The 54,867-nt window shown below is 42.1% G+C and overlaps 3 protein-coding genes across 5 annotated transcripts; 1 reads left to right on the top strand and 2 right to left on the bottom strand.

Annotated features, from left to right (window-relative positions):
• Nucleotides 1-426: 426 nt before the first annotated feature.
• Nucleotides 427-14,387, bottom strand: LOC119719430. Its single transcript, XM_038188882.1, has 7 exons — nt 13,346-14,387; nt 7,930-8,051; nt 5,564-5,704; nt 4,754-4,940; nt 3,768-3,949; nt 2,973-3,227; nt 427-2,569 (listed from the first exon to the last, which is right to left on the bottom strand). Exons 1-7 carry the CDS (start codon nt 13,872-13,874, stop codon nt 2,366-2,368), a joined length of 1,620 nt encoding a protein of 539 aa, XP_038044810.1. The 5' UTR covers nt 13,875-14,387; the 3' UTR covers nt 427-2,365.
• Nucleotides 14,388-29,892: 15,505 nt separating this feature from the next.
• Nucleotides 29,893-54,108, bottom strand: LOC119719340 (ATP-binding cassette sub-family B member 6, mitochondrial-like). 3 transcript variants are annotated; one of them, XM_038188756.1, is made up of 21 exons: nt 54,005-54,108; nt 53,761-53,812; nt 47,265-47,606; nt 46,480-46,865; nt 45,941-46,139; nt 44,854-44,955; nt 44,216-44,318; nt 43,014-43,103; nt 42,499-42,620; nt 41,452-41,561; nt 41,031-41,222; nt 40,321-40,397; nt 39,521-39,584; nt 38,498-38,583; nt 37,860-37,917; nt 36,971-37,075; nt 36,476-36,549; nt 35,443-35,543; nt 34,237-34,349; nt 33,372-33,535; nt 29,893-32,144 (listed from the first exon to the last, which is right to left on the bottom strand). In XM_038188756.1, the coding sequence occupies exons 1-21, from the start codon at nt 54,041-54,043 to the stop codon at nt 32,009-32,011; spliced, it is 2,715 nt and encodes a 904-aa protein (XP_038044684.1). In that variant the 5' UTR covers nt 54,044-54,108; the 3' UTR covers nt 29,893-32,008. The 3 variants fall into 3 exon arrangements, with proteins under 3 accessions (XP_038044684.1, XP_038044686.1, XP_038044685.1); XM_038188758.1 differs by lacking the exons at nt 53,761-53,812; nt 54,005-54,108 and adding an exon at nt 48,546-48,603 and having other exon boundaries at nt 32,009-32,144; XM_038188757.1 differs by lacking the exons at nt 53,761-53,812; nt 54,005-54,108 and adding an exon at nt 48,546-48,593 and having other exon boundaries at nt 32,009-32,144; nt 47,265-47,621.
• Nucleotides 50,682-53,043, top strand: LOC119719341 (UDP-galactose:fucoside alpha-3-galactosyltransferase-like). The gene is made up of 3 exons (XM_038188759.1): nt 50,682-50,786; nt 51,070-51,156; nt 51,790-53,043. Exons 2-3 carry the CDS (start codon nt 51,087-51,089, stop codon nt 52,743-52,745), a joined length of 1,026 nt encoding a protein of 341 aa, XP_038044687.1. The 5' UTR covers nt 50,682-50,786; nt 51,070-51,086; the 3' UTR covers nt 52,746-53,043.
• Nucleotides 54,109-54,867: the final 759 nt, after the last annotated feature.

Below are 54,867 nucleotides of genomic sequence, written 5' to 3'. Positions count from 1 at the left end.
TGTACATCTGACAAGACAGCTGCCTAAATAATTACATCGGATCTGCAGTCACATATATTGATTTGCATCTGGTTGACTGCTGAGGAAATCAGTCAGTCATGCCGTGTATGAGTCTGGTTGGCGCTGCATTAAAGGTTCAGGTTGTGAGGAGGTAAAAAAAAAACAGCCGGGACTTACCAAATATAAATCTCCTTGTTCGACTTGCTTTTAAAACTAAAGCGAAACCATCAGACTTTGTCTTAAAGTCTACCACTTGGTGGCGCTGTCACGTACCACCGGGCCTCACAAACGTACGGAAGCCTTCTAACGCCCAAAAGACAAGAGAACCTACAGCAAAATCTTAATGCATTAACCGAGAGAAAGGGAACTACATTGTACTTTGTTCCATCAAAGCCACTATTACACATGTACAGGCTTTCACGGTGATTGTGTACATTCATGAAACGTTATTTTATTCAGCCTTACAATTTAAGTAGGTTGTACCGAAAGCACGGACATTATATATACAATCATTAAAGGCACGTTAACATAGACATGACAAAGCATAATAGATATCCTTTTATTGTTTGGTATGTACAATGAATATTACGCAATCTATGTACAACGAGCAGTCAAAAGTGCCGAAGTTCACGCATGGATGTATTTTGTAAACATTAGGTTCCAAGTATCAAGAATGATCTAGCTGCTGTAAAAAACGGGGATATATATTTGATTATTTAACCTTGTTCTATTTTCGGAATAATGAGCCATTCGGATTATCGAACCTTCAGATAATCGGGCTGTCACCGAATTATTTACAGCTAGTACCAAACGGGGAAATATATTTGATATTTGCTGCCTCTGCAATACGCATTCGGTTTCACATTTCATGCAAAACATGAACGGTCAGAACGACGCGAGGTACTATGGGCACAATTGTGCCTGGCGACATTATTCCTAAAGAACGAGGGACAAATTCAGGCTTGAAAATTCGAAAACTAAAAGTTTCTCAAATACATCACGTTCCCCCTCCATGCCTATGTACATGTACATGTACATGTATTTACTGGTGAAACAACGTATCATTTGTTTCCCGCCTGCATACTTGTAATTTAACTAAATACCTAGTATTTACACCACATCGGCAGCATGCAATTACATTATATCTGATTGAAAGATTATATATCGGACACAACCCCCCCAAAAAAAAAATAATAATAATAATAATAATAATAATTATAATAATAATAAAATATGAGTAGGCCAGCTGAGAAAAGCCTCTTAACGTTGCCTTTCTCATACAAATAAAGAAACACCGACGATCACTGCACGGTTTAAAATAAAAAACGAACACTGCATTACACAAGTTTTTTTGTTTTGGAACCGCCATGATTATGCAATCTTAAACCTGTACGCATGCTCACAAAAGAGACGCATGGCTATACCCAATGGCTAACACATTATGCTTATAAAACCTATCCTGCATTATTTGTACTATTACTCAGGAAACATCTCAAAGTTTGGCCTTGATATTACAAATGAGGAAAATATGGACTATTTTTAAATGTTAGACCAGTGTATTTGGGAAGAAATATATTTTCTTGGGCGATCTTCCGCTTAAAAAATGAGATTCGTGGTACAGATTTCAATTACCCTGATATATGTTTCCTTTCTTTATACATTTTCAAACCAGGGTCAATATAATCAGTGACAAACAAGATTTACAATAATTAGCGTTAAAGCATCGTCGCATAGGTTAAAACGGTTAATAAAAGTATTATTTCTTTATTTACAATAAATTACAGTTGAATAAATTGAGTTCTGTATAAAGAATATTTCGGTGAAAATAACAAAGCGCTTTCCAGTGGAGGCTGTCTGTACACGTACTCGATGGCAGCTTTGAAGCAGCCCTTTTTAATTAATTAACTAATTAATTAATGAGGAGATGAAAAGAAAGCAATTGGTTTTCCAGTTGATTGTTATTGGTGTGATTATAGTTGCACTTATAGTTACAAAATACCAGGATAGGTCGAATCGGTCCCGATTTTGCAAAATAAAAAGATGAAAAACAACAGTGGGCATCCGATTCGACGTGATCGCACGCAATGACATGTAAGATCGCGAACGTGTGTACGCGTGTTTGTAATCCAAGATGGCCGAAAAAATTGGTGACGTCATCAAAGACCAACCTATATGCCTCCTTCATGTAAATCTAACATGATCATCCGGGGTGGACTGTATGACATTGTACAGTAAACGCGTTCTATCTTTTTCCTGCCTACAGCTGAAATATTCCTCATACCGAAGACCTTTTTTTTTTAATTTATTTATTTAAAGTCCACCTTGTCAACAAACTGACTACACAATTGACAAGCTCCAGGTCGTCTTACGACTTGGCGTTTCTGGACTCCTGAAACTTGAACAGCCACCAGGCCATGGGCAGATTCTGGCAACCCATGAAGTTCGTCTTGATCTCGCGAGGAGTGAAGAACGGTAGCGTCTCGCACGGAGCGCCGAAGACGGTGCTGTTGGCCGCGTTGAAACCGCCCTCTGCCATAGACGGAAGGGACGACATGGTGTCCATGTAGTCCTGTGTGGGAGAGACAAGTAACCATAAGTAAGCATCTTTACTGTTTCCACCATTTTAGTCATGTTGCCTGTATCAAATAACAGCACCGAATGATAATGTTTTTGTGCAATAAAAGAACCAGACTATTTTTCCTTCCAGCCTCGCTTCGGTTACATTGATTTGAATGGGTAAAAATGGTCTAGATAATGGTCTATACAGACATTCCATTGTCATTTTCCATTACCTGTTACGTGCGGTTTCCACTATCTTGTGACTTAACATGATTACGACTTAGAAACCTTGTTGATGCCTTTAATTAATGGTCTTCTCTATATGATGTCACGTCCACCCAGAAGAGTTCACACTCTTTTCCCTCTAAAGCTACAATGTATAGACAGTCCTCCCTTTATCCTTTTGAACTTGCCTCAAATATGGCATCCACACACTGCGTGGTGTGGTTGGCCTGTATCCACTGCCACGTCAACTCATCGTTCCACGAGTACTCTGTGGATCCACTGCTGGCAAACACCACCACGTTGCCGTGGTTCTCTGACGTAATGATGGACTCGGCCAATAGGCCCGAGTAGCTCTGGTCGGCGATGACGTATATCCGCTTGGCTCGACAATCCTCCAGGTCTTGCAGGAGTTCCGTAGTCGAGTAGCTCTCTGCTTCCGATGCCTGAGAGAACAGTTTTAAATTGTTTATCCCTCGGAAACAAGTCCAAAATACAAAGTAATAATAATACACTGATTTTCTTTTCTTCAGCAAATGTACAAACAATGCCAAAGGGAGTCATGGATGATAACTCAGGATTTTTTTGCCGGATATTGCTTGAAAAGGTTCTGTCAAGAAAAAAAATGAGCTAATGAGTCCACAAAGATTGTGATATACGAGACATATGGGAATGCTTGGGTAGTCCTATGTAGACAAACCATTAAGCGGCGGAGGAACTTTTGGCGGGAATTTCGTGTCATTCGGCACAGACTAAAATGTTTCAAACGGCTCTATTTTGCCTCATATACCAGGCTACACCTGTTTACAAAACTTTAGATTTTGTGCTTAAGTGATGCCGACGTTATCAGCAAAAAGCTTAGAGCTCTCCTATTCTGTACTGCATGTTTATTTCTTGGAATATGGTTGGTTTGAAAGTGTTGATACTGTTTCTGCTCTTTGCCTGTCGGCATGGAGCTACAGGTAATATGGTCTATACGCACTCACCACTCCATTGCTGTCTGTGTCCCACAATAGACTGGTGCCGTCGTTGGTGGTCGGGCTGTTAAGGTAGATGACTAAGGTCTCCACACAGTTGGGTACCCTGCACAACGTACTGATGTGGTTTCTAATGGCGTCCTTTTGAGTTGCTGGGTAGGAGTTACGGTTGCTATGTTCATCCTCTTCCACTGAAAAAGAAACCCAGATATTTTTCATTTGAAGTCAGTGTTTTTCATATCATTATTGGAGTTTGGACAACATAGTTTGTAAGTTAATTAACCTCGATCCACATTGCCTTTGATGGTATACATCACATTTGTAAAGTCGTTTCATTGGAGTACTGGACGCTTACTGGTGATTTTGGTGATGCAGCCGGGCCGGCATAAGGGGGTTTTTCCACGAAGTATCTTGTAACCAATGCCCTTTTTTCCCGAGTGCCTTTTTTAACGAGAGCCCTTTATTTCACGCGCTCTTTTTTCCGCGTGGTCCTTTTGTTCATGAGTGCGCTTTTTTTAAAGAGTGCGCTTTTTTTTCACGAGTGCCCTTATTTCACGAGTGCCCGTTTTTCCCGAGTGCCCTTTTTTCACGGGCGCCCTTTGTTTACAAGTGGCCTATTTTTTTTTTACGTTGCGCGAACATCGGCAATTGTGCCGCCGTGAAAAGCGCCCCATATTGTCCGATGGTGCCCGTGATTGTTCGCTTTGAACAGCGCCCCCGAAGGAATGTATATTTTGTTTTATTCAAAGCGTTGATTAAGATTGCTTTCCTACGGAAACCGGCCTGCTTTCTTCAATGCACTGGGAATTTTCTCCAGAGAGAAAGAACTTTCACTCATCTCGCATAGGTTTAGATCAGAAGAACAATGTTTACATTGCAACGAATGTTGTGATACACCTCGTACCCAGACATTCACGAGATGCCATTGCTATCTGATAAAGGTTTAACCCTGAGATAGATCCGGGTAAATTCTGCATCCCAAGATGATAACTTACGGAGAATATCGCCACTATCAGCGAAGAATGTCTTGATATTGGGCCTCTTGAAGCCGTGCTCCCGCAGCATGGAGTACATCCCCCGGATGTTCTGTGCGTGTCGCTGTTGACTTGTCTGGCGGTTCCAGCCTCCGGATACCAACACAGCCTGGTCGCATATCTCGTAGTACTTGCACCTCGAGTTGACCTGACGAAGGAATTTGGGTAAAGAGCTGAAACATTCAATCAAAGTGTTGACGCAAGCCTATTCAATCATTGTCGAGAAAGGGCATTCGAATAAGCTGTTTCAGCGGGGTATTTCTTAAACTACTCGTTAAGAATACTTCGCAAAAGAGTCAAGAGAAGATCAACTTGACAAAAAGAAACAACAGCTATTTTACTTCGAAACTAGAAATAGAACAGCAATTTTGTTCAAAGAGCTTCTTTAAAAAAGTCTTTGTCCGGCAAGACTGAATTTGGATTATTATGCATAAAGAGCTAGTCCTGGACAAGCACAGTAAAACCGCCGCGGCGGCAGTAACGGTCGTTATGAACAAGATAATTCGAATCCAGTTTTGGGAATTTCGGCAGCGCTATCCAGGAAAATCCAGGCATACCTCACGCACGCTGCATTAGCTTCAATACAGCGCGAGTGACCTATGCTCTGAATTTTCGGTGTAGCGCTGCCAACGTTCCCAAGACAAGATGTGATTGATCTTGTTGACAGCGACCTCTACTGCGCGGTGGTCTTACACAGCTTTTTATGAAATTGCTGCATTGTTTCGGGGAATAAAATGCCAATTCAGGCTCGGACAAATACTATACACTTACATGTTGGACAGGTATTTCACATCTGTACGTGTTGTGAGACAGCTCGCATCGATTCGTGTAGTTTCCGACGTCTGTGCGGTACTGCGGACACGGCCCGAAAGATCCAATGTTGGGAAAACACCGCAGTTGCTGCTCCTTATTCTGTAGTTAATACACAGTAAATAAAAAACACGCGACTGTGAGCACAATTTGGCCTAAGGACAAGGTCCCTTGAAAGCTGACTGTCATGCAGTGTTTTGTTTCGAGTCCATCACAAGTACATCACAAGTCCGGTTAGAATTTTGAGGTCGAGGTATTAGGGTTGAATCACCATAGTTTACGTCATCTTGTCAAGATATAAGATTCAGAATAAAGATTTTAGGCTATCAGCTTCGGTCCAAAAATTGGGCCACAGGTATCAAATGATCGAAAGGAGCAGTGCTCATAGCGATTTTTGGCAAGGTATGCACATTTAGAGTGTGAAAATGTGTGATAGCTTTGCAGTGTGAGCGGTGGCATTTTGTTGGGTGTTATCACTTATAATTTTTCTTCACTAAATGGCCGCCAATATGCTTGTTACCGGATTAATTGTGTGGTAACAAGCATGTGTTGGCCGCATTTTTTTAAGTGATAGCGCCCAAAAAGCTGCCACCGCTGCAATGCTATCACATATTTTCCAACTCGGGGTGCATACCTTGCCAGAAATCACAATGAGCATTATTCCCTCATTTGATACCCACCAAACCCCCCAGGCTGATGGCCTACTCTTCGTTTTAGACATTTGCTCTTTTCAAGAAAATATCTTATCAATTGAAATCATCTGAGACCCCCTGTAAGATTCCTCAAATGAAGTCTTTGAATCGGCTACAGTTACCATTCCATTACAATTAAACGACATGGAAAGATTTCTTGTTTGAAGATCGCGTAATAGTCCAACCGAATCGCTAGTCTGTTATCGACAAGAGTATTTCTTGATAGGGCTTTTAAATTGAGGGTCACTGTTGAATTGATAATGTTGTTCTGGGCTGGTTTTAGGCCTACAGATAACCAGGTGTGCTTTATAGTCTTGTTTTCCGGGAATCAAAATCGAGTCGTAAACTGAACCACCGAAATAAACCGGACAAGAGTTTAAGGGCCTACCCTTAGCAAAGCCTACCCTTAAAAAACATCTTACCATGGTAAGAATATTTTAACCAACGCCACTTTTGTATGTATAGACCCTTAGGATAAAATTAGCAGTACAGTCGACGGTAATAAAAGCCAAAGGTGTTTCTCAACTATCGATGGGTTTCCGCGAATGTATATATACGTCTCAGAGTTTCAAAACAGACAGATAAAAACAAAATAATAAAGTGAGTCAGTAGTAGTGCAATTTCTGTCTTGCCTGGGGTTCTGATATGTACAGGGATAGAAAAAAGCTCTGGGAATTGTATATTATACAGGACGGCATTCGCCTTTGAAATCGCACCGACTCAGCAATTTTACGAGGTCTTCAAAGAGACCGGTTGCATTTATTATTAACACGAAAGAGTTCATCAACCGAACGAGCAAAATTACCACACGGGGGACCGTATCAAATGGGTAATTTTAACCCCACGGGTGCTGGCGGTGCGTTATCGTTTCCCGCACGCGTCGGTTGCTGCAGTGTAATTATGCAAGCCGTCGTATTTTATCTTGAAAATCCGGTATTTCGTTTGTTCCCAAGGGGCGTGTGCTTACTTAGATCATTATGCTTATTGCAGTGCGTATCTCCGTAGCTTTTCTCTTAGATTCACGGTCTTGGCGTTTGAATCAAGCAATTTGTTTTTAACAGTTGCACACGGGATAGCAAATGCACATTGAAATAAAAAATAAGTAGAGGCTGGGGCAACCCGCGCAGTTCGGATGGCAAGGGGCCCTGTGTACTGTGTTGCAAGACAAACGTGGTTCGGGTGCTTATTGTACAGTCCTTGTTCTTCAACTAGTTATTTTTTGCTCCTGACATGAATTTGAAGCTATTATGTTATGATCGAACGTAAATCAATGAATCAATCAATCTGCAAGTAGACTGGTTCCCGTCCCTACATCATCCATACAGAGTATGGGCGGGAACCAATGTACCATATACGAGAACCGAATTATTGTCCGGCAGTGAATAATTTTAAAGTTAATAAGTATTATTATTCCAAAATTAAACATGGCCGGTCTTTTCGTTCGACGTTTCATTCGAAAGTGAATAATAACGAATGTGTATAGCGAGAAAATAGCAATAAAAAAGGTATAATTCTCGGGGTGAAACTCCAAAAGAGCATAGGCAGTACATCTTTAAGTGGTAGAGGCTCTTCGGTTACTAACGTTATGATGTGAGAGTCTTACGAAGTAACAGATGGTATACATTTTGTACTTACGCTATCCTCTTCCAGATGCACCAGGGGGAGGAAGTTGATTTCACAGCGCCTCCTACCGCTCTTGCGATGGAGCTTGTTACGGCACCTGCGCTTCTCTAAGATGTGGATGCATTCTCCGTCACCTGTGATAATTATTTTTCAAGAAAATTTAAAACAAAATCTATTATGATCCGTGTCAAAAGATAAATATGAACGTGTTTCGTCGAAATACAGTCTTCACACGGGACAATTTAAAGCAGCAACTGTGGGTGAATCCTTAGGTTTGGGGATGAAGCCACTACTTTTTGGTCTGCAGTTGAGGTGGCCTTTTTTAAAAATGACCTTGCTATGCCGCTAAGCTTATCGTGATGCCCACCAGTTTTTAATGAGATATAGGCCTATTAAAAAAGTCTGTGTTTAACCTTCTATTATGCGATGTAGGCGCTAGGCTATGTATATTTGTAACCTATAAGTTGTTTGTATGCTATGATCAAACATGTATTTTTCTTGTCCCTTTTAACATCGCTGGCATAACAGCTTTTGTCCACTCCCCTCTCGGCTACCACGAAACCATGCAACTATCTCACTTCACTTTGGGGTGTTTACTAGTTTTCCCCAGAAAAACCGTTTGACACTCTCAGCCAGTATCGCTTACAGCCGCCACGTGGGGGTGCGTATTGACACCCGCCGGAGCCGGACGAAAAATGATAGGGGGAATCTCATTCACCTATACTGAAAACCTGGCAAACAGAACAATGCAAACTGTATTGTAGGGGGAATATATGGGGGGTGGGGGCTTGTTGACTAACAACGCGTTACACCACCCCCACTTTTGTTTGATGTCAAAATACAACCACGAGCGCCGGGTTTTGCGGCGGGCGCCTTTGATCTATAGCGCGGTCGGGAGAACCCGTAAAACCCGGTGGATAACTGGCCCTATCGCCTGGTGTTACTGGTGTATTTTTCAGCCGAGGTGTGAATTAAGGTTTTCCTTGGAATTGGCCTCGACCACAGCAGATTTGGCAGGCTGTTGAGAGGCTGGGGCGATATCGGAGAACTCCTGTCGTAATGTGGAATTCACTGAATAAAGATCAAAATAGCGCTATACCAAGAGTGAAGAAACCAGCACAGTAGTCGAAATGCCTCGCTGCCCAAACAAGGCGTTCCACTCCAGTGCTACATTTGTAGATATAAATATTTTGGAACTTCTGAACCAGTTGTTTAAAAAAGAAATTAACACTTACAACTTTCATAGCATTCCTCCTCTTTAAATATCAAGAATTTAGTGATGATCTTTTCCCGCGTTTGTTGAATTTGTAATTTGAAATATACTCATTTTAAAAAAAAATGTGTAAAGCCTATTGGCATGAAGAAAGTTTTTGGGAGTCCGATCATGAGCCTGCCAATATTGACCAATCAGAATCGAGATGTTAATCTCATACCTCCAACACTGACCAATCACATTGTCCCACTGGGCCTAATGAATGGTACCCGGACATAAAGATTATGTCTGATTTTTATTTCTAAAGTGTAAAAAGCTTAATTTTATTTACAACTTTTAATTTTTATATTCTATGCATTTATAGGTGAATCGAGGATTACTTCATCTTGGAAAAAATAATGAAGAAAAAATACTTTAAAGCTTGACTGGTTCCTATCCCAATTTCCCTATTATGTTTGTGCATAAACTGCATTGCCTGTTTTTCATCCATTTCCGTGATGCAATGCGAATGTCAAACTGGTTTAATCATTCTTGATTTTTTTAAAACTCAACAGCATCACCGAAACCTCTGACTGCGATGACTTCCATGCATGTGGCTCACAAATATGGATATTCGCAAACACCACATCCGCACATAAACAAAAAGCTCCCTGACATTCTTCAAATAGCAACTATGGTAATTGGACGCAAAGGTAGCCTAGGTGAAATTCTATAGCGTATGCGCTGTTAAAGATCTATGGCTCTTATTAAAATGAGTGGTATGCAGACGCATGGAAAGGATATTCCACACGGGGACATTGATAACTCACACCAGCAAAATGATACTTTCGGTTATGATCACAAACACCTTTTATTATTTTTTCTTTCAAGAGGTATCGCAATTACTGCAACGAGTCTCGGTCCAGAACGGAAGCTTCGGATGCTTTGATCGCTACACCTGCCTGCAAAATGCCCCGCGTGTCCCCAGGTGACCCTACAACGTAACCCGGCCTGTATGGCTCCAGTTCAGCAGAAGTTGGTCTGCTTAATTAAAGGTATACTGTACATTCGTCCAAACATTCGTCTCAATAAGCCTCTGTACTAATGACGTCACACTTTGTTTACATGTGCACTTTCCCATGGACCCACTGGGCCGGGGCCCACGGGGAACTGAGCACCTTAGGAAAGCACACACGTAAACACTTCATTTCACACATTTCAATTGTACGAGTTACACGAAAACCTACATGTCTTACGGAGAAATTGACATTGGCTCTATTAGCTGGCGAGTCCAGCAGTTATTTTTGCCTTGCCTATAGCACACACGCGTCTAAAGAAACTTTCTGGAAAAAAAATCAGTTTTCGGGAGAAACAAGATTTAGATCTCAAAAAGGGTGCATTTCGGCAGCGAGTGCCCTTTAAGCTGCAGCCAACCGGCGGGGTTTCACCCATGCGCAACGGGACGTCACGTAACCGCACGCTTTTGTGCATGGTTCCCTTCCCCCGGGCTTCCGTTCCGTGAACCCCCACGGCAGGGTCAGACCGGGGCCCGCTCCGGCTTGATGTCGCCCGGCGATGATTGACAGACAACGTCACGGCTGAGCTCTGTTTGTTTGTCTTTTTACCACAGGAAGGGAAAAAATACCTGCTTCCAAATGTGCGTGGGTTTACACCTGGGTTCATGTACTTCTGGATTGACCGATCTGGACACCTGATTTAATTTTTCTTTCTTCATAAAAGTACACCATAGTGGTCCTTTTGAATTTAATTAAACCTCTTCTTGTAAGTAATCACCCACCTCAACACATCCATGCAAGTATTTTATTCCATGGAGTAAAAAAATAACCTTCTATTCTCACTGAGTAACAGAAGTTATGCAGGAAACATGCAAGATTGTTTGAAGTGAATGCCCCGCTCACGATCACAACAGCAGCGCCCTCTGTGTCAAGAAATTGAATTACTTTTCATACGGTCTTCAACATAAACAATTTGTTTCTCGTAATGATTTTTCGATTTATTTTTTATTCAAAAAGGAAAAAAGCAACTCCTTTATATTTTGGATGTTTCAATTCAACCCTCTGAAAATACGCTGTGATTTTGGATACTCCTGGGCCCATAACGCACACAACGATACACGTGAATTATTGTCGGGCCGGAAATAATTTGACATTTTGTAAAAGTAAATTATTACACATCTTTTATCCAAATCTATTAAAACGGGTGGATTTTTTTAGTTCGATGTCTAATTCAAGGGGGGTAACTTTTGTATCCCTAGAAAATTGGCAATAAGCAATTTTAAACACGGGCTCTGTTTCGTAATTTCAGGGGAAACTCGACTTGGTAGATGAGAAGAGGTTTAGGCCTATAGCAAAAAACAGAACATCGCAGTTCTCCTGTCGAACGAAGACAATAGCGCTGATGAGCTTGAGCTGGCGAGCTTGGGAACGCGCCTGGGTACGGGTCCACTCACCCGCTCAGTCGCCGTCTGGGGTCTCTGCTTGACGGGCGCTGATGACTGGCTCAAGCCTAGCATGCACGACCTAGGAGCTGTTCCCCAACAACAACGGGACTTTCTAACTCCATCAATAGAACCACTTAACCGAGATTGTCGTGAACAATTGCCTCCGCGTGTCGGGGCCCACTCAACCGGCAAGCGATCAAAGGCTGTCGCCGCCATTCATTCACCACCGAACCCCCAAAACGATACACTCACGAATCCCTCCCCCAAGTCAAGGTGTGCACTAAGGCGGAAATCTGGAGGGCGCCTTTGAAAAAGCTTGAAAACATGCCGCCCTGAATGGCTATGTACGCAACCGGGACAATGGGATGAATGACTTCAAAGGCGCCGGCAGGAACTGGCTGCATTCAACATGCTAAGTGTAGCATTTTAGTGGAAGTAAAAGCAAGTTTTCCGAGGCAGCCTTTGCAAGGCCAACCGAAAATTTGAAAAGGATGTTCCACAACTGCACGTGGGAATGCACATCAAAAATAGCCAAGTAAACAGCGATTGACAATCCAAACAGCTTCAGTAAAATATCATTCCTTGTACTTCATGTCCACAGTGAAAACAAACAAACAAAGGATTCCGATAAGTCGTTTCCACAGTCTGTCCACAGGGAATGGAGTAGCCGGCTATAGCGCACCATAATATTGGTATATACACTACCGTGACAATCATGGGGTTAGAAATACAAGTGAAATAATAAGTCTCCATGGTCAAATCAAAATGGCGCAATTTCATGTCAACACCGTCCCAGAACCGTCTTTAATCACTTACGCTAAAACAACACTTATTCTCGCACATTTGTTTTATCCTGATCGATTATATACAGTATAATACCTGTTTCTAGGAAAATGATGTAGCGCGACCATCGCTTGCTTCAAAGGTGAGCCCATTGACACGGTAGGTAAATATACAAGACATTGCAAGCAAAGGGGTTCCACGCAATGCAACACACGCAACGAACTTACTTGAACTACGCATCTATGCTTGAACCCCGCGCTTTCTGACACAACTTGACAAACTGACATCCTTCGAACTCCAATCCCCAGATTGACCTTTGCAAACGGGAAACTGATCACATTCCACACTAGAAACCAGGTTCAAGTACACACTTCTTATTCCTCCACGATTACACCAAGTCATGTTAATTCATTCCCATACTTGTGGGTTTTCTTCCTAAAACCTATTGCCTTCCCCCTAAGGGCAACACTAAATTAATCACCCTTTTTTCCAGTTTCAATTCTAGGCCAAGTAGAACCAAATAATATCCATGACATCCCATCACCTTTTTCCCAGCCTCGATAACACACCATTTTTATATCGAAGAACCAAAGAATGCAGACCATCTAAATCTGCATTGCGTGCTGTGCCCGAGTAAATAATCCCAAGGTAAACCACGTTCATTCCATCACGGCTGAAGGCGTTGCTAAATTTAGACCCACGGATCATCTCTCCCTGTGGAGGCTTCCAGTGTCAGAGCACACACTGACACGTCACTAAAACAAAACTAGGAACTTCTGGTTCTGTACTACGCCTGTGGGAAAATGGCTATGTAAACAGCGCGAGAATGACAGGTATAATAAAATGTATAATAACCATGAATAAATGTCTGTGAGACGGGCACTCCAAAAACAATTTGAAGGTCTCAATACATACAAAGCATGTGTACATGTCCACGTACAGATGTTTGCTGAGAAATTTTACTTGCATTAGCCTTGGGAATTCAAACTCACCTATGTACCATCCGAGGCGACTCCGGCAGTCCTCCCAGTCCGAGTCCAAGTCCAAGGAGAACACCACGACCAGATGTCCGAAGGAGGCCGTAGGGTGAGGGTCAATCACCAGTACCGCATCGTGACTCCGTCCTCGGCTCAGTCCACCGTCAGGTAGCACCGAGACCATCCTCTGCCGGCTACGAGGTCCGGCCAGGTAGACGCTCATCCGCTTGGTGTCCAGCGTCTGAAGCCTCTGGCACTCCGTCTGCGAGGTGAATGTGACGGCCGTGCAGTCCAGACTCCGAAGGTAGTCACTCGCGGCACGAGCCCAGTGGGAGAGCCGCGGGTCCGGCAGGACAGGCGAGGCAGACGATAATGAAGTTGTCATCCGTATCGTGGTGGCTGCTGCAGACTCCGAAGAGGAGAGTCTGAAGGAGTTATCAATTAATGCCTGGCTTCCTTTCATTTGTACAAATCCCACTAAAATCAACGTCAGCAAAGCACATCTGAGGCACTCCATAGCTGCTTCCTTTGTATTCATCCACATTGGGATACAATTAGTGGTTCCCAGCGCTAGTTTGTTTTGACTAGGAATCGAAGAACATTCTGCCGCTCCACACACAAAATTGAACTTTGACTTATTGTTCCGTAGAGATAAGACGAAATCCTTGAGTGTTAAGCCGGGAGAAAGTAATCTATGTATGATAGCCTGTGCTGCAGTCGAGTACGATTTTTCTAGGAGTATTTTAGATAAATCCAACACGACCGCGATAACTTGCCCTCTCCGGTGAAAACTTCAGCATGTTATGTCAAACATTGCTCATTGCTTTCTGACAGAGCTCTTTTAAAAACACGTCCAGCGGGTCTATGAGGAATTAGTATATGAGAGCATGTAATGCACGGCACAGCAAGGTAAAATAATAAATGACAAAATTAATGAGTTCAACTGTCGGTGGGTTGTATAAAGGAACCAAAGGCCCGTCGGCACATCAAAGGAATTGCCCAAAGTCCGGGAAAACAAACAAAGAGAGCGCCCATTTGAAATTCGCCGTTCGGGCCGTTTTCAAAGAGCCCACCGACAATCCGGGGTTTCTCGGGCTCATGCGCAGTGAGGCGATAATAGCCCTGGCGTCTTGGCCAATCAGTGGGGTCCTATGAAAATCACCGTCGCGCAAACGACCAATCCGCTGCCCGATCCGCCGGCCCGTCGTCAGGCATGCGCCTTTATTTATTCAGTTTCAATGGACATGATGAAGTGGATTGGCCTTTCGTGCCCCAACTCCTTTTTTTCTCCTTCCCTCATGAAGAGCTGCGAACTCTGTTTAACTCGGTTTCTGCGCGGAGTTTATATTTCCAACCCGTGCATGCTGGCCGAGACATCTTCGTGGGAATGTGGGGGTGGAAGTTGGGCGGTGGAATGCCTTTTTGGCCGCCGGTTTTTTATTTGAGAGAGAGCCCAAAACAATATTAGATCATGATTACGCATTTACGGGTATTTTCCGAAGCAAGAATGAGCTAGGTAAACATGTTCGCTTCTATATAGCCGGGGTAATCTTTATAATCACTATAAATCATTTCTACCTTTGTAGCTGCCGAACCTTCACATTATATACTTCCCAGAAAAAAAATACCAACCGACGATAATAGGCAGCAGCAAGCATGAATGTCACATCTCTGAAATTTCAATTAGTTGCGCATTTGGCATTCCAATGATCTCTTTGATCTATGGATCATATGCTCCCAAGGGGAACGGCAAAGCCACCAAACGACCGTGACTTAGACGAAATTGCTAACTTAGCCAGTTTAATCCAACGATTTCCCGTTAATAGTAAAAACAAAACAAAAACAGTCAATTAAAGATTCTTATTAACGATACGAGCACGATAACTGGTCTGTATGATTTATCTACAAAAGGCAAAAAGGCTAGCATTTTTTTCGTTAACACAATTCGTCCCTAATGTTTAATGTATGTCATTTGTACCACAAAGTAGAAACCAATTAATCCCCGAATCACACTACTTATGAGACACGTTATTCTGTGCCCCCTCCTTCTTCAACTTCATTACCGGTAGTCGCTAACCATTTGGTTTTTTCCTTATATCTTGTTCTCTGGGGTGGATTACACCTGATCAGGGAAAAAAACCTTTACATTTAGCAGTGCTCGAGTACTTTCCCACAACCGAAATGGTTTTATCTTCGCCCGGGTGATTTATGGATTGGCTGCAAATAAAAAAGAAAAAAAAGAGAGAACACAATACAGGACAGGAAACTACAGGAATCCTTGCCGACAGGTACCGGTCGCGTACACCTGTGTCCTCCCAGGTGTGACGGGGCAAACGGCCCGCCAAAGCCCCACTCAATACCCCGGTGACAGGCCCTATTTGCTCAACATATATAACCCAGCCATTGACTTATTGATGGAATTATTCTGACAAATATGCTTTTAAGAGGGGGTTCGGAAACATCAACATTTATCGAAAGCAAACACTTTGCTTTCCAGATGAGTGTGTACATATATAATTATTTACGAGTGCTGGCACGAACCCGAATAATTACAAATATACCCAAGAGGCGAGACAAGTCACGTGACCGGACGGAGTTTTTTTGTCGGTTTTGTTTTGTTTTCAATCATTGTGTCTTCAAACTATTCCACGTTAACTCGAGGTTAATGACACTTGCACACAGTGACTTTTATATTGACTGCACCATCTGAATATGTAAGTAGTATACTCCTGAATCCATTTTGCTTTCACATTGATTCGTTCCAATGAAAAATCGTTTAATCTCACACTTTATCCGCAGCTAAAAGTAATTATCAATTGCTGGATTTAAGGGGGGACTGTTTAAATTTACCAACGCCATTTAATTTGCACAAGTATAATTCTTTTGCCTGCCGATAGAGAGAATTTGATCATGTCGTATGTGCACATGAGTGCCTTTAGGGAAATAAATGGCACATTTCCCAATGGGCTGCAGTGCAAAAACAACGAACCCGGTCCCCACAATCCATAAAGATCCTGCTCATACACAGGGAGTGAATTATTACGGTTAGCAAGTTTCCTTTACCAATTGTACAGGGTGAGTAAAAAAAAACACCAAATGTTGGGACCATTGTTTTAGGGAAGTTCTGCATGTAGCACTTTCAAAATCTAGGATATGAAAGCCCAATTCAAAAAGGTGTGCGTTCTTTCAGCAAAACGAAAACAATTCACACACATCCCTATGTGATTCCTTTTCATTTTGCTGAAAGAACACTGAACTTTTTTGTGATCCGTGGACAGAACCTTAAAACGGTGGTTGTGGTTAAAATTCCGTAACTTGAAAAGTACATAAGTGATTTGAATGATTCCTGTACTTAAATGAAGCTTATGAATTGGGCTTTCATATCCTAGATTTTGAAAATGCTACTTGCAGAACCTCCCTAAAACAATGGTACCAACATTTGGGTTTCGTTTTTTTTTTTACCTCACCCTGTATACCGTAGTTTGTATGTCGGGAATAGAGATTGTAACCGACTGAGGATGCAAGTCTGGAGGTGGGGCCTCGCTGGGAATTCGGGCGGGGGGGGGGGGATGGCGAGGTTAGTGTGGGGTAACATAAGCCAGGGTTAAGGGGGCTTCATTTGCCCATTAAATACCCAAGTTACTTAAATGCTGCTTGAAGCAGAGTAGTGTGGACGCTTGGATGGCACTCTCAGGCAATTTGTTCCAGCTATCCACTACCCTCTGGCTGTAGAAGTGCTTTCTGACATCAAGTCTTGGTCTGAATTTGGCTAGTTTCTTTGATCCGCTGGTACCATGCTATAGTCAACTTTCTGAAACATATGAGCCTGGATTGATCCTGTCGATTTGAGTCATGATTCTGTAGGTTTGGGTGAGATCCCCCCTTCAATATGATTTCATATTTTTTACACGGGTGGCTCTTCAAAGTTTAATGGAAGGCCTTACATTATGCCGAACCATAAAAGTTTCAGGGGTAAAGCAGTTCCGTTTTTTTATACGAGATCATAAAAATGAAATCGGAAGACACAAAAACAATTGGCTTCGATTCCAAGGATTTCAAAGACATTAAAATTGTGAATCGTGGCGTGGACATTGCCAGGTGATCTTAGATAAGCCGGATTGCAACGGTGCTGTTTTGAAACTTACACACAGGCCTAGTATTCTTGTTATGTGTACCGTTATTAGCAAATTGCGGTATCGAATCAGGATACAGGAAGAAAGTTTCCTATCCGGGGCTTACTATTGGAAACGAGGCTGGAAATAAAGTAAACACTGGGGAAGAGGTTGCCCAGACACCGCATACAAAAACAAACGCAAATGTAACGCACAGACAGACACCAGACTATTCCTCATTTGCATACGTGTTCAAAAATTTTGCACGTGCAAATGATGCAATACCAGGGTGAGAAAGCAGGTAGTGGTGGGCGCGTATTGCTCAACACCCTAGAGACGAGGTTGTGTGGATAATACAAGACATACATGAATAGCCAAGCCTCGTAAAGCTGCTCCTGAACCAGTGTTAGTCACAAGTGACAGTCAGTCAGTGAGACTGACTAGACTTAGAGCATCCGCACAATGGCCACAGTCATAAGGATTCCAAAAGTAACGCCACAGGCAAGCGGATTGTACGGCACTTTAGCCGAATACAGCACAAGGGACGTTTCATCCGGATTTTCTCATCGTATTTGCAAGCAATTTAATGAAGCCGTTCAAAATCGCGTCTCTATCAGATCACAGAGAAAGGACTCCTTGTCGCCGACCACTTGCTCAGAAGACTAGCCTCTGTTCCTCTGCTCTTTGCCTGAATGGAGGCGAAGTCTGCTGTTAAATCAAGAACTTTTTTTTCTTACTTTGCCTTGGGTCAAAAGAGCATCAGTTACAACCTCAACGAGCTGCTAATTGTCCAGGCGTGGCCCCTGGTGCACCGCGCGTCGCCACCGCTAACACTCCCAACAATAGCCGCGTGCCTAGCCCCTTTTTGATAGCATTGTCCGTAAATAGGATGGTGGCTGTTTTGTCACTTCATTGTGTTGGAGGGACTTAACAATTTGTCATGTGTGTGGCCCTCGGGCCCAATTTGTGCCCCCCCCCCCCCCTCAATACAACCAAACAGAGCAGCGGTATAAAACCCAAGTTCTACCGGTGTAGTGTGAAATTATACTCGCAGAAATACGAACTTATTGGTTGAAGTGCGCATGCCCCAAAATGAACATTGTCAAGTCACGTGTGAGGAAGTGAGGACTATTTCTGGTGATGAAACCAAGGATTCCTCAAACGCGCATCAGGCAATGTAGCTCGCAAGCCTGAAGAAACCCGTAAGAGGGAAGAGAATGAAAAGAAATTGCAGTTTTAGAGGTGGTAAGAAAAACCCTCAGAGAATTATTCTGGGGAAAACCCACGGAATCAAGCTCTTGGTGGTGGGTTCTTGGTTGGTTCTTCTCCTAAATACTCCTCGTGGCGTGGGAGTTTATACAGGAGGCCAGAAACCCCTTCTCTTAGCGATAAGTGTCACTGGGTTCTTTTACGTGCATTGCATTGCACAACACACGGGAACTACACGGCTTTACGTACCATCCGAAGGACGAAGCAATAATGGTTAAGTGCCTTGCTTACAAGTGTCCACCTGGCGGGCTCGAACCCACGCCACTGTTGCCTCTGAAACACCAGAGCATGAATCCGGTGCTCTGAACCGCTATGCCATGACACTCCACTGAAAACCTAATTCACATATTGGCCCAGGCGGGATTCGAACCCGGGTCGGTCACAACAGTGGAAGGCGATTTCATAGGAGACCAAAATTTCACGTGACACCGGTCAAAAAGTTTGATTGGGAATTTCGCCTTTCAAGCGAACAAACCAGCGGCAGATCAATAACCAAGTATCGCATCTCATGTTGATTCGTGGGCCGAATACTTCTCTTTTAGCCAAATCAGCGCTGGCACATCAGACGAAAATCATACCACAATTACTACGATTCTCGGTACTACAATCACTCAGTGAAGACGCCAAAGGGAGGGGGCAGTGGAATATCTTTAATGAGGAAGTTTAAAGCTTTTCCCCAAAAAAGCATCTAACCGTACATTTTGCGCCTGAAAGTGAAGCCAAGTGATTTCAATTCGAAACCTAGGACTAAACCTGGTTCATGTCCATCTTTTTGAGAAGATTGACCCTTCAGTAGTCTGGTGGCATGACTATGGAAATGTGTAGAAATAGAGAATGGGTACCAGATGCTTCTTTTGACACTGTCGATTGATGCAGTATACTAAAAGGGTGTTAGACTGGTCGTTTCATGTGCCAGTCTATTTTCTTGTATTGCATGTCGTTACTATCTTAAATGTTGGGACTCTCATACACAGGATTGAGAGTCCCAATTCTGTGTGTGCATGTTAAGGAGAAAACTGTAAGTACCATGCGATCAAATTCGGTTGCCGACGGACCGTATCCATAAAGCCGGACTTTTAGTACCGTGATTCCAATTCAGAATGCTTTCTAAAGCCTAATAGAGACGGCAAAACAGAACTATAAAACGCATTGTTATTTCTCTGTCAGGCAGTACTTCCGAAGCCATAATAATGTTACAAAAAAGAAGCTACGCCTGATGGCCTACTAGTGCTCACTTCAGAGGATCGTTTGTCGCCGAACGCATTGAAACTCTCGCACCGTAAGAGCCGAAAAGACAAAAACACAACGTCGTCACTTGTTCAATTCGCCATCTTCAAAGGCCGCATTTCCCTTGAAATAAAAGGGGGGAAGGTTTGCAAAAAGCGACACATTTAGGCTTTCCTATTTACCCCACAGCGACTTTTATGTCTCTTTGATTGCGCCGCCAAAGCCCTACAAGCAAGGTTCCTTCCATTTAACGTGTCGTTACAGCGGCTATTTTGTCGCTGAGTGATCCCATCAATGCTTCACGTCACGCACACAAGAACCCACGTCGATGCACTATGAAATTTGGCTCTGAAAACTTGACTTCTTATACCAAAGGTGCAGACGCACACGGTACCGACATAAACGTAGGCGGCGTTTCCCCATAAATTCCCAAAGTTCCGTTAACCTTTAATCCGTCTCAATCACGAGACCCTTAATGTATTGTGCATCCTTTCACTAATACCCCCGTCCTGTCATTCCGTTTTGTTACTGAGAGATTAAGCCCTGTTCGCGCTGGACTTTTTTTGAATAATGAAGTTTGTACGTCCGTACATCGTCCTAGCAGATCAGCCAGACTGAGCTGTCATAATGAACGTGGTTTGGAAATACAATAAGAATTGCCGCTGTTATTATTTCCCGTGCAAAGATTGTTCCTACGGCATTTTAAGCAACCTTCGTTCCATGTACCATATACTTAAGTTCTAGCAAAATATCCGTCGAATGCAAAGTTTGATGCATAATTTCTAAATCTCGCAAATGTGAGCCGCCATTTACCCGAATTAAAACGTTTCAAGCGTGAGAAAAAAAACACGATACTTTTGTTGGTAAATACAACCATTTTATACCCGGTAACGCGCGGGCTTTCGCGAACATCTATCGAGTGTCAGCGAAAACCTTCGGATAGTTTCGGAAAATTTCGGACATTTTCGGAGACGGGGAGAAAGCTGCCCGTTTGGTCCACGGAGTATTGGTGCCAGAATCTCCACCTCTTGGTACCAGACCAAAAGATTCTGACTATTCCCTTACTCATTTCCCCCTAAATGGCGATATAAATAACTTAAGACCACATTCACAAATTTGAACTACAAGGCAGCTACCACGCCATGCAACTCAATCTGTCATGCAAAAACACGAAGTTTGTTTTGAAATGAACAAGTAAAACTGCAAGGAACGGGGTTCTCTGCAAAACTCTCTCTGTTTGTAGCACTTTTCAAGTAGCTGTATACCTTTTGTTAGGTCAAACTTATATACCCAGCACGATATGTGAAAGAGGGGTACCCCATCTCCCTCAAGTACACACCCTAGATAGACTATTGTTACCTAACACATCCCCAAGATATCTCAAAAGAATTCCTGGGATTCTGGTAACACAATGACCAACACAAAAGAGGGGGTTTCCTCTGTCACATATCGTGGTACATATGCAAACTTATAGCTTTTATTCTTTAAAAAAATAAAAAGATTCCGTGAGAAGCCTTAAAATCAGAGGAAATAACCTTGCCCTCGACTCCGTCAAAAAAGTCTAGCACGACTCTAGACTTTCATTCCCCTGCAGATTAGGGACTTTTCCCCGGTTCTTTTCTTCTCACTTTGGCGAGGATTAACCCGATCTGACGGGCGGCGCAACTTTATGGCGATACAGTTACAAATTCGGCCGCGAGTCAACCGCCCTCCGCTCCCCGCGTTCGCTCGACCGGACCACAGCAGACATCGGCACGGGTATAAAGACCCCGCCGCCCTCCACGGGGGCGCGTTGCGGTCCGCTGCGTTGGTGCACGCACGCGGGTTTGCAAAAAGAGCCGCGGATTTCCAACAAATGGGGATATCCCAGGGGTTTGTGCTCGTCAGCGCGGCTGTCGCCCGAGATCGCCGTCAACATTACAGCCGATGGGAGCTTTGCCAAGAGGCTCAAACAATGCATTCATTCCCCGAAGGGCAAAAAAAAAAAATTTAAACAAACTTTTTAAAAATGAGGAAACATTTTCTACAAAGCTTGTTTATCAGGGGGCCGTATCATAAGTCCGACGCCTCATAGGTCCGACGCCTCATAAGTCCGAAATTTCGGACTTATGAGGCGTCGGACTTATGAGGCATAAACTTTATTTATTCCGCCTCATAGGTCCGACGTCGGAAAAACGAGGCGTTTAATTTGTCGGACCTACGAGGCGTCGGAATTTTCGGATTTAAACTCCCTTTAAAAAGAGCCAAGAATCGTAAAAAACATAAGGTGAATTTTTATTCATTGAAAGTAGTACTCGAATTAACACAATTTTATTGAAGACAGAACATTTCATTTTGTGGGAAATAAAATAAGTATAGGGTCGCTTGGATTTGAACATACAACGTCAAATCACGTGATGTATTATTTCAATCACGTGATGTGTTTTAAGCATGCGCATGGAGACTGCACACGGCTGTGGAAGAAAAATGCTTGCAGCCCGCCAGCGCCGCCGCACTTTGTTGCTGTGCGTAACTATGTGCGGCGTTATTGGTGTAAAACACCACGGGAGGCTGGTAACTGGAGGCGCCGTCTCAAGTTCAAGAAAATCACCTCCGACTTTAATTAAAGGGTTGTTTGTGGGTCAATCAAGAGGAATTTTAATAAAGTCAATTTTAAATGATCAAACTTATTTAAAATCAGTCCACAAGAAATGGCAGTTCTCAGAAGAAAACAAATAATGTGCATAACAGTGGCGGATTTATAGGGGTGGGGTTGGGGTGGGGGGGGGTTCGAGGTTAACCCTCCGAAACTCGATCCACCCCTGCATAAACCGATAATTACTTCAAAGGTGTTCCATTGGACTATAGGTTTGCTTAGAATTGAATAATTTACAGGGTGGATCGATCCCTTTACTGCATCTGTTCCAAAGGCCAGTACTGTGAGATATTATTCTTGCTTTTTGTTTCCTCGTACTGCTGCACTGTGAAACTCCGTACCTGAATCCTGTTTTCCACGAACTTATAATTTATCGTTGTTCAAAAGAAATGTGAACAGATATCTTCGCTCACTGTTACTGAAGCTCTGACAGAAGCTTCTACACGTCACTTCGTGGTTGCTCGGTCGGTCAGTCGGGTCGATCCCCCCAAAAATGACCAAAAAACAAGCCCCTTAAGTTTCCCATAAAATATTAAATTTAAATTTTAACCAAAAAAAGAAACAAAACAATTAAATACTTCACAATTTGCAGCAATTCGTGAAGTTGTTTATGAAAATTTTGTAAATATAGGCAAGATAATGTGCAGTAATGTTATAGTCATGTGGTATACAGCACACTATTCTTATGGGAAACTTGGGGCTTATTTTGGTAAATTTTCAGCGCGTGATTTTCGCGTGGGACGGAGAGCTGGGCTTGTACATGCAAGGCGGCCAGAGCTTATTGTGCACTTGCACTTGTTTTCTCTATCCGTGAAGCTCGTGCCTCGAGTAGCCTCCTGGCCTCGTGATGGGCGATTCCCATTTTTTTTAAGCCTAACACCCCGCCCCGATTGTAAGGGCCCCCCCCCCCACTTCTGCGCATTTTAGGAATAGCACCTTGTTTTCAATGTATTCAAATATCCTGGGTTTGAAACACCTGGACTGTGTAGCGAGTGCCATTCTAAAGCATAATGCGTAGGAGGATTGCGTACTGCACTTGCGCTTGCTGCCCTGCCAACATGCAATGTATGAGTGGTGTGTAGTTTGGAAAAGCACGCAATCGGGACCCAAAACGACCACAAATGACTCGGGACATTTCAAACAAAGCTTGATTTATCTTTATTTACACGGCAATATTTCCGATCCTTAAGCGGGTGGCGGACGGACAAAGGGGAGAAAAATTAAGTGGCTGGCGGGTCAAACACGGGCAAAAAATCGCATGGTGCACGGTGGTTTTTTTTTCCTGTCTTCCCCGGAGTTTATTTGGAGGAGGGGACCCCGGGCGACCCCGGCGGGTGACGGCACCCTTGTCTGTTGCCGGTCTCCATCAACTCGCGGCTCGCTGATGATCTGGACCACAGATGTTTCCGCACGAGCCACAGTCTGTACTGTTAGTACGCAGACATTGGATGTGTTACGTTAAAGGCAGATTTTGTACAATTTCAGTTCTGTGTTCCAAGAAAGTTAGAACCAATTTTTGTTTACGCCCCGAAACGCCTTCGCGCGATAACCTCACGAAAACCGCAACATTTTCAAGGTAGTTTTACTATTCGACGATTAAGTGATCTTCCCGTAGGCCTATGAGAAACGAGTTTTGGAGAACACATTCCGGTCGAAAGAACATCTTCCACATAATAGGGATGCATCAGTACATCTTACTATAAAATGAAATTTTCCTCTGGTACATTGTTTGAAGTAGAGACATTTTGAAACACGACAATACCATGGGGAAACCAACTTTCAAAAACCCGCAATGCTGGTCTTAAGAGGATCAATAGTCTCAAATTTACAGCTCCGCGCTGTTCGAAGTTCTACCCAAATATATTGGTGGGGTAGTCGTGACCACAGGATACTTTACGGGTTTTCAGTAGTGGGATCCTCGGTCTCATTTTCCCGTGTGGTCACTCAAGTTTTATAACTAAAGCCATGTATGTTGTTTCTGTCATGCTGCCGGCGGTCGAATCTGTATACAGGTTAGAAGATCAAAACAACAAGGTGGGGTTTGGAGAATCTATACACACCCTCTTCTCAGAAGAGAGTTTGGTTCATAGCTCATGTACGAACTGTCTCGCTTGAGTTTAAACTTCTCGTGCTCTTCAATGAACTTGATTTTTTTTCTTCTGTTTTTGGCGTCTGCAACCATCACCCAAGTTGATAGCAATATAAAAAAACAATAATTTTCCGGATGAAACTCGAAAATGGCTGCGGAGACAACCTAATTACGTTTTTGGACGATTGGGAGTATAATACGTATTAGCAGTCAACATGATGACGGAATACATACTGTTTGTCATTCGGTCTTTGTTTTTCTCGCGCAAGGACTGGGATATCAAAAATAGATTTGCATTTTGAAAACATAAAAATAGTGCACCGTGCCAGCGTGCAGCTGTATTACGACCAGCCGCGGCGTGGTTCTATCATGTGCGGTGTGGTGTTTTGACAGACCTAACGAGCTGTGTGATTGATGGGTGCTTACGGCGCGTTTGACGGTCCCAGACGGCCCATTTGCAAGCCGCACATTTACTGAGCTACTCGTAACTTTGTTGGTTAAGCTCAAGTTGCGAGACTCGCGGTTCAGTTGTGAATTCTCACACAGTAGTGAAGAATTATATTAGACGATGTTCATCAATTTCACGTAAACATTCCATACGGAGTAGGCTTATACTTAATGTGATGCCTTCGGCGTATGCCCTCCAATTTAACAGTAATTATTTCTATGCTTCCGCGGCATAGCAAGGCTCAAGCGCAACCGTCTTTGTAAATAACACGTGCCTTGCCGGTCTTCGTGTTTTTCTTTTTCACTCCCAGACGGAACTTGCTCTGCGAAAACCATTTGCCCAAAAACACATGCACTGTATTATAAACAACGCGGCACAGTGAAGTTTCATATTTAACTAGCCCAAAATGGGAACGTCTTTGACAAGAAACCGCGCCGCCAAATAGTTTGTTCCGAAGTTTAAATACTGATTATTATGTTTTTTCCTCTTCCCTTTATTCCTTTTGCGGCTTGACGGTGGAGATTCAAAGAGACCATCGCCCTACGACGTCGCGTTCACCGCTGCGTTTTTTTAATTTCGGTCCCTTTCTCGAGCCGGTTTGTGTGTATACGAGCGGCGCCCGCGTAATTTCTACCGCGGACGGAGCGTCAGTGGGCCGGCGTTCGGTATAGGGGGGTAGCAGGGCTGTGGCGGGGTAGGAAGGTCGCTCGTAATAGGGGAGAAAGCACTTAAGGTCCTGTTTGTGCAGATTTTGGAGGAAAACTCCACCAGGATAGTTACTGACGCAAGAGTGCCTTTTGTTGAAGCAATTATCAAATTTAAAATAAGTATATCTCTATTTCAAGTAAAGATATTTCTATTTCAAATAAAGATATCGAGATTAAAAATAAAGATACATGTATCTCTATTTCAGATAAAAATATCAAGATTTAAAATGGAGACATCAATATCTGTATTTCGGGATTTCAACTTGGCACGTCTGGAAGATACAATTACTGTGGGTCCTACTAAACTGCGTCAACAAGCGTCAATAAGCGTCAACAAGCGTCAACGGTCGTCAACAAGCATCAACAAATTTTGTATATGCTTTTGAACATTAAAAGTAGCTTTATATGGTAGAAAAAGCAATAAAGAACATCTTCTGCATGTCAATTACAGTTAAAATTATTTCGGGTCAAAATTATTACGGATCAATATGACCCAGATTCCGGGTAAAATATGACACAGATTCCGGATCAAATATGACCCGGATTGCGGGTCAAATATGACCAGGATCTTTTTAGATATTATAAGGAGAACTGAAGCGGGGTTACTGCCACAAGTTAAAAAAAAAAAAATACCTCATGCGGCAAGTTTCCAGCGGCTGTCTCCACGACAAAATTGTCTCGGTGGGTAGATCATTATAATCATCTAAACACCAAGGGCTAAGTTTACCGGCATATTGTCTCTCTCTCTTTTTTTTTTGGCCGACTTGAAACTTGATGAGGCGGCGGTGCTTGTCAGCAAGGCCGCTTAAACTCTACTCCCGCCTGTCCGCGGTGAGCGTTGTATATTTTGCCAGTCATTCATACGATGCCTGGGAGATTGCTCACATTCTCCCTCAAGTTAATACTGCACCGCTGATGGTAAAGGGTCTGCTCCGTTGAGTACTCGGACGTCGCTTTAAAGGGACGTCGCTCGCAACGTTGCTTGCAGGTGGGCGTGGGCATCCGGGATCATTTTTTTACATTGGCTTATCTAGCTCCCAGACCTATGTTCTTGAAACTCAATGGTTCTTGAGTCTGGAGTGCTGAATGGTAACACATAGCACGCAACCGATGAAAACTGGTGTGCAATGAACGTCACTTCGCCCCGATCTATACCTTAAAAATGTCTTACATCTTCGCGTAGTCGGAGTTGAGGTTGGTCAGTTTCGGAGGGGGGGGACGACCCCACCCAATTCGACATGGGTTTACTTTCGAGTTGACAATTTTAATTGAACAACAAAATGCAATTCAATTACTTCAACTAGCCATATAGTTCAATTCCGTACACACGTGCGGGTTTTGCAGCAGCTGCGGCAGTAATCCGACCTTTTTTCAGTTAAGGTTTATACTATTATACTACGAATAGCTCACTTTTTCGTAAAACGAAAAAGACACACCGGTCACGCAAGGATTGGATGGGTTTAGACTGTCACAATTGTAATAGTTTAAGTGGTGAGGTTTCTGTTGCTCCTACAATAGTGTTTACAGAGAATGTGAAAAGCCGAAACCTATGTAAAATTGTGCAATATGACGATTCAACTTGTTTTGTTGTCAGATCTGTAGGGTTGCTTGTTCACAATTTGAACAGAAACGGCCCTTAAACCGAACAGTGTCTTCCTGAAATGACACCACATCGTCGGATTGTGGGCCTATACTAAATGTCAGGCACCACATATCTGTAACACTCGTTCCAAATTTTCGCAGAATGTTACAAGTCACAAACCTTCGTTCCAAATTAGAGGCAAACATGTTTCGCAGGGGGTAGCGCGGCAAACTCAAGACGTCGACGCACTGACGTCGCCAGCTGAATTAAGTTTCATTACGAAATAAAAAGCAGATACAAAAAAATGTCCGACTACAGTACAGAAACTCCCCCTCTCTCTTAAAGTAAGCCGGCTTCTAATGCTTGAAGAGAGTCCGGGAAAGAAAGTGATTGTTTCGGACTGGTGCGCCGCACCGCGCCTATTCCGGCGGACCGTCGGGGCTTTAGATCGCTAGCGCCCCGTGGTGAAAATGCTGCTACTGGCGGCTCGTTATGTCGGTTTGAATTAGACTCTTGCCGAGTGGACGGGCGCTGGGGACAGACCAATGCAGAACGCGTCTTATTCACAATATCGTAATTGCCACAAGATGGTGTTGTGCGTAATGCAGTCAATGTATCTCTCTCATTTTTAGGTTGAACTTTCAAGTGTACAACAGTTCGAATTTTGAAACGCACCTTAAGGTAATATACAACAATTGCAAACATAAACAAAACTATCAAACTATTATGAAATACCTTACTTGACTGTAATTCAATAATAGTCTCAAGCATCCTGTGAAATCATGACACCTTACGTGCTGCAATTTTCAGGAAAAGAGGAATTTTTGTATCAATTTCCAACGTGACCGACCATCGTTGATAAATAAAAGAGACTTTTTTTTCTTCAAATACTGCCCCTAATTTACCAAGTTTAGTTAGTCCCTATTTTGTTTGCAATCGGTTACACATCCGTGAACGGGTGCAAGCCAGCTAGTCTGGCTCCCTGACCTGGCAATTCGCAGGCGTCTACAAATTGCTCCGTTTCATCTGAAGTAGGGCCAGGGAACCAGACTACAAAACAACATCTTTTCTTGGTTTTCCAGCATCTATGAACACAAAACTTTAAACAGGTCAGTGCAACAATATTTGCTATAAAATACTAACCCCTAAATCCATCCACTTCTAAAAATAATTTTTGATGTTTGTACCCTCTTCTTTCACATGCTCTAGCCCTTCTGCAAAAAATATGAAAGTCCTGACTGTCAGGACTGTGAAGTATATTATTTCCAAGTTAATTTTTTGAAACGAACAAAATGCACAAAATACAAATGATGGCCTATACCTTTAATTGTGTTAAATCGAGTGCTCTTTTTACGTGCATTAAATATTAGGGCCATCAAAATTCTTATTCGCATTACTAGCTGGAGAGTTTTGTTTTTTTAATGACAGTGAATTCGGAGAACCATTTCCGAGAGCAACTGACGTTTGCGCATTACGGTCAGTGAGAATATTGGGTTGCAGAAAAAAAAGTAACCGCGGCTCGCCGTCCGTCCACAGATGTTTTGGCTCAGTCTCAAGGCGGACGCGGGGTGAGAGCGAGGCACCGCGCCACTCCTTGTGGTGTCCCCGGGCCGGCCGGCGCGGCGCTAGGCAGGGCCGGCCGGTGGAATTCGGATGTTATTATTCCCGAGGACGGGTCGGAAACCAGGAAAAAAAACACATAATGCGGTTTGCGTTTCCACACCTTCTAATACTTGAGAAGAAAACAGCGGCATGCCGCAGAAAAAGGTGTATCTTGTGATGAGATTGTCAATAAAAAAAAATAGGGTCTGAAAATTTGATCAATGGTCTCATGGATTAAAGGGTACATGGGATGAACTTTTCTTAGGAACACATTTTGTGCAACTTTCTACTCCTTAAATGTCCAGGGTGGTGCAAAACGAAGAAACCCCACTTTTGACAGCAATTGTTGTTGAGCACATATTTCAAAAAATTCAATCTAATGGTATTAAAATATTGATCTTTAAACGTAAGTGACGAAAAAATGATTGCACATGCATATTTTGTTTCTGAGATTATGGTATAGTTAAAAATGTCATGTGCCAAACCTGTTTGTCCACGGACGGCTTTATTCCATCCGCTTGACTGAGCTCCGGGACTTGATTTTAAGACCAAAATCACTACACTAGACTTACCTGTGGACTACAGTGATTTTGGTGACTTGTATTCATAAAAAAAAAAAAGGCGTCAAATTACCCTTGAAAATGGCAAAAAACGAAAATTGAAAATAAGGTGAAATGGGACACAAAGGTGCATTTTCAAGGATTGCATTAAATAAAAAATACATTGCACGGGCCCTATAAGATGCATTTCTTTCGGTACAGATAATGTCTTTTCCTCAGATTCAAAAGGTCCCGTCAGACTAAAGTTGGAAAAACCTCATGCCAGTATATTCGTCTCCATGGACGAAAAATGTTACTAAATATGAAATGCATCAAGAAGAAAACCAACCCAAAATCTTTCGTGTCATTTTTATTCAACAAAAATTTTGACAAGATTTTTTCAAATGAAATTTACATCCATACTCGTACTGAGCCCACATAATGCACCGCTAAGGTGTAAGCTACTGAAACGTTAGACGGTCTTTACGGTGCAAAAACTTGTCTTATCATTTTTTGTTACATTGTATCTCCAATACCATACACGCCAAACCTCAACCTGTCCATGATTATAGCATCATAATCATTTGAATTTTTAACCATTAGTCTAAACGCCCCTCCATTAACATACGCTAGAAAAGTAACATGCGGTACCATTCAGTAACACATGATTTTCAATTCTTTTAAATTGGTATTTACAAAAATCACAATTTTAAAGTCTTGTGGGGACGTTCTGACCATACCCCCCTTGTGGGGTGATGTTCCTTTCAGGACACATCACCCCACTATTTTCACAATAGAAAAACATCACCCCAGAAGAGAATCTTTAGAAATAGGGATAATGGGAACACAATGCTATCACCCCACAATTCCGTCTGGCTGGAGCGGACGTAATTCCATTATTCTTAATTCCTCAATTCCACTATTCTTCATTCGATCCATTATTTCATCCAAACCGCAGAATTCGGCATCAAAGGCCCATTTCCTGCTATCAAAATTCCACATAATTCAAAGCTGGGTGCATATAAGTCCAACATCTTCCGTCAAAGTATCACAAATGATGTGTCTTTTCGGCAGTAACACATTTATGTACAAAAGAAAAATGAGGTCATCATCTCCGCATTCGAGCCTATCCCAGACTAAACATTTTCTAGCATAAACAACCGAAGTTGGCTATTTCTAAATAAGACATCTATAACATTTTGTTCCAATATATATGGCTTCTCTACTTCCTCCCTGCATGACATACACATTATGTAGCAATACTGGTGGACCGTGGAAGGCCCATTTTGGCCTATTAATCTTTCATTCCGCCACCCGCATTTGTAGGGCAACAAGTTTAAGGAACCACCTTCCTACGGACCATTCTTATTCCACATGTTCCATGGCACCATGGAGGAGCTAATACAGTTTTGTAAACGATTATGAGTCGACCAGTAACTAAGCGAGAAAGATTTCAATGGAGGGGGGGGGGCTACCCGAAAAATTTGGAACAAATTTAAAACGGAAAATTTTAAGGGGGGGGGGGGGGGGCATAAACCATATTTTTCTTGAGTTAGTCTCTAAAAGATTTGTACCTGATAGGGCTGGTCAAAATATACCGAATATTCAAATGTTCGGTCATCCACTGAATACCTGAACAGGATTTTTCTCATTCAAATATTCGAAAAATTGTGAGCGATTTTATTTTAACTGCGTAGGTTTACATCTTTAAAATCTTTAAAATATCAACTATAGTCAGCTACCTCCAAAAGCTACATCGATACACACATGACGTTCTTAGTATTTTGTTAAAGGGGCATTACGGCCCGATATCCCAAAAATGTCATGTATTGGATTGTTTACTAACATTATTTAAAAGGTGTAGTTGAAACTGAAAGGAAAATAACATAATTTCTTACTATTCCCGACAAAAGACAACAAAAAACCCGCTTGTTTACATCGGACACAACAGACTATGCATACGTTTTTCCTGCCATTTTCATTCAATGCACGATACATGTTGTGTGTGTCACATAAATTACACACAGCACCAATGCACAAATGTGGTTTCCTATACGTCCACAGAAGGCGAGCACTTTACGGCTGGAATCACAACTAGCATGAACAGCCCGATTTTTTGGGGTTGCAAAAGTGGACCCCGAAATTTGTTCTCGCACGAATAACACAAGAATAACACACACAAAAAACAGTTTTTAAAGGATAGTGTGGATGTTTATATCTTACTTTTAAACGTGCTTTCCGATTGACATCATTTTGTTCAAAACGCATTTCGTAGCCCAATTGGGCGTATTACAGGACATAGTCATGTCCCTTTTAAAACTCATAATCAATTTTCGATATGTGCATGTGAATCTCGATCGACCGTACATTTAATTCCTAATTGGTTCCTGAAGACACTTTCCAGACATGGCCTTTGCTATTTGACCAGTGCCCGGGTACTGTGGTTCTATATCTCACCTACGGATGTCTCAGTCAAGCTTTTCCGGTCCCGACCCCGTGGAGTCGTCTTCGTCCCCGCTTTTGTTCTCGTCTTCTTCCTCGGCTTGCTGCTGCTGCAGCCACATGTCGGCATACACGCCGTTCAGCTGCAGGAGGTCCTCATGTCTACAGAAATACACACGACAGTCAATGAGATGAAAACGTACCTCCAGGAAAAGACTAAAGCATTTGGCCCAAGACAAATAAAATACTAAACCCTAAAGTAACTTAATTGAAGTAAAGTAACTTGACCCTTAAGTAACCATACTTTTGTCAAAGCCGTCTTCAAAAACAGCATTTCCTGAACGACATACATTTTGTGACTTTTTCCAAGAGGAAATGTCATGCAAAATAAAATACAATACAAAAATTCATTAAAGGGCCACGCAATGTAATTTTTTAATACAATCCTTGGAAATGCACCTTTGTGTCCCATTTGTGTTTAAATTTTCAATTAACCTTATTTTCAATTTCCATGTTGGCATTTTCAAGGGTATGTTTGTGCGTTTTTGGTTTTTACGCTAATGTGAATTTCCATATTCTTGAGCAAATGTGTGATGTCGTTTCAGGCAGAAACCTCAATGTTACAGCTATTTCAGCACCAAAAGTTGCCAGAGTTTTGCATATTTTGCTGTCATAAATTTTTTGTTCTTTGGTGATTCGTTGTTGTGTCAGTACATGGCAGTAAGCCAGTGAGAAAACTTTTTCCACAGATGTTTTCAATGAGCAAACTTTTGGGTTCACAATTTGAAAAGAAAACCCCGAAACTGAACAGTGTCTTCTTGAAAAGCATGGTAAATTTTTAAAGAAGAGCGCATGTTGTCTGTTCTTAAACTAAGTCAAATTGTGTGCATTTTTAAACGACGAATGACAAAGAATGACCTCTAACGACCCCTACATGACCTTTGACCTCAGTAATCCGATGAAAAATTGTGTCTTCCCACCCAAGGGTCACTGCATCCAAGTTTCAGCAAAATCCACGGAAGCATGTAGAAGTTGTAAATGTTTTTCAAAAACTTAACCTAAACTTAAACATACGGTCCTACAGAGATATGGAGATACGGAGATACAGAATTTAGGACTGTTAAGTATCCCCAAAACTTGGTTTCCGTGACGCAAAAATTAATCAAAATGGTATTACAAAATAGTTTTGATGCATTTAAGAGGATTAGAATGATGCACAAAATATGTTCCTGAGAAAAATTCATTTCACGGTCCCTTTCAGGTACTCATAACTAGCAAAGGCAGATTTTCGCTTTCACTACCTCCCTAATTTTTATTTTTGTGGCTTTTTATATAAAGCTACCAAATTTGGTGTAGGTATTTCTTTTTCCACAATAAAGAGTAACCTACCTTCCTCGTTCAATGATGTGGCCCTCTTGCAGAACCAGTATCTGGTCTGCACCGATGACCGTGGACAGGCGATGGGCTACCACAATGGTTGTCCTATTAGCGCAGACATTTGCAAGCGAGGATTGGATGTTCCGTTCGGTTTTTGTGTCAAGAGCCGACGTCGCCTGTGAAACAAAGGACACAATAGAAATAGAAAACTGAAATCAATCATTTCCAATAAAAACACCCATGAACAACTAGTCAAATTGGGGCCCGAAAAGCAAGTCCACACTCCCCCCCCTCCCAACCTCAGCAGAGGTCCCTGCCCACCTGGGTGCCCCCCCCCCCCCCCCCCACTTAAAATCTTGACTTGTACAAAAACAATACATCACGTGCCCCCCTTGAACAATCGGTGCACCCCAAGAGTTTAACCCTTTTTAAGCAGCTGGGACCCATTGATAATGTGCGCGTACTCACAGAAAGCACTCATGGTTTTCATGGCAATGTACTCGTACTCAAGGCAAAGTACTCATGTAAATGTACTTGACTGTATTAAGCAGTTTCCAAATCTCGGCTAATTGGTCTCTGTCTTCAGATAAGAGAAATGATGGCTCTATCCCATTCAGAGACGCCTCTCCTATAGATTGGCTTGTGAATAAAAAATGTGCGTAAGAACAACACATTGAATTATTCGATGGTGTGACATTGTGTGGTTTATTTCTTCAATTGAGACACATTAAAGGGGTATCAAAAATTGGGTAGAAATAAGAGGGAGAAATCAATGGAAGTTTTGACCGTAGCCAAGTTTACCCAGGCAGTGGGGTGGGTTAGGTTTTACCTGAGGGCAATTGCTTTATAAGATTGGGCCCAGGTCCTGTCTACATACCTCATCTAGGAGCACAAACTCAGGAGCTTTCAAGATGGTCCTAGCGATGGCCACCCGCTGCTTCTCACCTCCGCTCAATTTCAGCCCTCTCTCTCCGACCACTGTCTTGTATTCTGGTTAACAAATATAATGAAGCCATAAAAAAAAACACTATATCTCACGCGGATAGACTCGGGTAAAGGCAGATGGGTTAGCCACGACAGCCGGGCTAATCGAACGCTCAAACGAGGGCCATCACGATCCTCAAGTGATGACCATAGCCATTGACAAAACGCACCCGTTTTTGGACGGAGTCTTACTTTGAGATTTACTGCTTTTCTGTCAATCATAAATAGTAACAAAGTCAACCTGGAATTATAGCTTTCTAAAGTCGCAAAGAGCTCAAAAAAATATTTATGTTTAGACTTCAAATAAAGAAAACAATATTCTAGGATCTCGATTTCAAATCAAAAGTTGCTGAGTAATGTTTGGAATTGCCCACGAAATCAGCGTCTGGGAAACGTTCTCACTGAGCCGATTGCAGCCACGTGATGTTGCACACTGAACCGACGAATTATGGCAACCACGCACGTGTGTGCGTCGGTCAACGCTTGTGCGCGCTTCGCCGAATTAAAAACGAACTACTAATGAAATTTCCAAAGATGTGTCTTTAGACGCATCGTTGGAAATGGCCTTGTTTCATTGTTTTCTTGAAAATAACAGCTTGCCAGAAAGAATGATTTCACAGGGAGTTAAGTCCCATTACTATCTTTAAACCAAGTATGCTTTTCAGCTATAATTTTGTAACTTACTGTTTGTATAGCTGCAAATGATGGACTGTACCTTTAAAACCAGTGTTAAAAAAATCACGTACTACTGCAGATATTTCAGTGCAGAGCTGAATTCTGGCTCAGAATCCCGTGCATGGTATGTGCCACAGGCTCATCCATACAGTGTATGGTTGGCCCTTAGGAGACATAAATTTTCGGCTGTTCAATAGAACATTCTGATTATAAACGACATTCCGACAACTCTCGACAGTGCCAAGTGACAAGTGCCAAATTTGAAGACAAGCCGACACTGGGGCAATATTGCCCTCCACTCCAGTTTATTTACAAATATTGGCAGAGTGGGGTCAGGACTGGGTTGATACATAGCACCCAGCCGGCCCAGATATTAGGCATGCATCTGGGGCAGGCGGGTTAGAAATATTGGATTCCTACTTACTGTCGGGGAAGGAGAGGATCCTGGTGTGGATGTCGGCTGCCTCTGCTGCAGTGCTGACCTCTTCCTCGCTGCTGCCTATTTTGCCATAGCTGATGTTGTACCTAAGTGGAAAACCAAAAATAAATGTCGTGACAGTGTCAGTATGCAGCCAGTCCCATAGATCACTGAAGCCAGCTGATGTGAGTTAAGTGCACATGAGGCAAATGTTGATTTATGTGATTTCAGGAAACCTGGATTTTCTTAAAGTCGGAGGGCTTATCACATCTGGAGCTAGAGTTCTTCCCAAGTTTCTGATATGTTATAACATTTTTAGAAGTATATTAGTCTGGTGCTGTATTCTTGTAAAAAGTGTGGTAACGAGCACTGCATGCCTTCGATGCATGGCAGCTGCAACGCGCCCTGCAATTCATTTCACAAAACATGTGAAAAGTGCGATGCGTCGTTGGTGTATTTACAGCCCAATACGGTAACTGTTTTCTGTATTTATTCCAGGCACAGTAAGTAGTCTTCTGATATTCAGCAAGCAGTCTTCGGATCTTCTCTCAAAAACTTTTAAAACGTAAAAAAAAAATGGAGGTCATACAATGCATTTTGAAGAAAAACAAGCTCACAGTGGACAGTTAAACTAATTTGAAATTTCAACTGTAATAGTCAAGGTTACTTCATACTTATTTCGATGCACTTTCCATTCACAACTTCACACACAATGAGTCTCGGTATCATGGTCTCATTTATTAAATTATGGCATAAAACTGGCATAGAAAAGACACATCTTATTTTGTGACGACAAATAGACACGTCGCAAATGACACTTGCAATGCGTTCAGAGCATCAGAATTTTTGTAAAATGGATCGTACGACACGTCGCGAGTTGTGTTACCGTTCGAACGGTAACACATAGCAACTCGTGACAAAACGTTGCAGTCGCAGTGCTTTGTGAAATTAGGTGCCTAATAAATATAACTATTTGGAACAAACGTAATCTTAGTGAATTCTAGATCATAGATTCTCTTTTTTTCCGGCTAGTTCTCACCTGATGTCGTTGTTGAAGAGCACTGTGTCCTGTGGCACAACTCCGACGACTTTCCGCAGGGAATGCTGGCTAACCTAGTTTGCAGGAACCAGACCATAAAAGAGATGATGTGCAATAAATTTCTCTTCAAAAATAATACTTATCAAAAATTGTCCATTCATTAAATTGTCCATTCATTACATGTAAGTAATGCGCTTATGACAAAAATTCGGGTTGGTCCATTAAGAGGACGAAAGGATGGCATATCACAACACAAAATAAAATAAAGAAATTTACATGCATGACATTGTCAACCTGAATCACTCTAACCAAATAAATGAGCTATCCAGCAAATGTTAGTGGTTTCAGTAATATGGGTTGGTAATGTTGTTTTTTCTCCTTACATCTTTGATGTCCTGTCCATCAATCCTGATCTGGCCATCTTATAAATGAGCTATCCAGCAAATGTTAGTGGTTTCAGTAATATGGGTTGGTAATGTTAGTTTTTCTTCCTACCTTTTTGATGTCCTGGCCGTCAATCCTGATCTGGCCGTCTTGGATGTCATAGAAACGGAACAAGAGACGGATGATGGTGCTCTTGCCAGCACCCGAGGGCCCCACCTGTAACGAGGTCAAGACATAAGGGTGTCCCTTTTCATTTCTTCGGTTCTTATTTCCGACCGACCCAATTTTGGGCTCCCCGCCCAAGGAAGAAAAAAATAATTTACTACTGCCGACAATGTCTGGAACCCAATTAACAAAAAAAAAACCCTCTTGAACAAAGCTGATGCAACTCACTCCATAAAATATGCCATGCCTTATTTACATGATCTGAAATTTAGTTTAAGTCCATTGGCAAACAGAGTGGGGGGGGGGGGATTCCGCCCCCCGCCCCCATTAAGATCTCGGCCATTGAGTGACGAAACATTTTGAAACTCGGTACATGCATAAAACAATTCATCATGAACATACCCAGGAAATTTCATGACTATCAATCAAAAGGTTTTGGAATTATGGCCAATTAATTATTCATATGTACCAATGGTAATTCAGCTCTGTGTACACGACGTATATGGGAAAATTCAGTTTTCATGGCTCATAGCACCAGAAATTTGTTTGATTTTTATGTTTTTGGTTTTAAAGCAAGGCTCGAGGCTAAAAAGACATAACAGCTCGGGTCACGAAAAGCAATCAATATTTGTAAACTATGACCAAACTAGATAACTTGTCGGTGGTTTTCATTTGAGGTCACATGTTCCATTTGACAAACAAACATAAAAAGCAAGGGTGTAGGTTTCGTTCATCCTGATGAAAGAATTGTTGATGGAAGGAGTTTGTCCAATTGAGAAAAGAGTCATTTTTGGGGGTCGATTTAGTCAAAAACAATTTTGGGGGGTATACTTACGAGTGCGACGGTTTGGCCAGACTGCACAGCGAAAGAGACTCCCTTGAGAATGGGCTTTCTGTGGGTGAAGAATGAAAACCCAAGTTAAAGTTATCAAATAATTTTTTTTTTCAGATCTGAAGTTGGCTACTACAACAGTCACGATTTCAATTTGTGGTTTGGAATCAAATCAATTGGATTTGCATCTGAAATTGCCCAAGCTTTAGGCCGGGAGGGCTATCCGTTTTCGAAAAATTTGGAATTTGATTATTCGGAATTGCACTTCACTGAAAATGTGCCCTTTCAATTGTTCATCAAGCCACGAGACCACACGGCAGTGGATCTCAGCTCACATTCAATCCTCTACCCTAGGTAACCATTCAAATTCCTGGGTGGAGAGAGGCAATTGTAGTGAAGTATCTTGCCCAAGGGCACAAACACCATGTTCCTGACAGGGTTGGAACCCACGCACCATTGTGCACAAGTCAAATACTGTAACCACTGCACCATGGCATTCTACTAGTATGTGACATCTAATAAGTATAGAATATAATTAAAGACCAAACTAAGGTACCACCACCTAATAACGACCTTCTACATCATTTAGTCGGACATACGCAAAGAGTTGGATTTTATGGAATAGCCCACAGGTAACTCACTCTACATTGTAGGCGAAACTGACGTTGTCAAACTCCACCACTCCCTTTTTGACTTGGAGATCCTTAGCATCAGGGAAATCTGCAACCTACAGCAATACATTTACGAAAAGGAAGCAATCACAGTAAAAAAAAAAAAATAAGGGCATAATTCAATATTGCGTTTTGCTCTTCACTGTAGCACTTTAAACCTCGTATTATTCCAAATTCCATTCGAAATTGGCCCGTATTCGAAATAGGGCTGTAAATACAGGTTCTGATTTGGAATACGATCTGATTCAGGATCGGAGCAATGTGGCACGGGCACTGCGGAATTGTAGTTCATACAGTCATACTCGTAGTGAATCGCGCACCTGCTTCATTTTCGATTTGGAAGATTTTGAGTATAGGGGTTTATAGTGCAAATTACTCATTCCATGGGTTGATATGGTTGGGGGACTGTGTTTTTACGGGCTTGAACGTATGTTGAGGGGGGTTGTGGGTCAGGGGGTTGTGGGTCAGGGGGGCTGTGGGTCGAGGGGGTCGGGGGTTGTGGGTCGAGGCAGACGTGGGTCATGGGGGTCGAGGGGGTTTCAGAACTAGCCCATTTGTTGCACTATGGGCACGACGTTGATGATGGAATTCAAGGCTGGGTTATGATTGCAATCTGTGTTGTCAATATCAACTTAAATGTGACTTGTGTCAAGTCTGAGCTGACTTAGAAGTGACCAGCTCCCAATTCAAAAAGTTGAAAAAATTATAACTTACAGCGTGGGCTGAATTTTTTTGTTTAATGTCTCATTGGACAGCTCATAAACGCTTTCAGTCTTAACATATTTTTTTTTTTAACTATCCACATAGCAGGGGGACCCTCCCTTTGAGTTATAAATTTGGCTCTAGATCTGTTGGGTTGGCAATGTGTCAGTTACAATTCTGTCACTGCTATTGGAAATTTCAAGTAATGACTAAATTCAACTCAGCAAACCCTGCCAGTGCAGACAGGTCTATTTCAAACTTTTCCATACTTGAATACAGGAAAGTACTTACATCTTGCTTTTCTTTCAAAAGGTCGATCATGTTTTCCATGTCAATGAATGCTTGCTGAATCATCCTGAAGAGATTAAATTACAAAATGGAAAAAAGGCTTCTAAATTTAGGGATCCCCTTCTGTTTTTCCTTCCCTGGGCCTGTTACATCTAGAATTTATTTTTTTTCTAAATCTGGGACTCCCTTCTTAAAGGAAGTATTCAACATTTACAAACATCAAAACTATCAAATTATTATGAAAAACCTAATACTTGACTGTAAGTGAATAATAGTCTCAAGCATCCTGTGAAATCATGGCACCCGTTGTGCTGTCATTTTCAAGAAAGTAAAATTTTTGTATCATTTTCCAAAGTTGGCAATGGTTGGGATTGGAATCATTTGCCTGGCTAACAGATCATGGCAAGACCTCAGTTTAATGCTCAAGGGCGAATGATTCCAATCCCAAACCACATCAGCCTTTTTTCACAACATGCAGGGTAAAACACAGCTACATTAGCACTGAACTTCATTAAGGCAAGGAACTTGGTCACACAGTGTCCAAAAATGTTGTTGAGATCAATTGACCAATGTGTAGTAATGCGTGACTGAAATTAGATGAAACTCATAGGGGTTTAGGCCAAGGATAAGGAGTATCTGCACAATGAAAAAAAAATTCAAAATCGACTTTATGGTTTGTAGTTTCAAAAATAGTTAAACCGTTAGACGAACACTTGTTTGGGGACATACAGTGTATCAATCACAAATAATATTCAAAATGCAAATTGCTGATCCTTTGGGCTTTAATTTGAATGTCTAATTACCTGTAATACGTTCCGAAGTAGTTGAGAGGACCGTACAGCTGTATGATGTACGAAGCAAAGAGGACATAGTCACCAACCTGCAAAAAATTATCGAGACAGAAAAAGGTTCACTCGCAACATTTTGCAAGTCGCTTACGACAACTGATCTTGACACGACCACTTGAAATTCTTGCAATAAAAAGCGGTATGCATGTATTTACTGTTGGTGGTGTGCATATTTTGAATAATTTAGTATTTGATTATTTGAACTTGGTTCGATTGAATCACTGCTGTACTATAAATGCAACAGGTGTATGCGTGTACACACATACTTGTTTGGTAGTTGTGGGGAGAGTTGTCCCTTGGTACTATGGGGACTGAAGACGCTATATGGGGACAGCACAAAGTTGGGAATTGCACATGACGGTCAGGAACAGCATCCGTGCACCAATTGGGAAATAAATTTGACCGCCAAATGGAATTTGTGGGACCTACTGAAAATTGGCAATGAGCTTATCAAATACTAAGAACAAGTATTATTGACTATTCATGTTTGAAAGATCTTAAATATGCAATCGTATGTGATTTAAATAACATGCAGATTTTTTTTTTCATCTTCTCAAGACTTCTCACATATTTTTTAAATAATTTTAATTGTAAAAATATTATTTGGATACTCGGTGGATAATCTTATTTTCAAATATTCGGTTATGTGGCACAGCCTTACTTACCGTGAGTTTAGTCTCACTGACGTAGTAAGCGCACAGCAACGATCCAACTAACAGGCCCGACGTGATGATGATGTTCTGTGCCGAGTTCAGAAGGACCAGTGAAGCTATGGATTTCCATTCACTACGCTGGTATGACGTGATGGATTCGTCGTAAACGCTGACCTCAAAATCCTCATTTCCGTAGTATTTGACCTGAAATTTACACAAAGTGCACGTTGCCGGATTTCACAAAATGAGTCTTAACGACATCTAGGATAGTTTGGATTTATCCCAATCGTAACCTACCATAATATCAAAAAGCTTACTTGGATTAAATGTGAGATGTTCTGGTAAAATGAGACAGAACTGGGCAGAGGTCGAAATGAGTGTTTGCAGGTCTAAACTTGTATTGGCTTATTTATCTACTAAAATTTGAGATTACCGTCTCAAAGTTCAGCAAGGAATCTACAGCTTTCTGCTTCATCTTATTGTCCCCCAGGTTCATCTCCCGTCGGTATTTGGTCCTCCACTCCGTGACGGCGATAGTGGCAGCTGTCGAGGAAAAAGGACAAAGGTTACAAACTGATTTTCAAAAATATGACAGGGTGTGCTTGAAGGAACGAAGCATATACTGCATAGCCTATGCTGGAATACTCTTAGTGAGCATTTGTTTATGTGCACAATACTTAACGGGAAGATACAACATTTGCAAACATCTCAAAACGAAATGATCAAATTATCACAAAATACCTTACTGGATTGTTAGAGAATGACAGTCTAAAAGCATCCTGTAAAATCGTGGCTCCTGGTGTGCCAACACTTTCAAGAAAAACTGTATTTTTCTAACGCTGGTTGGCCAGCCAGCGTTGGAGAAAACTGGCTTTTTTCAAAAACTGCTTGCAAACTCTTTGCTACAAAAACTGCAAAAACTATTTGCAATTGATTACACACCTGTGAAGATGTGCAATTGATTACACACCTGAACTTACAATTCCCCCAAAGTCTATAAATTCTCCGTTTAATCTTAAGTGGGGTCAGGGAACCAGACTACAAGAAAGTGAATGATTTTGTTGGTTTTTCCAGCATCTACAAGCCCCAAAACGTGAAACAAGTCATTTTAACAATATTTGCTTTAACATACTAATCCTCCAAATCCATTTGTTTCTGAAAATTGAAGCAAAAGCAAATGTTTTACATTCCCTTTAAACAATATTTCTATTGCCTGAGTTTGATGGAAATCAAAGGCAAAGTTGAGAAATGAGAGTAAGTGCTTGAAAACGTTAACCAAAATACCACACACATGTACATACATACATACTACATACATACACAAGTACAGACACAGTGATTGCATAGTCTCTTTTCTGAACAAACTCGTCCAGGCGAGACCAAAAAGGCATGCAACTTTAAATTTAAACATGATGGAAAATCATTTTAATAATCATTAAGACAAACAGATGTGTCTTTGTTTGACTTTGTTAGTACTCACCAATATAAAACGTCATGGTAACAAGGACAATCAGACCAAACCAGGCGTTGAAGGCGGTGATAAAATAGACAATGGCAACGACAATGTCGGCGATGGTGGGAACTATCTGGAAGATGATGTAACTGAAACCAAAAAATATGGAAAAAAGAAGAGAAAATATTGAAAAAAAATGGAAATGGGAAACCACATGCCATGAAAACGGTGATGAATTGTTAGATTTGTGTGTATCACTCTCAAAAGCCCTGATTCTATACCTGACGGCTTGGGCAACTAAACATGTTCAGTGTTTTCATAAAATTAAAAAGCCTGAATTGGGTTTAGAGTAATAGACTCATCAACAAAGAAGTTCACTTCTTAACCCTCAAGGGGGAGGGGGGGAGGGCGTATGTAGGGCGGAGTCGCGACCCGAGCTGTCACGACTTTTTAGCCTCAAGCAGTGCGCATCTTTAAATTCCAGGACGTTTCCCAGGATATTTCTAGGACTGTTGGGAACCCTGTGTCTACACTTCACTGACCTCAGCAAACTGTTGATACTGGTTGTGCCGCGGTCCATCATGCGAAGAACCTCGCCGGTCTTGCGGTTCAGATGCCACTTCAGGGAAAGGCTGCACACAAAAAAGAAACACCGAAATATAAGCTGCAATCAATCCGATCATAAGTCAAGTAACACGGGATGAACATAATGACAAGGGAATGCCATTACCACAGCTAATTTGAACAACTTTGACTTGGGACATGGACTAGTTATTGTCTTGCGATCCACTTGTAATGACTTTACAGACCTTATATGTATGCATTCAAACCCTCAAGTCAAAAATTCCATACTGTTCCATACACAGGCTGCACGTACGGTCAATAAAAGTCAGATAATTTTAAATAGGCACTGTGACTAGTCAAATTCAGCCAACAGACAAAAGCAAGCATACTCTGACTCCCTATTATCGCAGCAACTCTATTATCGCAGCTTCAGAAATTTCTTCTTTTTGAGTTGGCTTGCTGGCCTTGTTGAATTTCCAAGCCAGAACGAGCGCACGGGAGGTTAAACACAGAGTTTCGCTCCCCCCCCCCCCCCCTGCAAACAGGACGCTGGGATACTCTGATGAATTCACGCTCTGATTGGTTGGATTTTGCGTGACCTGTGACCTGCGCTTCATCATGGTCATGACTCTGCAAGGTTTGGAACGGCCGTTACGACTGATTCATTACTCTCTTATGCCAGTTCAGAGATTTGTTTTTTTGTTGAAAAGCGTAATAATGTAGGAAATTCTGTAAACTTATCTGTGTTGTAAATTTACAATTCTCGTCACTTGCTCAGGCTCCGTTTTGAACCACGAACGGTCGGATTGCATTATGCGACACCCAAAATTTTGTCCACATGGTTCGCAATGAAACAGAAATCACATCCGGTATGGAATGTGCGCATTTCTATGGGAAGTTTTCGGATAGCATTTGCGCACATTGTCTAACTGCGGTCTTGAACAGCTGCAGTCAGATGCTTTATACAAAGGTCATAGGCCACTTCCTTCACAAGATTCTGTGAAGCTCATCAGCGTATCCCAGCGCCCTGTTTGCAGGGCGGGGGGTACGAGCGAAACAGAGAGTTAGAATGCAACGGTTTTGGAATCACTTTGGGTAGACATGAATAAACCAAATCCATACAGATATCCATGATGAGTACAGCAGGCTGCACGTTACTCCAGTCAGTTCGTTGCCCTACCTGTGCAAATGCCCAAAGAGCCGCACCATAATACTCTTGGTTGTGTACTGAGATACCTTGATCCAGATGAAGGCACGGGCATTGCTCAAGAGACCAATACCAGCTGCAACCAAAACAAAAAACAAGTACAACGGTCGGTAAAAAAAAAAAGTACTGCAGTTGGGATTCCTACAAGAATATGCCTTGTTTTTCTGAGCAACACACAGTCACAAAAGAGATATGACTATGGCTTTGTCCCCATGCAGAAAACTTTTCTTCATCTAGCGCACTCAATTCGAGTCCAGTACGCTGACAACAAGCAGCACGTTACCATTTTCCTTATTGGCTCTTAGGGCCCCCCCCCCCCCCCAAAAAAAGTCTCCTGTTTCTGGTATGGAGCTTGCCCCAAAAGTTTGTGTTTTTTTTTCCCCTACTTATTTTTTTCTTCAAATGTCGGCTGGTGTTGCAGATGACACTTCGATCCCCTTTAAACTCTCAAAAATATCCTTCAGAGTGGAGTTTGAGGTGACCTCAGTAAGGCCATGAGGCTTGCGAATTCTGCACCCACTTACGATCTCGACCGACACGAACATTCTTCGGGAAATTTGGATAGCCAAGAGAAAATCAGAGAAAGCGATAACGTCAGAGGTTAAACATACCTGAGCCACTCCCCTGCAAAAACTTCAGGGAGACATATATAGAAATCAGTTGCCATGGGAATTGCACTCTGTCCCCCTTAGCGATGGGCGTCAAGGCATCGACTGTTCAATACAATAGAGAAAGAATAGTTAGTCTCAAAGAATGTGTTTATACAAGGTAAACCAGTTCACGCCAGAATTATTTTGACAAGAACGGAACGAGGCGTAGGATTACTTTTAACTCAACCTCAAGCCAGGCAAGTTGAAGCAATCACCCTCGGACAGCACACTCATATTTCCGGCCTCGCTCGCTGCGAGCGGATCACTGACAGATATTTCCGGCCTCGCTCCCTGCGTGTTTATCCGTCATCCGTTCCGAATACCGAAAAACCTTTGCGTGTGTGGGGGGAGTATGTAAACACCGGCAATCGTGGACCTAGGACAAAAAGGTTAGGGCACAAACAATACGTCCACGATTGACCGATAGTCCACAATTGAAGTTCGTGTACAAAACCAATGAGAGCTGTTGCTAAAAAGTTTAGAGTACAAACAAAGGAATGAGGATAAGGGACAATAGGGGGTCCACGATTGCCAGTGTTTACAAAGATGTGTGTGTGAGTTTGTTTCTGCATTCAGTAGGGGACGTTGAACAATAGAGGACAATAGGGTCCCCAATTCCCGAGAGGTCCCCAATTCGGATTCATGTACAAAGCATATGGGAGGTCTTTCTTAAAAGTACCAACAAAAGAGGGACAATAGGGGATCCCCGATTGCAGGCAAATACACACTTGGGTGTGTGTGGGGGGGGGGGGAGGACAACATCTGACCATGGGACGCTGTTCAAAACCGGAATGTGGTCAATGTCAGACAATAGGTGGTGCTATTCGCTTTCCATGGGACGTTCCATTTAACAGCCAATCGCGAAAAACGGGTTTTCGTTGAAAATAAACCAAAAAAACATGAAAAAGACACTTTATGTTCAATCCGGTCATCATGGTAACTCATAGGACTGTGCTTTTCTCTGGATGCCAAATTGCCATTGGGAAGGCAACTGGAGGAAGGGGGTGGACTACATCGCAACATACAACAATTTTATAATCTTACTGACCTATTTCTCCATGCAGGACGGGCACGTACACGTTAACGACACGTGCCGCAACCAGAATAAAGATACACAGGACGATGCGTAGCTGCAGTAGGTAATGGCCTTTGGGCCAGACGTACGGGAAGACCATCTTGGTCTTGGTCCACGCGTCGGCCCAGGTGGACTTCTGCCGGGATGTTGAGTCATCTGTAGCGATTAAGGGCTGTCACAACAACAGACCAGCTTGGTCAATTTTACTATCAACTTTTTAAAAGTATAGATTGCATTATTGGCAGCAATCAAAAGAGTATCTGACAAAATTACTGTTGAAAAGTAATTACTGGTTTAAAGATGGCAATAAACTCCCTGTGAATTTTTTCTTTCTGGCATGCTGTCATTTTGAAGAAAACACTAAAAGAAGGCCATTTCCAAAGATGCGTCTAAAGACGCATTTTTGAAAATCTCTGTTAGTTCGAATCTCTAATGTCCCACTTTTGGTTCCCAATATTGTGACCTTACACGGTTAACAAAGTCACAAAACCGGACCTAGTACATGTACTTACGACTTCTTGTTCCTCATTGCCATCTTCATTGATCAGCAAGGTGTAGCTCTTCCGTGGTAAGCCCGGCGCCCTGAGCCCGACAGCGAACAGCAGCAGCGTGCAGAAATAACGCACGATCCACAGGCTTAGCTCGGCCTGCTGAACTTCACTGTCAAAACCCCACCACCAGTGGGGGCTCAGCCACGAGATGAAGGCCAGATTCTCGTTGACGAAGGCCAACGTCCAGAAAAGAAGGAGGACGAATCCGTGGCCCTGTCGGCGGCGGCTCATCATCGTGCGAGATCTCTCCATGGTTAGTATGACGATGGAAATGAGATAGCAAGCCATAGAGAAGCAGGCACTGAGCTCCATATAGCCGTACAGGTCTACTCTGTCGTCCTCATTGCCTGTTGAAACATAAAATAAATTATTTCCCAACTTAAATGCCAGTAGGAACATTTTTAATTATTTTTACACCCAATTTTTTTTTTTTTTTGGGGGGGGGGGGGGTAATGTAATGAGGGGTTTTCACCCTTTACTACACGCAGACACCTCCATGTGATGGTACAAAAAATAAATTCCCCCCCCCCAATTCCCTACCTACCTACCCTATTTTCAAATGCAATGTAATCTGAAGCAGAACTATTTGGGGGGCCTTACATCTCATTAAAAAAAAAAAAAAATTCAAAAAAAAAATTTAGTTTCAATTATTTCTGAACAATCGCCTAATTAAGGATTCTGTGTTTACAAGGGTTAGCCCAGAATTTTTCTGCTGGCACGGTTAAAACACACACGCTAATACGTACCCAACACTCCAAGCACAGCCAGTCTCGTGCCGTACTGCAGCACCATCAGCACCGACAGCGCCACCTGCAGACGGAACCACAGCGGTCTCACCCTGAACCGCTGCTCAACAAGCACCGCCCGCCTCAGAAACAGCAGGATCTGGACGCCCCCGGGGACAAGAATGAGGAAGAGGAGGACGGAAGTGACGACGGTGTCCAGAAAGCAGCGGTTGAGGCCGTTGTCTACCCATACAGGTACCAGGCTGGTGCTGCCGGGACAGAACTGGGTGTTGTTCGGCATCGTGTCAATAACTTGGGAGGGCCGTAAACAAAAGTCAAGTAGGCCTCCTCGGATTTTGCAAACTGCAGGATTGAAATCTGTAAACGAAGGGTTAAATTGGCAACTTTAAAGCATTCTTAATTAACAACAGAGGATATCATTTCATACAATAAATTGAATGAGGAAAAGTCACATTTTCTTTGAAAGTGATTTCAAAATTACAACTAACATGAGTTTGTCTGAAGAAAAAGACTTCTTTAGCCTGCAAAAGTCACTTTGGTACTGGACAGTCATCTGCAAAAGTCAGTTTTGAACAGAACTCGTACAACAGAGGTGTCCTAAAAGTAAGGATTACCATAATCATCTCAATCAAGGTTAGTTGTTGTAAACATGTTGAAAAGATGTGACTGAGCAGGTATGGAATTTCTTTCTTATAAAGATTCCCATGTCTGCAGACATGGGAATCTTTATAAGAAAGAAATTCCAGACGTCTGGCCATCACTTGTCACCCTGGACATACCTGGATGTCACTTGACACCAAGTGCACCAACGCTAGTCATGCTAGTAATAGTGAGACTTAGTTTCCCTGCTAAACTTGACTTTTTAAGGCATGTTCTCGCTTTCTGATGGTTGATAGGTCATTGCAGGGGATGATTGATGGTCATAATATATGGAATTCTTGCAGTTTCAACAACAAAACAAATACACATACAGTCATACACTCAATAATGATACAGGCAAACGAACGTGATTCAGGCATTCATCAGCGAATTTCAACAAGTTGAAATTTGCTGATTCATGTTTGTTGACCTGTCCCTGGCACGTACGCCTGTCCTGTGTCATGCATGTCATGCAGTTTTATGTTATCGTAAATATCGGTCATCGTGATCGTGATGAAATTAACACCGTCGATGAATGGCCTACTTTCCTTAAAATATACATGTAGCATAGGCAACAGCCGAGACTCATGATAAATTATGATCATTTCGAATAACATTTCTGACACAAAAATATAGACTCACCGCAAAGTTTGGCCTGCGCGTTAATGAAAACACTAGAACTAAATAGCTAGACACAATCTGACAAATGGGGGCGCTGTTAAAGGCGGACGGGGTATGCGATATTTTGCAGGATGCTGCTCTTAGTGCGGCGCGCGGCCACCCGCTAGCTGGGTGGACTTTTTGTTTGCACTTGCAGGTTGGAAAAAATTATCAGTGGGGATAAAGAAATAAAGAACCAAATTCTTGAGCATATCTGTGAGGGGCGACTTGACGCAGTCAGCTGACCAGCCGCTACTCGAGGGCAAATTATGCCTGCATGATAAGGTGTCAATACATTTTGTGTTTCGATGGTCCGAATTGACAATAATGTCCAAGGCTGCCACATTTTTTTCAATCCATTGTCTATGACGCGCAACGGGTGAAAGACAGAAGACCTGATATAGAAAGCGCTCACTGATTGGTCAAAATCTAGGAGGTCAAGAGGCGGGGTCTTGGCTAATTAAAGGTAGAGTCCATCATTTGTAATTTGTGCATTTTGTTCGTTTGAAGCAACAAAAGAGTTCAAAATCTAATGAAGGATACTGAGCAACTAACCTGATGAAGTTTCAGCTAAGCTTCAGCTGTACATTCCGAGAAAAACAGCATTCTAAGATCTCAATTTCAAATCAAAAGTTGCTGAATCATGTTTTGAATTGTTTTGAATTGCAACTACAAACATGTATACGCGACGTCGCGCACTGATCCGACGAATTATAACAACCGCGCGCGCGTGTGCGTCGTTCGAATACTTGTGCGCGCTGCGCTGAATAACAAAACGAACTACTAATTTAAATTTTCCTACGGTGCTTCTTAAGAATCACCGTTGGAAATGCCTTCTTTCGTTGATTACTTCAAAATGACAACTTCCCAGAAAGAATAATTTCACAGGGAGTTTAGTCTCCTTACTATCTTTCAACCAAGTTAGTTTTTCAACAATAATTACGCCAGTTACTTTTCGGATGGCTGCAAATGATGGACTCTACCTTTAATCAACGAGTCTGTTCACGCGTAATAGACCACGGCACAATCGCCGTGGTTTATTACATAGACTTTCCCCCGATAAACCCACAAACAAAATATCATCGGCCATGAACTTTCAACCAATTTTTATATACCATCCGTCCCCTAAAAATCTGAATATCAATAGACGATGCGAATAATAGCTATTGTGTGGGGATGCATGTGTAGGCCCCTACTGAAATGTGTATCCTTGTGGAGACGTGTGTACAATAGGGAACAAAAGATTGTATACGTCTCCACAGGGCAATTTAGATGAATACGTCTCCACAATGTTTTCACGAAACAGATTATATGGATTTTACTCAAAAACTATGAATTTCCAAGATATGTTGATCCGTCGCAAATGGAAGAGTTTTAGAAAAGGGATATTAAGTCCAAATTTCAGCCAAGGAAATTAATTCTGGTTAAAATAAGAGCATTTTGAAACTACATTTTCAAACTCGAAAACTTTAGTACACGAGAACAAGAATGTTTGCACAAGGATACAAACTACGGTGAGTGTGGAGATGTGTGCGTGTGCATGCGTTAAGGCCTTTGTGTGATATGACATTTTCCTCACTATTCTATAGCGCTTATTGGCCTTAGCGGAGTCTGGCAAATATGAACACAATACACATCATTGCCAGCGTATAGTGACTGTACAATGACTGCTTCGTACGGAAGACGGATAGTGCCACTCAATGTGTGTGAATATATTTTTTTGGTGCGTGTGAAAATATTTTTTTTGTACAACGGCCGCCACTTATTATGTGGCGGCCGCCAGATAATAAGTGGCGGCCGCCACATAAGTCGTCATAATAAGTGGTGGCCGCTGTACAAAAAATATTTTCACACGTACAAAAAAAATATATTCACACTTTTTTATGTGGCGGCCGCCACTTATTATTATCTGGCGGCCGCCACATAAAAAAGTGTGAATATATTTTTTTTTGTACAGCGGCCGCCACTTATTATGACGACTTATGTGGCGGCCGCCACTTATTATCTGGCGGCCGCCACATAATAAGTGGCGGCCGCTGTACAAAAAAATATTTTCACACACACCAAAAAAATAAATTCACACTCATTGAGTGGCACTATCCGTCTTCCGTAGCTTCGAGTTAGTGTGTGTACTTCCTCATCAAAATCGCTTCAAACTATAATCGTTGGAGTTGTTTTGTAAACATATTGGCTTCCGGGTACTTCACCTACGAATCTCTGAAGGTAGGGGAAATGGCCAAGCATAAGTCAACGATAAACTTTGCTGTTTGGAATATGTTTGGCCGACCATGGAGGGATATAAGTCCTCCATGGTCGACCACAAAATATTGGCACTATTAATTTGAATGACTGCTTTTCATTGTGTGCCATGCCAATGCATATGTGCTACGTACGTGTATAATAATGTTCACTGAATATATGTTCACTGAATATCATGTTCACTGTACAGTATAATTGTAGTGTACAGAATGCTTAATTCATTAATATTTTGTATGGTTTCCCGAAGGTTATACTTCGGACAAGATGGCAGTGGAAAACTTGTACAAGGTCCTCTTCTTCTTACAGTCTGCAGCCTTCACCTTATTCATAATTAGTAAGTAATTGATGATAGCATTTTATTGTGGCATTTGCTTTTCATACATGTTGTTCGTTTTCAATAATAGCACCATTCAAATCCAAAGAAGAATGTTCAAGAATTAACGTACACCTGTTGAAGTTTCAGCTCAGTAGACTACATTTTTCAATTAAACCATGCACAATCTTTATTGATCACGGAACTCGATTTCGTCCATAGCACTCTTCACTTCCAACAATCAGCCCATTGACTGATCGTTGGAAATCAGCTACATTTCTTGGTTTCTTCTAAATGGCAGCAAGCCAGATGAAACAATTTTATGGAGTGTTTAGCACCAGTGCGACCTATAATCGAAGTGAGCTTCGGCATTCTGACTTCTCCGCTATGGGTCTCTCAGAAACGTGGCTCAAAAATTTGATGTACCCTCCCTCTTTAGGCCTTTTACAAAAAATGTGACACCAAGATATCAGACAGACAGAACGACAGACAGACAGACAGACAGACATCAGACAGACAGACAGACAGACATCAGACAGACAAAACCTAAACTCTGAACTAAGGAAAACAAATGATTTCACATTTACAAAAAAGAAATCGACAATAGGTACTTCTGTTGCCTTACCGTTTGTTTACACGTTTACCTTTTTCCAGATTCCTATCGAAGCCCTATTAGCGTGCATACACCAGTCGAGAGACTGCGTGCACAGAGCCACTGTGAGCGGAAACCGAATGAAACCAGGGAGATATTTGTTACAGCAAGGCCCACTGTTTCCCAGACTAATGAAGTAGTTCCAATGGTATTTCGCGGACCTCTTTCAAATTGTAGTCTTGCTGATATCAAGAAGAGACCCGGCGTGGTGATGCTGACCACGGCAAACCTCGCCTTTGTGGATGTCGTTCTGAACATGCTGGAGAGCGTCAGAAGGGTTGGAGTCTGCATCAACACCACAGTCATCGCAGAGGATCGGAAGGCTTATGATCTGCTGCTCAAGTACGCCAAGAGCGACCCTGCAGTACATGTCCAACTAACCAACTCGGGGGAAATGGACGTCATAGAACACCCCCGTCGCCATCGCAGCCAGTACTACGGGATTATGAACAAGCGCCAGTCGTACATGTTGGCTTTATTGGAACAGGGCCTGGAGGTGCTGTTTTCCGACTCCGACACGTATTGGTTTCGGGATCCCTTTCCACACTTCCAGGGAGATTTTGACATGTGCCTCCGAGGCCACACCCCAACCAGAATAATAAAGAAAACGGACTTCTGCGCTGGTTTCATATACCTGAAACCGACCAATGCGACGATCCAATTTGTGAGGGGGTGGGTTGGAGTACTGGATAGCAACAAGAAAAAGGGATCTTACACTGCCGATCAATCAGTCATGAACGGACTGCTGAAGGCTGATAAACCCGTACATGTGAATATCAAAATGCTGGAGGAGAACCTGTTTCCATGGGGGCCCACATTTTTCGACTCGAAGTGGCAGAAGGAAAACCACCCCACGGTAGTGATGCATGCTGCTAGTATACGCGGCCACCCAGCAAAACTGAGCAAATTTAAGGCATTTGGTATGTGGCATGTAAATGAAAAAGCTTTGATGCTATAGACGTAAATGTTTATTAAGTTTTTGAATAGGCATAATCGATGTAGATAGTATATATAGCCATTTGTAATGACTTCCTCTTTTCTTTTGTACTTACTGTAAACTTAACTGCCATTCCTCTCATTTCACCTGTTCGCAATTGTAACTCAGGATAGATTGCTACACTGTATCAAATCAACCTCGTCCACACGGTTTACTTGATTTCAACCTCGTTTCAAATAGTAGCCCTGGGGTGGGAACTTGCTTCCTGTATCCTGATTCGGTAGCGCAATTAGCAGGTAATGGATTTATATCGCATACTTGGTGTTGTTATTTCCAACGTGTATTACGTGTTTTCACGTTTATTGTAATTATTACGTCCACACCGTCTCAAAAATACTCCTTTCCTTTCCAAATGCTCAGATTAATATGAAATGTAATACTGCATCTGGCTGGATAAGATTGAAACACTTTAACTTTGAAAAAAAAAATTGTGATTTCGTAACTCACGCCGCGACGAGTTGATTTTGTTTTTACCCCAGATACCACATACAAAAACAAACGCTGATGTAAAGCACAGGCAGGCTCCAGACTATTCCTCATTTGTATACGTATCCAAACGATTTGAATATGCAAACGTTTAGTGGTGGGAGCGTAGTGCTCGACATCCTGGGAACGAGGTTGGTATCAAATTTGATTGTTTAAAAAAATCATTATTCCTGGTCAATTACTTTTTGACTCAACCTGTAATTATGAAAAACACGCAATTTGGATATTGTATAATACGATCCTTTATAATTATTGGACTCAACAATGCCTGCATCAAGCTGTATTAACCTCAGGGTATAAGTGTAGAACAAAACGTTCAACGCTTCGATGTTTGTTAAAAATGGTATTATAAATGCTTGTAATAATTGTAAAAAAAACGGTATCAGAAATGCATATAGGTAATTATTTTAATTTAGTTTTGTGAATAAATGATTTCTTTCTTATTCTATTTTGTTAGCGTGATTCAAGACCACATTTTCATCATCCTTACTCCGTGATGTATATTGTCCCCGTCGCTGCTGCTTACACGAAGCTAGAGGAATCTGCAAAGATAAAAAAAAAAAAAGGATCTTATTTTCAGTCAACTTTTTTTTCACAATCGAAGCACAAACCATAAACTGTCGGATTAATGCACGTAGAGTAGATATGTCCCCAAAAAAATAGATGTGCCACTGCCCAAAGACGAAGACAAAAATTGAAAAAGAAAAAAAATCTGAATCTTTTTTTTAATTTACCTCAAGAATTGGTGAAGACTTGCCCTGCAAGCAGGTCATCAGTCCTTCCGTCGGTCCTCCTCCCTGCTTCCGGTTCCTTGGGATTCGGAATCGACTGAAGCTTTGTCCAGAATGCTATATCATCTTGTAGACCCTCATCTCTGCCAGAAGATTAGAAGGAACACATGAAAGAAAATGTGTGTGTAATAATTATGCGCCTGTTGCTCTTGTTTCATTTGTTGAATAGTGAAAGTGTTTATTCTATTAAAAATAATTTAGATTAATTTTCTTGTGGATTTATCATTTGTCTTATCAGTTATCGTAGACACAAGCAAAACCACTTGAGACAACCCAAGACTTTTTTTCGAAAGGAAAGTATCATCAATGTTTTTACCCAAGAAAGCAGTAATGGAATGCTCAGCAAGCAGGGTCTTCAAGTTCGTCTGTTGTTCCTCTTCCCTGCTTCCGGTTCCTCCGCATCTGACAGCAACACTCGGCATGTCCTCATAATCTAACTGCAAGTGGCTGAAAATGGACTTACAAACAAGAAAACAAGTCTACCTAGCAGAGCTAGGTTTAAGTCAGTAAAATGTACAGTGATTTGACTGATTTCTTGGTCTAATCACCACAGTATTGTAGTGAAACAAGGGAACATGTGGTCCTTACCTGACTTATGAATGAAAGATGCAACCATAGAAAAGGTATATATAGTGATATCAGTTCGTCAACTTACCGTGGTAATGTACCGGTAGTGAAAATAGGTAAAAAAAAAAAAAAAAGTGTGGTCCTTTCTTGACCAATAAATGAAAGATACAACCATTATGTAGAAATGGCAAATGAACAGTGACTTCTTGGTCAACTTACCGCTGTATAGTGAAAATACA

Source organism: Patiria miniata, unplaced genomic scaffold, assembly GCF_015706575.1.
Source record: "Patiria miniata isolate m_02_andy unplaced genomic scaffold, ASM1570657v1 HiC_scaffold_8, whole genome shotgun sequence".
Lineage (NCBI taxonomy): Eukaryota > Metazoa > Echinodermata > Asteroidea > Valvatida > Asterinidae > Patiria > Patiria miniata.
Note: the sequence above shows the minus strand (reverse complement) of the source record. Positions and strands in the feature narration are given on the sequence as shown.

What these genes read in the sequence shown, in the direction of transcription:
- LOC119719430 (XM_038188882.1), bottom strand. Translation starts at nt 13,874, where the DNA reads ATGTGGATGAATACAAAGGAAGCAGCTATGGAGTGCCTCAGATGTGCT. An exon ending in GTGAAATACCTGTCCAACAT is followed by an intron (nt 4,941 to 5,563) that starts GTAAGTGTATAG and finishes TTCCTTCGTCAG; the next exon opens with GTCAACTCGAGGTGCAAGTA. An exon ending in TGATAGTGGCGATATTCTCC is followed by an intron (nt 3,950 to 4,753) that starts GTAAGTTATCAT and finishes TTTCTTTTTCAG; the next exon opens with TGGAAGAGGATGAACATAGC.
- LOC119719341 (XM_038188759.1), top strand. Translation starts at nt 51,087, where the DNA reads ATGGCAGTGGAAAACTTGTACAAGGTCCTCTTCTTCTTACAGTCTGCA. An exon ending in CTTCACCTTATTCATAATTA is followed by an intron (nt 51,157 to 51,789) that starts GTAAGTAATTGA and finishes ACCTTTTTCCAG; the next exon opens with ATTCCTATCGAAGCCCTATT.
- LOC119719340 (XM_038188756.1), bottom strand. Translation starts at nt 54,043, where the DNA reads ATGACCTGCTTGCAGGGCAAGTCTTCACCAATTCTTGAG. An exon ending in GCAATGAGGAACAAGAAGTC is followed by an intron (nt 46,140 to 46,479) that starts GTAAGTACATGT and finishes TTGTTGTGACAG; the next exon opens with CCCTTAATCGCTACAGATGA. An exon ending in CACATCATTGAACGAGGAAG is followed by an intron (nt 32,145 to 33,371) that starts GTAGGTTACTCT and finishes GTATTTCTGTAG; the next exon opens with ACATGAGGACCTCCTGCAGC.